We start from the raw sequence: 72,089 nt of genomic DNA, 5'->3' as shown, positions 1-72,089 counted from the left end.
TCAAGTACCGTGACAGAAATCTGTCATTCTTTTAGGAAACCTTGTAGGTTTCTTGGATCAAAAGCTCATTGTGGGTGATAGCCCTATGCTGGTACTGGGAGTTACAGGTCAGTGCCCCCTAAGAAAATGAGGGAAAAATGTAACTAATATATAGGAGTTAGAGAGGCGAGAGAGAGAGAGAAGGAGAGGGAGTGGGAGAGGGATAGGGAGGGAGGGAAGATGTACAGGATTTAGGTTAGACTTGATCCTACCCTCTCCAGTGTCTGGCACAGACCTTTAACCCCAGAACTCGGGAGGCAGAAATAGGAGGAGAGATGTGCATTCAAGGTTAATGTGAGACTGCACGGTGAGTTCCACATCAGTCTGGGCTGGAGTGAGCCCCTACCTTGGAACAACAAACAGAGAAACAAAATATAGAAATAGGAAACAATCATAAATCATCCTGAAGTCTGTCTTAGCAGTGACTTTTTATGTCTTTTATTAGAGTATTTTCAATGATTTTAATCTAAGAAACCTAGCTTTATATCAAGTGTGAACTTTGATTTGAATTTTTTGCAAAGGTATTGTAATTTATATATATGAGGCCTACATGAGAGTTAGGTAGCATAAGAAATAAGCTTCTATCCTTCTACATTATTATTTGCTCCAATGGGAGAAGGTAAATTAAATGAAGGTCATTGGAAACTTACCATGAGACACAGAGAATTAGATGAAAACAAATAGGAAACTCATGGAAATATACAGTGGCATGCAAGTCAGATGTACTCCCGGGATGTGTCACTAATATTCAAGCACCCAGTTTATGAAACAAACTTGGAAATGTGGCAGTGGCCAAATGGCAGCAATGAGCAGCTCTGGAGTGTGACGCTGATGGGACACCATTCAGCAGGGCTGTGGCATCCAAGACTTCCTTTGGCAGGGCCAAGGATTCTTCAGAGACCTCCTGAAGTGCCTGTTGTCTGACAGTTTGTGCTATTGCTAACTTTTCTTTGAAATTTTTGGAACTATTATAGGTTTATTTCTGCTTTCATTTTTTCCCTTCCCAATAATAATAGGTGAATCCAAATTCAGATGTGTTTATACAGTCACCAATGATTAAACTATGACTAGTTTGAATTACAAAGTTTCTCAACACCACAAATGTATTTTTCACCTAATGAGACATGCTCCTCACAAAGCTATGCTACATGCCTTACCAATTGTTCCCAAGACACATTACTAACAAGAAAATTCTTGTTGTCAAGATGGTTATAGGGATTAATGGGTATATTTCCTGAACCAACAGATGACTTATTAGAAAAGGAGCCTGAAATGCCAGGGAGCAAAAGTAACCATCTTTCAAACAATCGGGTTGGGCCCACACAAGGAAGTAACACAGAATATAACACTATATAACAGAATTAACAATAGAGTTTGGTGGGCTCCTAAAGGAAAGACATCAATACAAAACACTGGTTGGATAGATCAACCTTTGCCATATACAGGGGCATACATTAATGGAGTAAGGATGGTCTGGGAAGATGGAAAAGAGTTAAATATCAAAATCTTTCTTTTATGTAGGGACTTGCAAAATCAGGACCAAACTGTAAAATGGAGCAACAAAGAAAGGTCATAGAGAGACAAGTTAATCAGTACTGGATTAGAAATAGAGAAACATACTGTTCTTCAGGCTACAAGGTAATATTATATAGAGAGTGGCTAACACAGCCCTTTCTGAGGTTAAAAATAAAAATGTCTATCACCTTGTAGCTGCAACAGCTACCTGCCAGGGCCCTTGGCTAGTTTCCATGAGCCTGAGTAAGATATTAACCAGCTTGAAATCCTTGACTTTCTTGTTTAAGATGTTACCAGAATGTCTATGGGGAAAGAGTTTCATGAGTTAAGTAGAAGCAGGGGAAACCAAGGGAAAAGAAGAATATTATGTAATATTTATTAAAGAATAGAAGTTACATGAATACGTTGCTATGTCTTGCTTGCAAAAAAAAATGTATTATAAAAGTATAAATAAAGAAGCAGAGTTTTCTCTGCATCCATCCAGTATGCTTCACCTGAACCACTGGTCCACATCATTTCCTCACAACACCGACTCCACACATTGCCTTCGAGTTCTACAACCCTGCTGAGGCTGGACCTCGGTAGAAATGCAGAATCTGCTTTCAGGATTTCCAGAACTGGGCTTGAGATCTTGCATCTGTACAGGGTATCTCATTTATTCTTATGGTTCTCATCTGGGATCCCACTTTGAGGAAGAGGAGGTGTTTGCCCAAACAAAAGGCAGCCTTATGAGTAATTAGCATTGAGGGAGGGAACAGCATCATTTGGAGCCCAAGATGCCTCATGCATAGGTTAGAGTGTAATAAACACTGAGTTGTAGCAGCCAGTCTGTGCTTCACAACCCCCCACCAGAAGCTCTACTCTCTTCCCTGTCTCTCACACACAGGGGCCCATGCTTACACATATACTAAGACCCGTGGTCACACCTGCTTACCTGAACTGGGAGCTGTGTTCACACCTGTGCCAGGAGCTATACACACACTCACATCAGGATCTGTGCTCACACATACACCAGGACCTGTGCTTACACTCATACTAGAACCTGTAATCACACCACACCAGGAACTGTGGTCTCAGGCTTACACGTGGACTTGCGCTCATACCTGTACCAGAACTGGTGCTCACATATGCAGTGGGACTTGTACTCAGACTACGACTGATGCTCACACCTACACCAGGGCCTGCGCTTATACACCAAAACCCAAGTGGTACTTCTTTCAAAGGCATGCCTATTTTGTTACTATTTTAGTGATATAAATTATGTAATCATAGCAATTTACCTGTTTCATCTATATTGAAGTTATTTTAATTTTACTGGGAAAAAAATTATTTGCTGTGAAGCAGGTGATTGAAGGAAGTTTTTTCTATGTTGGCTTACATTCTGAAGGAGGATCCTCATGAAGGCAGGGAAAAGATGTGGAGCAGAGGCTGGGCATGACCTTGACCCCAGCAGGTAGAAAAAAAGCAGCAGGAGAGTGAGCCAAGCTCTGGCAAGAGGGAGCTGGCTATAACATCCCTGAACCCGCTCCTCAACAACACACCTCCTCCAGCAAACCTTCTTCTCCCAGATTGCCACTAGCTAGGGATTAACCATTCAGAACACATGAGTTCATGGGGGACATCAAACTACCACAATCCATAAAACTTAAATGACAATTTCAGTCATGTAGAGTCCTTCATAATTCCTTTGCTTCACCTAATATCTGCTGACACTGCCCTAAGATCAAGTGACAAGTTGCTTACAGGCCTAAGGGTGTCCACAACCTGCTGCTAGGGAATCAGTGCCTCATCTCATCTCATCTCATCTCATCTCATCTCATCTCATCTCATCACAATGAGGATTGTGGCCTGATGGCCTAGCATTAAAATAGTCTGGATAGAAGATTTTAAGTGTCTCATCTTCTTCACTTTCAACATTCTTTTGTAGCCCACTTGGTTCTGCCAGACTTTTACTGAAGTGCTGCTTCCAGTGGAGCTGAAACTCTGCCTGGAATTTGAGGAGCCAGGCGTTTTCTATTTAACTGTTCTTGTGTGATGGTTTCTTTGCCACCAGTACTTGCAAATCAAGAAAAGTGCTAATGCTAACTTCCAAACCTAAAAGCCCAAGCTGGAATGATCATTTTTAATGTCTCTGATCTAACACATTGTATGATTGAGAGAATGGGGGGGAGAAAAATGATGACGTGCTCTTTACAAAAATGGAAATAAAGAGCAGTCAACAGGCCTGTCATCCAAACAAAAAAATCTTATCACAATCAACATCCAAACAATAACTGAGGGGTTTCGAACCTTAGTGAAAGCTAGTCCTTTTTATCAAAACATAAGAAAACAAAAACAAACAAAAAAGACCTAACAGATCACTCTGAGGAACTTTGTCACGTAGGTGAAACTGTTATGTGTACTTAGTGTGTCTATACTGAAGGAAGGCAACCATTTCCATTTGAGAGTGGATAAATGGTGTGGTTTTCCAATGCAGGGATTCAAATTAAGGACACATACATAAAGCTTCTAATATGCTTGCATTCACTTGAATTAAAAAGAAAATCAATTTTCGTTATTTAAGGATCATTAACATATGGTGATGTGGTAGTTTGAATGGCTCTCCCCTAATAGGTTCAGGAGTTTAGTGAAGCTTGGAACTTAGATCTCCAGCCCTGGCTGGAGAAGGTGTCACTGTGGGCAGATCCTGAGGTCTAGCCCAAAGGTGTTACTGGGACGTTTCTGAATTCTGAAGAGCCCTTGAGTTCTGCCTGGGGTTCCCAAGCTTATGGTGTTGTTGGTAATTCCCTGTGGAGACCTGTGAAGAGGGAGTCAGCTTTTCCCACCATTAAGGAACTTCTGAATCTGTAAGTTTCAATAAATCCCTTCCTCCCATCAACTGTGCCTAGTTTGGAAGTTCATCCCAGCAATGTGAAGCTGACTTTGACAGGTGACCAGCACTTGGTTATGCTTGGTCTGCACTTTCACCTGCACTAACAGAGACAAAATGATGAGACCATAATGGAGGTATGTTTTGTTTTTTTTTTTTTTTTACTTTTACAAGAAATTAGGGGATTTGAATAATATGTTTGTAACCACAGAAATACTGCCATTTATTTATTTATTATTTTATTCAGGGCATTCTTTGTATGGATGCATCTCTGTTGGTATCATCTTTTCCCTTGCCCTTGCACCCATTCTGCTGGGGGCCCTCCTCAGTGAAATTACTGGTATTCTCCATGAGGTTGTGGGTTACACATTGTGAGATCAGCAGTTAGTTATTGGGGGGAGGCAGTGCCTCTGGGTATGAGGTCTCAATGTATGGCTATTACAATCTTTCTGACCCTTCTTCCACAAAATTCCTTGAGCCATGGTGGGTGAGTTTTCTTAGGATCTCTGGGTTTCTTCTTTGGTAGGTGTTGAGTAGCCTTATCTTCTGGTACTGATTTTCGGACTCACCATGGAAGTAGCACTCTTGTTCATCTCCCCAATTCCCAAGTAGTTTCATCTGAGCCTTGGATAAAGTGCAAAGGGTGGTTTTTCTCCTTGGGTCTCACGCCTTCTAAAAAAAAAACCATCAGATTCTCCAGTGGAGAGTGAAGTCAGTCTAGGTTAAATTGGATAGGTGTTATTAATTCAGGGAAATTTGATGGATGTAGCACTTTTCTTTCTTTCTTTCTTCCTTCCTTTCTTTCTTTCTTTCTTTCTTTCTTTCTTTCTTTCTTTCTTTCTTTCTTTCTTTCTTCCTTCCTTCCTTCCTTCCTTCCTTTCTTTCTTTCTTTCTTTCTTTCTTTCTTTCTTTCTTTCTTTCTTTCTTTCTTTCTTTCTTTCTTTCTTTCTTTTTTTAGCCAAAGCCTAGTGGGAGCTTGTCATTGGAGAGCATAATCTTTGTTGCCATAGGATTTGGACCTATTACCCAGTTTCAGATATAGGTTCCTTTACACTGAGTAGATCTCTTAGCCAATCAGGAAGCTATTGTTTACCGATTGTATTAGTCAGGGCTCTCTGGAGGAGCAAAAATGCTAGAATGAATTATATTTAACAAAGAATTTATTGGATTAGCTTAAAGAAGTCCAAATAGTAGTTGCAGGACCAAGAATCAAGGCCCCCGGTAGCCGCTCAGTCCATGTGGCTAGATGCTTCAGCAGTCCTGATCCAACACTGAAGGCCTGGGGGCTTCCTGAGGAGCCACTGGGTTTCAGTCCACCCAGGACTTCAGTTCATACTGGTCTTCAGTCTGTGCTGGCCTTAAATACATGCTGGAAGGCAGCAAGCAGCTCTGGAAGCCAGGTGGAAGGAAGGAGCTCATTTCATCCAGAGCTTCCTTACATAAAGTCCCTCTCTGAGAGGGGCCACCTGCTCTGGGAGAAGGGCTCACTAAGGGGAAGGACTTGCTCCTTCAGTTAAATGGAAGCATTAACAAGCTCATAATTCTGCCTAACATGGTATAAGTATCCCACATACAACTGGAAATACAAATCTTCCCCCAACACAAAGCAAGGTTCCTTGAGGAATGTTTAGTCTTTAATGTAATAGCTCTAATATAAATTCAACAAGAGTTAGCTACTGATATAATCTTAATATTGGTGTAGATATGTACAAATATTCCATATCAAAGCAGGACAGAAACATTGCACTTGTAGTAATTGCAGTCCTATTTTTTGTAACTTGTCATATGGCCTTATCTGGTATTTTTTTATTAGTTACATATCTAGTGTGTATACAGCCATGATGGTACTATTGCTAGCCTTCTCCCTGACATTCCCCCATGAAGATTGAGGGTCTTGCATTGTGGGGGTATCCATCAGCTATGGGGGACAGGCAATGTCTCTGTGCACAATGACCCAACTTATGGTTCTAACAGTCTTTCTGCCCCCTCTTTCACGAATTTCCCTGAGCCACGTTGGGTTCATTTTAGGTTTATTTCAGTGATGAGGTCTTGAGAGTCTCTGTGTCTCTGGATATCTAGTTTGGTAGGACCTGAGTGTACTCTGTGTCTATATCCTTCACCCTTGTGCTGGTACCCTTTCTCCAAGAAAGCAGATCTTGCTCATTTCACCCACTAAGTCTATGGCCTCAGCTGGTGCCCTGGTGAGGTGCGACAGGCTGATTCTCTCTTCAGGTTCTGCATCCATCTAAAAAAAACAAAACAAAACAAAAAAACAAATTCTCCAGCGGAGAGTGAGGTCAATACAAGATACACATATATCCATTATTATTTTAGAGAGAATTTAATAGGAGTAGGCCCTCTTGTAATCCACTATTGGTGGGTACTTGATATTGGAAAATGGGCTCATTTTTGGATATGGTTCTGACTTGTTTCCCATTCCACGTATGGGTTCTGTTCCACTGAGTTGATTTGTTAGCCAAATCAAGAGCAGTTGATTACACACTATGGCTGTGTGCCACTATTGTACTTGTGTGAGCATTGCATAAGGTTGATTGCTGCTAAGTAGCTTAGACCACAAATTGTTTAGACAGATATCGGTCATTTTCCCCCAGTTGCTCATATAACATCTTTTGGTACTAGACAAGCTAACTTTCTGGGGATTTACTCTCTCCAGCCTGGCTGCTCCATGTTTCATCCCAACAGCATATGGTGTCTTTGGCAGTAGGGTCTTACCATTAACCTTTTGTGGGTCATCAAGTACTGTGACAGAATTCTATCTTCTTTTGGGAAATCTTGTAGGTCTCTCTGATAAACAGCTCCTTGTGAATGTTATCCACATGCTGATACTCAGAGTTATAGGTCAGTGCCAAGGGAAAAGAAGGAAGAAAAATATTGGTAATATAAAAGAGAAAGTGAGAGAGAAACCGAAGATTGAAGATAGTCTTTATCATACCTTCTGCCCCTATGATTCATGTATTCTTTCTAAGCACCTGATGAAGGTTCAACTTTTTAGTATGTCTTTCAGAATGTAGGATTTTATGGTACTATTTCCATTTGGGTCCAGTTTTTTGTCCCCCTCCACCCTTCCCCTCCACTTCTGCCCCACCATCCCTATTGTCTAGTCCTTTTGTAGGTATTAGCTGGTATCTATAACTACCTTCTTCTCCTACCCATTCTATATTTCCTCCACCTTCAGCAAGAACCTTAGCAGGTCTTTGTTCTTCTCCTTTTTGGTGGGAATGTAGGATGGTACAACAACTTTGGAAAGCAATATGGAGACTCCTTTTTTTTTTTTTTTTTTTAAATCTTATAACAGTCTGTTAGAAAGAATGCAGACATTTGAAAAAAAATCCCCATTGTCATGAACATAAATTTAGGGTTTTTTTTTTTTTTTTTCAGCCAGGGAATGAGCTGAAATCCAAACCAGAAATTTAAAAAAAATCCAATAGTATATTAACATCTCTTCACTCATTTGCTATACTGACAATGCAAATACAAATTTAGTCTAAAATGTACATACTCTCAAGCAACAATGTACTGCTTTCTTCATCCTTCATGCTAAGAGATGTAAGTTTAAGGGCCAAATAATGCCAAATCTTTAGGCTTCAAAAACCATGTAAAGTTAAGGCATTCACTAGTTTTAGTTTTAGCTAAGATACATCTGGAACAGTGACAAGTTACATGTAATAATGTGAAATACATTTTTTTTTTTGAAAAATAATCTTTAGTGAAACAATCCTGAAAGATACAGATACAGGTAGGGTTGTCAGTTTAAGATGTCAGTCAATTTGTTTCAGCCACTTTAAGTCCATGTACTAGTATCTAAAACTAGTTATCTTTCCATAAGCTGAGAGCTTCCTATCATGTCAGTAACTATGTTATTAAGTAAAGGAGACCTAGGTGAAAACTTTTTATTTATCACAACTGCTGACTCAATTGTCTCGGTTCTCAACAGCTTCATGGGAAGTCTGGGAGATGTTCATGCATAAGGTTCCTTGAGGAATGTTTAGTCTTTAATATAGTAGCTCTAATATAAATGCAACAACAGTTAGCTACTGATATAACCTTAATATTGGTGTAGATATGTACAAATACTACATATCAAGGCAGGACTCTTACACTATTCTTTCTGTCTTGTCTTCGAGCTCTGAGGTTCTGTCCTCCACTTGATTAACTCTGTTCATGAAGGTTGCTAGACAGGTTTTCACCAGTTCAATTTGGTTAGTATCTTCTGTTGCCCTTTTTCTGTATAGTATCATATTTTGGTTTTCTTATTGTTTCTCTGAGTGCATTCTTGCATTTACTTATATCTTGATTAAACTTAACCAGCTGGTTAATGACATCCTCTACTTTTTACCTCACATTCAATTCTTTTATCTTTTGTCTGAGGTCTTTGTTATTTTCATCTATTAACTTAAGCCTAGTGAAGAAGCTGTGTGAATTTCATTTATGCAGTTATTGGGTTTATGTTGATTTGTAATTTTCTTGGCCAGCGTTACATACTTTGTGCGTTTATTTTAGGTTTCAATTCCAGATGCGTCCTCTATGTTTTCATCAGAAACATCCATTGAGGGACTAGACAACCTTGTTGGAGATCTCTCTGTTGTTTCTAGTTTTTTTTTTTCTTTTTGTATTGAGGGGAGTCTAATTTATTTAAGGGGGAAATAGGAGGCTTTCCCTGTAGTGTTTTAGTGAGTATTCTATTTTGTGTTTGAATAGAACAGGTTTGTGATGGCTTTGTATTTTGGGATGTGCAGGTTGTGGAGAGTGAGAAGCGTGGTTAAGAGGTTACCATCTTGTCTTGTGTTATAATGTATATATTTTTGCATCTTGGATTAAGTTAATGCTTGGATTTTCTAGCTGTGTATTCTTAGCTGTATCAATTGATTTGATGTAATATATTTTCAGGGTAGGACCTTAAGGTGTTAAGTGTGGCTCTTAAGACTCTCAGAGTATCTACAAAGATGTTCTTAGGGGTTGAGTTTCCCTGCTATAGGAGTATTCAAGCAGGCTGAGTGGAATAAAATACAGGTAGATTCTAAAATTTAACTAAACACTGTACACATTCAATCAAAAACAGCCCCGAGTATGTATGCAAGAGTAGTTATTATAATGACCAGATCCTCTATCAACAAAGAGGTTAAGATTTCTGGTCTGTTGAGGGATCCAAGTCAGCTTGTGACCAAGTGAGACCCTTCCCTGGTGCAATCCCAGTTACCTTGGATGATTTTGGTCTCAGTCAAGTTGCTGCCTGGGTTGTCGGGCTGCTGTTCTGATTTCTGGAGCTGGGCACTTGCTTTTCCTGCGGGGCAAAACGAGCCTGGCTAGTGTGGCCCTGCAGATCAGCACCCCTGCTGCTGGAACTGCTGCTGCTCAAGCTGCCCCTGCTGGGACTGTAGCCACTGCTGCTGAAGGTGTTGCTGCTGGACCCACCACTGCTGCTGCCTCTGCTGCTGCTGTAGCTGCCACTGCTGGAGCCACCACTGCTGCTGAAGCTGCTGCTGTGTCCACTGCCGCTGCTCCCCCTGTAGCTGCTGCTGCTGAGTCTGCCACTGCTGCCACTCCTGGGTCTGCTGCTGCTGGGGCCGCTGTTACCGGTGCTGGAGCCGCTGATGTTGCTGCCAAACTCTGCTCCTGCTTGGGTCCCGTTGTCAGCCCAAGTTGGCGTGGCCGGGTCCCGGGCCGCTGCTCTGTTCGCCGGAGCTGGGCTCAGGCAGTGGGGGAGGGGAGGGAGCCACAGCTGCTCCGGTTCTCTCGCTGCTCCACGTGTTCTTCTACCTCGTGGTCTTCTCCTCCGCTGCTCACTGCCGCTCTCCCCTCACGTTTCCCGAGTTGCGGAGAGCACCAGTGTGAGGGGAAGCGCCCGCACCTGGCTTTTCCTGTGGCTGGAGCCAAGACTGGCGGCTTTCTGGTGCACCGTGGCCGCGGCGGTTGGCCGAGCTGCCGGAGCCGCTTTTCCCGCCTGTGCAGGCTCTGGATGCTCTGGAACTCTTCTACTTCTCCGCTGCCGCTTCAATTTCCTATACATCTCACTTTTTAGTAAAAGTGTGTATTTTGCTGAGTTTTTTTGGTCTTTTTCCCCCCTAGGCTGCTTTGGCGTGGTACCTACGCCGCCATATTAACTGGAAGTCCCATCTTGTCTATAAGTCTGAAGATTCTTCAGAAAATCTGTCTTGCTTAAGTGATGCATAAAAGAAAAGAAATAGTCTTTTAGGAATTGCATTTGCCCATATTTGTACACAAAGAAAACCATAAGTCTACAGCTTTGTATCACTGACTAACTAAAATAAACATTGTAACTCATGGCAAGAACCTGGGTCTACCAATGCATAATGAATAAGGGAATCATGATACATCTATAGTAACATATACATATGCAAATATACACACATTCGATGAAATATTCAATCTTTTATATATGTGAAAATACAGAAAAGAACTGTGGTGGTTAAGCCAGGAGGAGAGAAACAGAAAATATAAGTTGGAGAGTATAAAGTTTAAGATATGTGGGTGAATATGCCTAAAGGTTCAATGTAGGACATGAGGATTGCAGTTAATTATATTATGTTGTATAGTGGCAAGAATATGTTTAGATAATTTTTCCAGAAGAAATAAAAAATAAAAAGAAAGAAAAGAGGGTATGCCTTTAATAACTTGATTAAATATTAGCAACTAAGTTCACTATGATATAGATACCAAGATAAGTATATTAAAATTGATTTTTATATTTAATATATACTCTTTAGAAAGAAGTGAATTAAAATATCAACAAGCTCTCTAGTAATTTCTTTTTCCTTTTTATTCTTTTTGCCTACTCCCAGTTTTTTGTTTCACTTCTCCCATCAAGGGCTTCTCTTTTTCCAAATAGAACCGCTTTAAATTTCCTGTTTTAAAAAATTTCTAGATTTCACATCTGACAAAAAATATGTGGCATTTATCTTTTTAAGTCTGGCATGTTTATTTCAACCTGATGATCAAGCTGTAGTTACATCAGTTCCCTATATGGCATGATGTGTTTAAAAAATCTCTGCTATAATCCAAATGTGTCCCCAGTGTTCAGATGTAGGATTTTAATGACTAGTGTAATCATATTAAAAGAAGATCCCTTAGGAAATTGAGTGACAAGTATAGAGCTTCCTACATGGGATGAAGTCCATTGAGGAGTTTGGAGTAAATCTTCTCTCCTTACACCATGTGAAGACATAACATGTTCTTCTTTTCACCATGTGAACTTATAGCAACAAGATGGCATTTTTGAAGCCTAAAGAACAGCCTTCAGTATTTCAAAAAAAAAAAAAAAAAAGGTAAATTTCTCTTCATTTTGCAACAACAATTCTATGATGTGTTGTTAAAGCATCACAAAAAAAGAGTCAGTTTTCATCCATGGGAGGTCAGTCTCTAGAGTAATAGCATGTTCTAGGGAGTGTCTAAGAGAAAAGAGGATCTCACCCAAAACTCTGTGGGATCAAGAGGCCTGAGATAGGGTCAGGAAACAAGTATTAGTAATTAAAATGATCAATCCAACATCACATGAGAAAACCCCACAGCAGGGGATAAATGAAAAAAGGACACTGATAGAGGACGTAATACTTCCATCCTTTCACCACTGACTTAAGCACAACACAAAGGAAAGACAAGAAAACTACAAGAGAATATTCTGAATGCTCTAATGTTAACAAAATAGCTAAACTTAAGTTTTGCCTGAATGTACAATGAGGTTCAGTGTGGAAAGCAAGCCAAATGTAGGACTACTGACAAAAATTGCTTTGTTATCATTGTTACTCTCCCCTGAACTATAACCTAAATATCAGAGTACTAAATTTACATAATTGTATATCAATGTCCTACTAAAAATGCATAGGTTGTTCTTATATTTCCTCTCCTGGAATCCATGAATTAAACAAATAAGTAAGATGCTAGTGAATAGAAATTGAGAGGAGAACCTGTTGACAAGGTAGATGAAACATGTTTCTATACATATCTTTTGTGTCATGATATTCTACATATCTTACATTTGTTTTGTCTTCACATTTCTCAAAATAGGTAGTGTTAACTTGACCCTCTGTCTTGTAACTTTTACTTAAAATTTTTATGATAGAAGTGCCACAAGTTGCTCGTGGAGTAAAACAGGATTTTCTTCAGGGAATGTTCTGGCTTATTTTGTTCAGTGCCCTTTTGAACTGTGGTGAAAAACGTGACAAAAACTCCAAAAGAGTGTTCTCTATAATATGTCCTTACTTAATGTTTTAAATAAAAATGTTTATTTCTGCAAGAATGTGTCAGTTCTGTTACCTGGCACAGGATTAGACTTCTATCATACCTCTGTGGAGAGGAGCACTGACTCTCTCAACAGCTTGCATGGTCATTAAACATGAGGATGTGTCACGAGTGTGTACAAGAGTGAGAAGCAAGCAAGAGCGTAATGCCAAGACACAAAGTTCACGATGATACAGTCCCTTGAAAACTCTGATAAGAAGGAATGACTGGAATAGTAAGGCATTCTACAAACACAGTATCAGTTTCCACATACTGCATAGTAGAAGTAACTATATTGAATGCACTACTTCCCAACTTCCCGTAATTCTTCATCAACAGAAATTTTAATTATAACAGAATGACAGCGGGGAAGTAGACTCATGAATTCAAATGGGGACAAAGACTCTTTTGCTATTAAGAATAAAAATTAGCTATTTCTGACTTATTACAGCTAATAAAAGAGAGTGTGAATATCAATTGATTGGAAATCAGTGAGGCAAATATGGATTATTGAAGTCAGTAATACTGAATCAATCAAAGTTAATCACAGCTGAACAACAACAACAACAAAAAAAATCCCACATCTGAAGGAGGGAGAACTCAGAATCTTCTTAACACTTTGAGGATAAAATCATGAAGAATTTATCTCTTATAATGGGATTGTAGGATCTGATTAATGAGTAAGCATGACAGTGCTGGTGAGGCAGGAATGACGACTATTATAGAGGAGAACTTCTGTATCATCTGGGCCACAAGGGCTTCAACTTGGAGTGTGACAGAGCTTGAAATTCCCATTAAAACATATATAGCAGAGGATTCCATGATGGGCCTAGTTGTTTGTCATGAGTGAAGAAAAAAGGAATACATATTATAGAAAAAAAGACTTTTTTTTTTTTTTAAACGAGCACTGTTGTTACTTTCTGTTGTTGGGACACAACACCCTTCTGTTTAAAAGCAGCTGGTGGAAGGAAAGGGTTCGTTTCAGGGTATAGTTTCTACCAAAAGCTTCATTGTGGTGGGGAAAGCATGGCAGATCAGAAAGCAGGCAGACATTTTCATCCATCAGCAGCTGGGAGGAAGTACAGTGGGCTGGACTTGAACCCCCAGTGGGCTGGACTAATCAACCTAAAGGCTTACCTCCAGTGACACCTCCCCCAGCCAGATTCCACCTCTCTAAGGCTCCATCACTCCCCCAAATTGCCAACAGCCAGAGACCAAGTGTTCAAAGCATATGAAGCTATAGGAGACATTCATAATAGAATAATGCGTAATTAATTAGACTATGTAAGAAAATATAGCTTTACATGTGAGGAACAACTGCCTTCCAAAAAATATAATACCTGAATAATCTCATAATATTTCTCCCAAAACTCATTTTAGTTGATGAATTCAATTTTAGCACTTTAAAGACAGTTGTCCTTGTCAAGCCCTTAACACGATCAGATGTAACACCTGTTCCAGGACGATGCACGTAAACACAGGTGATGTTGACAGAAAAGACTAGGTTTGGTCTGCTGCAAAAGCAGCCATGCCCACCTATAGTGAGTTTCTCTTTGAAAATCCTTTACACCTATAACTGCTGTGAGCATGATGATGAATCCAGTCACCTACACACATACACACACACATACACACACGGAGCGGAAGGGTAAGCCGCAAAGGAAAACCAGCCTTCTTCTTGCCTCCAAAGTCACTTAAGTTATAGCCTTGGGTCTCATCTAGGGCCTTCCTGACTCCCCATGCCACTGTACCTCCTCACACCTACTCTGGGTCATGTGACATGAAACTTTTCCCATCTCCTGAAAACTCCACAAAAGCATGAGCTCCCATTGCTCTCCAGAAAACCAAAGGCCACACCTTTTTCTTCAGTGGCCCATAGTGCTCTTGAATGACTGCCAGCCCCTACATTTTGGAAGTGAAGGTTTGGCTTTGCTACCCCATCACTCTGCCACATAGACATCTACACACAGTGGGCTGACTTGTTTAAAAGAAAGATATACTCTGTGCTTCCTTACTTTCCTTCACAATGTACAGCAGAGAGCATATATAATTTAGTAGTCAAGGTGCATTGTTGTGATAAATTGGTTAGTCAGTATCACCGAAAAAAACTCAATTTAAAATTCCTGAACAGATCTCCTTAAATGTAAGTGAAGACAAAATCCAATGAGAAAATGAATTCTGTAGAACAGTCTGAAATTCCTTTAGAAGATGTCTTTATCTACTCCTGTTGCTATAACTAAATATCAGACTGAGTAATATATACATACCAAAAATTCATTTTTCATAGTTCTGGGGCTTATATGTTATGATTAAGATACCAGCAGATTTCAGTGATGGTATGTGACAGAGTAGACAGCCATCACATTCTCAGATGACAGGTGAGATAGAAGAGTAAAAATGTGAATGTACCTTGTAGCTATGTATAAAATCACTAATTTCATTCAGAGGGGCTTTGTTCTCTTGAGGTACTTAAAGAAATAAGGCACTATCCCTGTACTAACAAAGCTTAAAGTGAATCATGTATATAATTAAATATATGAGCTCTTTAAGGATTGTATAGAGAAGCATGTCAGAGAAAGCATTATGATGATATAAACTGAATTATTCCCTCATCCACAAAATAGTGCCAAACCTGCATTAAAGAATCTAGAAGGCCAAATAACTGATTACAACTTTGTGAAGAGTTGAAATGTTGCAAGTCAGAGCCAAATTTCTTCAGGCTGTCTTTAGTTCCTTTGCTAACCATTCATTACTCATCTTTGTGTCTGACCGATTATTAATTTTTTTGGAATGCATTAAGTTAACAGACTAGTGGCTTCCACCAATCCACAAGGTAAGATAGTGTCTAAAACCCACAGTGGAGTTCCCTACTTGCCTACAACCCATCTACCCGATATTTCCATCAAAGTATTTGAAATAAAAATGTATTGGTTTATTACTTTCTTTTGTCTAAAACCATTAATTTTCCATGAAAACATTTCTACATTGAAATATGTTACCCACAGGAATCTGTATCCATTTTTTCCCAGTCATGGATATCTATTAAGTGGCTTAATAGTAAACTCTGTCTTATGCCGTTGAGGAGAGCTTCATTTAGTCAGTGACAGCAGCCTCTGTACATCTGAAGGTGCATGTGTAAGCCCACAGGCAGGAAACCAGACAGGCCAGCTGGGGGCTGTGTGGCTTCCAACACTTGCTGATCTTGGTTTTGGACATTTCCACATGCCATTAAGTTATTGTGTTGCTAAGGATGGCTTTGGCTGGGTAATGTGTTCCCTCACTCGCACAGCAGCTGCTGGAATGTGGTTCACGATGAGATGAGCTGGTGGCTCTGCCGAGTCTAACGTCCCAGCCAGTGTCAGTGTGCTCACGGGAGAACTCCAGGCCTCATGACACTCTCATCCAGAAGGTAACTGGCTTCTCCTTTGAAGAGTCCAGACTAGTCACAGGGTTCTGTGACATTCATAGTCTTGGCCTGCAGATCTAATACAATCCTTTGGGCACTCAGTCTCTGCTTGTTATTATTTGAGGGGTGGGGTTCAACATCAAATTCTCTGTGTGTGTCAGAACTTTGACATATCTATATCCATTTGAATACTTATACACATTTGAATGCTCACATATTTGAATAGTAGGAAGTTTTCAGCACATTTGAAGGGATAAAACTTGACTGAGTCATTTTTGCATCATCATTATTTAGCTATAGTAACATCTTTCTGGGATTATCTAGGCATCCATAGACAACTGCATCTGAATTTTGTCTCAGTAATCTCTGTCAGAGGGATCTTTGTCAAGGTCCGTGGCTTTCTGAACTTTTTGTGTCTTTGTTTCCAATGTGGATTAGAGAACCTATCGCACACAAAGCATTTTGCACAATGTTCAGAACTCACTGCTTTTTCAATAAAACTAGACGATTTATTGCATTTTATAATAATGGCATCATTGCTATTTTCATGAGATATTAAGTTACATGATACTTCTTTGTGAATATAATGGCTTCCTGTCTATATTTTTTCCTCTTGAATATTCATGACAAAAGTGTTTTATGAACTTTTTGAGCACACCATCTTAATTCTTGCTTATGTGAAGCCTTGCATGATGCTATGTGGATTACACAGCCACTCTTCCATTTGGTGCCATTCCAAATGCACGTATGCTTAGCTTGATGATAAAGGCCTTTTACAGTTTTGTCATAGTTGGAAGGCAAACCATCAAAGTTTCAAACACTGCCACACACAGATACTACCTAGGCTATGCTACAAAACCACTGAACAGGGCTGTAGAGATGGCTCAGCACTTAAGGCATTTGATTGCAAAGCCTAATGAGCTGGGTTCAATTTCCCAGTACCCATATAAAGCCAGATGCATAAAGTGGCACATGCATCTGGAGGTCACTTGTAGTGGCTGGAAGCCCTTGCATGCCTCATCTCTCTGTCTATCTTCTGTCTGTTTGTCCTCTTTCTCTCTACTTGCAAACAAATTACTAAAAATATTAAAAAAAAAAACCACTGAATAAAAAGCAGTAACCAGCATTCTCAACAAACTTCTGGACTAAGAGGTTATTAGAATTTTCCCCTCGATTTTCTGGGTCAAATAGAGTGGTTATAAAGGTACTTGAAAGCTTTAAGTGGCTGTTGAAACCAGTGAGAGAATAAGAAAAGTAAAAAAAAAAAAAAAAAAAAAAAAAAAAAAAAAAATTAAAAGATTAGTATGTTATGTGTGGGGGCATTTTTAAAGAATATACATTTATTAATGTACATGAGTATACTCAGATATTTTTTTGAGACAATGCCTTGCTATGTAACCCTGCTGACCTGCAACTTTTTTCAATCTCCCTGCTTCAGCCTCCGGAGCTGAGGTTATGGACCAGTGTGCATCATTGCTCACAGTGCTACCACCTACCTCTTATTCGGGTTTATACAGGTCGTAAGTAGATTCAAGAGAAAGACTGGAGAGTGGAGGAGTAACTTTCATAGAAAGTATGACAAAATGTTGTTTTAAAAATATTTTATTTATTTTCTTATTTGAGAGAGAGGGAGAGAGAGAGAGAGAGAGAGAGTATGGACATTCCTGGGTATCATGACACTGCAAACTCCCTCCAGACACATGTGTGACTCTGTGCATCTAGCTTTACAGGGGTCCTGGGGAATTGAACCCAGACTGTTAGGCCATTAAAGAAAGTGCCTTTAACTGCTGAACTATCTTTTCAGCCCAAAATGGGTGTTTTAATTCATCCCAACAAAATAGAGTCTATGTAAATATATTGATCATAAACTGGACAAACCATAAATAAACTTCTGACTTTATGTGCAATCATACTTTGGGAGCCAAGCTCTACAGACATTTAACATATTAAGGTCGCTCTGTAAGTTTCCACAGAATGAATGAGTGGAACTATGACTAACTCTACTGCATTTTTCTTTTTATTTGGATATTTTAGTTGAGGAGCTAGATAAAAAAAAAGACCTTGGCAGAAAAACAGACAAGATTAATAAAATTCTCCTAACAAGCTAAGACTAAAAAAGGAGAAATAAAGGCCCCATTTCATGTCTACCTGCATTCACTTTTGAGTTTTAGAATGCTGCCATGGTTTTGGAAATGTGAGTTCAGGAGCTGAACCAGCTTCAGTATGGTTTTCAATAATGTACAAATTCGGTATTTGGGGAAGGATTTCTGCTTATTCACTTATCACATTGTAGTAATTAAAAATATATTTTTATTTATGAGAGAGAGGAAGAATAAAGAGAGAGAAAAAAAGGAGAGAGAGAAAGAGAGAGAGAATGAATGAGGGCAGGCATGGCAGAACCTCTTGACACTGCAAATGAACTTCAGATGCATGCACCACTTTGTGCATCTGACTTTATGTGGGCACTGGAGAATCAAACCAGAACAGACAGTCTTTTGTAAGCAAGTGCCTTCAACCTCTGAGCCATCTCTTCATCCCAAATTGTAGTAAATTTTGATATCTCTTCCAGGAGTAAAACAATTTTAGCCTGAACTTGTAAATACACATGACTAATAAATGGTAGGAACTTGAACTTTATTCTCATTAGTCCATATCAAATGTCACTCTTCAGTCCCTTGTAAGGTCAGATATATTTTAGGCTAGATATCAATAATCAGGAGGTAGTCATGATTTTTAACAATCTATCAAATATTGTGATAGTGCAATTGTTTTTATTTCCCCCAAATTTATATGAAGAATCCTAAGCTCCAGGGTGATAGCAGCAGAAAATGGAAACTTTAGGTCATGCTAAAGGCCATTGAAAAGGGTCCTTATAGATGGGGTAAATGTCCTTAAAAGGTGCAAGACAGCTAGTTTACTTCTACTGATGCAGAAGGTTGTAGTAAAAACATAAGTTTGTGGAAGATCTTTATCATAATAGGAGAAAAAGAAGATGACATAAAATTGAAAGAGAGACTAATGGAGAGTGGGATGGGATATGATGGAGAGCAGAGTTATGAAGGGGTAAGTGGGGGAGGGCAAGGGAGGGAAATACTATGGTAACCTTATAAAAGAAATTGGTACAACAAACTGAACTAGTGTATCATCCAAAAAATATTAAAGTAAAATAATAGCTATGATCACAATCCATGAAATTATGTTCAATAATTCTTTCATTTTCTGTTTTTATCAGGTATATGTTTTCTTCCTTTTAAAAATATATTTTATATTATATATTATATATATTATATTTTATATTTATATATTTTAAATATATACATATATTTTAAAAAGGAAAAAAATATATTTATTTATTTATTGACAACTTCTATACTTACAGACAACAAACCATGGTATTTCCCTCCCTTGCCCTCCCCCACTTACCCCTTCATAACTCTGCTCTCCATCATATCCCATCCCTCTCTCCATTAGTCTCTCTTTTAATTTTATGTCATCTTCTTTTTCTTCTATTATGAGGGTCTTGTGTGGGTATTACTAGGCACTGTGAGGTCTTGGATATCGAGGCCAAATTATGTGCAGACAATTGTATGTAAGGAGTGGTATCCTTCCTTTGACTCTTAATGTTTTCTTCCTTTTTATAAAAATGCAAATTAATTTAATTTTATTTTCCACTACCATATATGATGTTTTGTTTGATTTTTCCCATCAAACCTCATCGATAACCCATAAACTTTTAAATAGATGTATTCTTGGATATGCACAGCATTTTGGATTTATCCCTTCTGAGGTCTGCCTGCTTTTCAGCACATGATCACTTTCAAAGTGTAGCAAATATGTCCAGAGACATCATTCTTACAAAACCGAGCAGAAATCATTCTTACAACATTGAGCAGAAATCATTCTTACAAAACCGAGCAGAAATCATTCTTACAACATTGAGCAGAAATCATTCTTACAACATTGAGCAGAGTTCCCAAATAAGCTCTACCCCACACATGCATAACCTCCCGCATTATCACATCCTTCATCAAAGCAGTTAACTTGCTGCGTTTGATGAATCTGCATTGAAACATCATTCCTCCTCAGTAAAGTTCACAGCCTCCGTTAGTGTTCATTCTTGGGGTCATATAAACTGTGGGCTGTGACAGACAAGCACTCACTTAACAGCACCGCACACCCTCACTTCACTCTTCTAGAATCCTCTGTGCTTGCCTTTTCATCCCTCTTTCTTTCCTTGCCCTGGCACCCATCACCAAGCTTTCTCTTCTCTTCTTAGTTAAACATTTTCTAGAGTTTCAAGTATTTAGAATTATAAAATATGAAACACCTTCAAATTAGCTACGCCATCCAGTGATTCAAGTTTCTTCTCTGTCTTTTCTTTGCTGAAATGATAAAGATCCCACTGTTCACATGTAACCAAGAGTTAGTTATCTGCTTCTCACTGAAGGGCATCTTGGTTTCTCCCAAGTATTGGCAGTTATGAAAAAATCAGCTATCAACCTCTATGTGCAAGTATTCATGTGGACATAAAATTTCATTTTCTTTGGGTTAACACCAAAGATCAGGATTGCTGAATCTCTGGTAAGAACATGTTCAGTTTTGTAAGAAACACACAAACTGTCTTTCACCATGATCATACCTTTGGTTCTGCCAGCAATAAGCAGCACTGTCATTACGTCATGCTCTCGCCAGCACTTGGCGCCAGGGTTTTGGATTTGGGGTGCTGCGTGTTCTAACACATGGCTAGTGATGGCGTTTTTGTTTGAGATTTCCTAATGACATATATTATTGACTATGTATTTCTACCTGCTGTTCTGTTATCTCCATTTCTTCTTTTATCAGGCTACTATTTGGCTCATTCTCTCACTTTATAATTTATGTTTATTTTCTGATTGTTGAGTTTAAATTTTTTTGCATTTGTAAAATAATAATCCTTTATCCAATGAATGTTCTGCAAACAAATTCTTAGATCTGGTGGCTTGCCTTTAGAGTCTTTTGACTGCTGGTTATAGTTTCATCGAGCTCGTGGTTTGGGCAGAGGTAAAACAAAGATTCTCAGTACTGAGACATTCAAGCAGAATGAACAACAATTTGGAGATATTTTATTTTTAGGTTTGGTGAGTATATGTGAGATGTTTGCAGATGTATGGGTGTGTACTTGTGTGTGTATGAGGGTATTCACATGCTGCCTACTACATCCTTGTGGAGGTCAGAGAACACCCTTGGGGTGTCAGCACTCACCTTCCACCATGTTTGAAGAAGGTTCTCCAGTTCTCATTCTCATTGTGGTACCTTGTTGCCTTTACCAGGCTAGCTTTATCCATTGAGCCGTCTCCCCAGCCCCTGGTTATGTCTGTTTTATGAATTTATTCAAAACTCAAATTTTCAATCAGGACTTCCTATCTCTATTTCCCCAAAACTGCTAAATGTTTTGATTAAATGGATAGTCTGAACGATTACATTAAATCCATCCCTTTTCATAGAATTCTGACATTGTGGAGGAATTTCATTTAGAAATATGAGATTGAAGTCATAAATATTGCTTGACTGGCTCTGAAACTTTAGATTACAAATCTTTCCTGCCATTACTCTTTGGGCTCTCATATGTTTCCTCCCTACATTTGCCACTATTGAAAAACACCTACTTAACCAAACCATTTTTACCTGCCAGAGTATAGGATATTCTTTTAATATATCAAAATAATAGTACAGGACAAGAAAGCATAACAGGTATTGTGGTGGTTTGAGTCACATGAATGTGTTTTAAATGCTTGGTCCCTAGCTGATGGCAGTTTGGGAGGTGGAGCCTCTCTGGACGAGTTGTGTTTTCTGGGGGGTAAGCTTTGGGGTATTATAACCAGCTTTCTCTTGTAAGAGTTCTCCTCACTCTCTTACTGCTTTCCATCTACTGTGGCAGAGGTGATGTCCAGCTTCTGCTTGTGCCATGATTTCTTCTTCCATCATGAAGTTTTCTCTCAGGACTTTAAGCCAGAATAAACAATGTTCCTTCTATCCACTGCTTTTGATTGGGTGTTTGTCCCAGCAACTTGAAGGAAACTCCAAGAGCTCTAGATATTCAGTCTTTTGCTGAGTTTGTATGTGCGTGGTGAGGAATTGTGATGTGAGAATGAGGGTTCTTTGACTATTGCCTTTGTGACTCTGGTTAATTTTCTTTGGGGCATATCCATCATCCATGTTCTTCATCTGTATTCCAGAGCACTAGTAAATTCTGTAGCCTTCACTTTTATTTTACTAATGTGATGTTTATCACTGGCTGGGATCTGCACTATTCCATCTTGTTCTTTATTACCATCCCTGGAGATTCTACTCCCTAATATGGCACTTTTTCCCTTTCTGTGTTTGCCTTTCATCTCTGTGTTTTCATTTATTTGTTCTTATCTTGCATCTTTGATTTTGAGTCCATGTTTGCTTCAATGTATTAAATAATGCAACTATTATATTAATTTCACATGTTTTAAGCCATACCTCTCCTTGGGATCTTGCCAGTCTATTTTTTGCTGTTGTTTTTATCATTTAAAAATTTTATCATTTAAAAATTCTTAAACAGGCAGGAAGAATTCTTATTTGTATTTGGAAATAGGGTGCATAGAATGTTTCAAACTTCTCTACTATCCATTTAAGTTCAAGTGGAATTTATCCCTCCATTTTATTATTTGAAATTTGTATCTGCAGAAATGCATATTTCTGAGCCAAACAACAAATATATTCATTAGTTGCCTCTGGTTAGGCTCCATACCTTTCTGGAGAGTTAGGAAAAAAGTGCTTTTTTCATATCCAATGCAAGGAAAGTAACATAAACCATTTTAAAGTTAGTGATGAGTTATATAAGGAAATATGTTACTTGATATTGGATCAATTATTTAACCCATAAAAATGTTCTTTTCTGTAAAATAAGAAAAGTTGTTCCTATTCTAGATGCTAACTGAATGAGTTGAGCTCATGTTTGTAAAAGCTTTTATCTCAGAGCATGATAGAGAATATGCATTTAAATTTGGCTTAATCTTTGTTCATCATATTATCGTTTAAACTTTAGTTCTACAAGTTACAGAGAAGTGTTTGATCTCAATGCAACCTTTTTTTTAATAAACAAATTACTACAACATTGAGCTTGGATATCTGGTTGGATAAGAATGTTCTTGCTGAATCTATTTCATATGACAAGCTACTGAGGTTGTTCAAAATGGACAATGAAAGTTATATTGTTACTATAAACCTAATTATTCCAAAAGCTAGTTAAGATTCACACTTTAATAACATATTGTCATATAACTATTTCTAAGTCATGATACTCCTCACAAACTAGGAACTGAAGAATGTACACCTGTTCCCTGTTTGGGGAAAAATTCCACGGGATGGGAGAACAGGTCTAAGGCAGTGTATTTCACATAGAGGGTGACATCTAATGCTATTTTAAAGTTCCATTACTTGTTAGGTTATAAGTCATATCTGCATTTACTCTGCAGTGAAAGAAATGAGGTTTTAATGGTATGTTGAATTATGTAGTAAATCTTCCAATGGGATCACGATTAATTCATAATCTGGGTTCAGTTAGCAGTATGACTGAATGTGTTTGTGTATCTCCCAATTTTATGGGATAAGTCTGCACATAAATTTAAAATTCAGTGACTTTCCTGGAGAGTTAATGGCTACAATAGATTCTTATAGAATACACAATGAGAGAGAATGCCCTAGCTCCTCATAACTGTAGGAAGAGCACCTTGGTTGAGCACTTTTCTTCTATTTCCTAACTAAGTCATCAGGAAGTAAGGCTTGCAATTCATTTGAACTTCAGTTTCACTCGTGATTCCAGTCTCTCTCCTCTATATTAACAAAACTACAATATCTGTATTCTCTTTCAAGAAAAATCATGCTGAAACTCACATATGTATAATAAATAAAAGGAGGACACTAGTGATACACTTTGAATGGGTAATTTTGCAGCTACTTCCTGTTAGCCTGAAACAGAGAGAATCAAGAATGAGTCAGAACATGGAATGCAAACTTTTGAGCTCCCTAATTAAAACTTGACCAGAGAAAGTCATGTACTTACACTTACCAACAATAATTGTCTCTTGAATTGCTCTTTGGAATTTGATGAATATTTTTTCAATATCTATTAAAGATAATGAAGATTTCTTGCTTTCTAACAGTATATATATTCACATATCTTTTGAGTATAGTGTGCATTTGGTATATGTATGCATGTTTATATGTGTATATTTGCACTTGTATGTGTAGGTTAATATGCCTGTTTGGGGGAGATGGGTGTGCATGTGGAAATCAGAGTTAGATGTTGGTTGTCTTCCTCAATTGCTCTCCATTTTTCTTCTTCAAGATAGAGTCTATTATTCAATCTAAAATTCTCTGATAAATTTAGAATGGCTAGCCATTGAGTGCCAGGCATTCCACATCTCCTCCTCTCCAGCATGGGATTACAGGTGCTCTCTAAAATGTCCAGCATTATACATGGGTTACAGGCATCCAAACTCAGGTCATCACACTTGTATGCATGGCAAGAACTTTTCCCATTGAGCTATTTCCCCAGGCCCTGATGTGTTATCTTTATTCTATATAACAACTTTATAAAAGATCTGCAAGACATGGAGATATATTAATCTTGTTTATTTCTTCAGGAAGTTTCTGACATTTTCAATTCAAGTGGATGGCCATTTACCATTCATTAATGTAGTTTCCATATTTTTTCTTAAAAAGCATTTTATTAATTCAATTCCAAAGCAAGGAGATAGAGAATCGGCATGCCAGGGCCTCCTGCCACTGCAGAAAAACTCCAGATGCATGTGCCACATTGTGCACCTGGCTTTACATGGGTACTAGAGAATCAAAACTAGGCTGTTGGTCTTTGCAAGCATGCAACTTCAGCTTCTGAGCCATCTTTCCAGCCATTCCTTATTATTGTTAGCATACAAAAACTTTAAGATACATTGCAATTTAGGCTAATTGTGATCCAGGACTAAAGTCATGATACAACTTCAAAACTCACCAATCATGTTATGCCCAATGCTCAAAATTGAATGGCAATCTGATGCTGTTTCTTTCTTTCTTTGTTTTTCACCTCAATTCTGCTTCTCTGGAAGGTAAGGAACTCTTAACACCTGATTTGAAAGGGCTTGGAGACCATGTAGTCTGTTTATCTAAGGAGCTACTTTTTTTGACAGAAAGAGAGTCTCTGAATGAGATAACTTATTTCTGGAATCTTCTCACTTTGTTTCTTGATTCTTTAAAAATAGTGGATAAATTTCAGATCCAATGTGACTGGAATCTTATTATTAGATTTCTTTTTACCCTGATTGAATGAATGCCAATTCTCAGTTGGAACACATAATATCCCTTAATATGCATGGCCACTATCAAAGAGGGATAGAAGAGGACTTCAGAAAGAAATGAAGCAGATAACAATAAATGGGAAGAAACTGGTAATGAGCACAGCTCCAGTAACAGCAGAATGGCAACAACCTTAAGTGTTCAGAGGTGCATCAAAGCTTACGGGGAAGGAAGAAAAAGAATGAACATGGATCCGAACTCCAAGTAACAATGCCAAGTGGGATGTAAAAGTCGACAGCTGAGATTGCCACCCTTATCTTTACCATTAAATTAGGAATTCTTGGAAGAAGTGGAACTAGTCCACGCAAAGATATATTTAAAATTCAGTTGAAATTATGTGCATACAAATATCTTTCTTAGAATTTTGTTTTTACTGTTTAAACACTATTTAACAGTTCTCAAAATAACTTCTGCTCCTTGGAAGATATGATAGATAAACTTTTTCCTGCTTTTCTTTCCAATCAAAAGTCTTGCAACTTATGCATGAACTAAGCATAGGCAGATTGTACAAGTTACAGAGGAGAGAAAACACTGATCAGGGATCATGGATACCACCTCTTAGTGAGTTCCTTGAGGGGATTTTGCTCACATTTCCAAGCCTTTGAGTCAGCTTAACTCACAACTCGGAAACTTTAATAGTTTCAGAAAGAAAATAACTTCCAAGAAATGTTCATTTGTTATTGCAAATTCAAGGCCAGCCTGAGACTAAATAGTGAATTCCAGGTCACTTTAGGCTAGAGCGAGAGTCTACCTTGAAAAACTAATAAACAAACAAATAAAAGAAACAAACATCAAATCAATATAAACTTTCATTTCAAGAAATAAAATAAACATAAAACAAGCAGAGAAATAAAATGAGATGAAATTTAGTACAGAAAAGGAATAATAAAAAGTAGTGAAACACACAAGCAGTTTTTGTGACAGTGCCAATAAAATTGACAAACCTCTAAGAAGACAAGAGAAGAAAACTGAAGAAATAGGTAACAAGTATTAAGAGTGAGGAAGGGATCAGAACTGTAGCCCCATGCAAGTATAGTAAGGGTATATGAATTGAATAATCTGTACATAAATATATTCCTTGGCATAAATGAACATGCACCAATTGCTTGAAAAACAATATTACCATAAACTATCCAATGTGAAATAAATAATTTGAATAGCCTTTTACATATCAGGGAAACTGCTTTTTTGTTCAAAACACCCACCCTCTGTTTCCCTCTGTATCTGTCTCTTTCTCTCTCTCCAATAAATAAAAATAAATAATAAAATAAAAGTGACAACATATAAAAATAGACATTAGTCAAATACTGTTTGTACCAGTGATGCAAGGCAGGCGTATTAGAACTTCTCAGGGGTTATAGACAGAGTAGATGCAAGGTAGAACTGTGAGCGTGACTACAGAAAACAGAAAGGACCCTGTGATAAAGAGACAATTCCATATCGTGACTGTATTTATGTCAGTGTTAGTATCATGGCTGTGCCATTGTACTGTAGTTTTGATCATCTGAAGAAACTAGGTTTGTGGAGCACAGTATTTCTCCATAATATGTCTTGCTACAACATGGAAATCTCCAATCATTTTCAAACGAAACATTTGATTAAAATAGGTTACCAGTCTCTAGCTGCATGCCACAAATACATCTCATGCATAAGTTGTTATTTATTTTTTAAATGAGTTTGACATTTAAAAATTATAATATATTTGAGAATATTCAAAACTGCTTCATAAATTAGAAGCTTTTAAAGTCTGCCTGTGAAAATGTTCCTCCTCTTTCCTCCCACCCACAAAAATGTGATGATAGATTGATAATGGTCTACCAGCCCTAAGCCAATTTTTAAATTTTTTTTTATATATTAACTAAAAAAGTAAGGTGTTACACACCAACGTAAGCCAATTTGGTCTTCACAACTCATGTTATTTATAGAAGTCTTATCTTATTTTTGCTAAATAATGACAAAACTCAAAGATGATTGAAGAAAGGATAAATCCATTTCTCAAAACACTTGGTAGATATAATAAAGGCAAGTGACATACCAAAGACATACAACACAAAGTTATTTGTTAAACATTTATTGATAAGCCAGAAATTAACTTGGTCATTCACATGTTATGTAAGTTCAGTGATGTCAACCCTTTTCTACTATAGCTAAGGAACAACAATGAGAAAGTACCTAAAATCGTTAGATTATGACAAATTCACTAAAATTCTAGAGACAGGATTCTGAATTCCTTAACTGATAATCCTGATATTTGAAAGGTTCCTCAAACACAATTGGTCATTGACCCTCTTAAGAGTGAAACCACTCTAAAAGTATGCATTCCTTGCCTTTTAAAAAGAATATATTAGGGGTTGGAGAGATGGCATAGCAGTTAAAGCACTTGCCTGCAAAGCCTAATGACTGAGGTTTTATTCCATAGTACCTACACCAAGCTGGATACATAAAGTGGCACATACCTCTGGAGTTTGTTTGAAGTGGCTAGAGGTCCTGGTGCACCTGGTCCTGGTGTCTCTCTGTTTCTCTTTGCTTTCAAATAAATAATACAAATTAAAAATATTTTTTGAAAAAGAATATATTGGCCAGGTTTCATGACACACATTTGTAACCTCAGCACTTGTGAGGGTGAGACAGGTAGACCACAACTTCAAGGCTAGCCTGTGTTACATAGTGAGTTCTGGATTAACCTGGGCAATGTACTGAGATCCTGTCTCCATAACCCCTCCTCCCAAAGTAATATATGTTATCAGTTGTCATTTATTTAATATACTCTAGCCAATCCCCCAAGTAGAATGTTCTAAACTTTAAGCAAATTAATTTTTACATCAGCATGTCAAGCAGTCAAATGTCAGTTGCTTGTCAATGGTCAGATAGAAAAAGGTCTTCTATTATGCAGTCGTAGCTGTGTTCCAGGGTCAGGCTTTACAGATAGTTCTTCACAGGAAATTAATAATATACAATAATCAATAATATACAAAGGATGGTGTAATGACATTCTTAAAGGGCAAAAAACACATTTCATACTATTTTGTAAAGGGGGAAGCATCTAGATGGAGCCTCTAAAAATATTTATGTTGAAGGTATCTAAGAGAAATTTTCCCTTAGACCAAAAAACAAAATGGCAAAAAAAGGTTAGAATGCATGTCGTCAATACTCATTTATTGGATTCATGCCTGGAAGAAGATCAAGGGGAGTTCTACAAAGATTGATAAAGAAAAGGAACCCAGATAATCAGGTCTGGATTAAAATAAACAATAAAGGTGAAAACAGTGACATCAAGGTCCACACAGTATAAATACAGAATTTCAAGAACAACATTACAAAAAGGGAGCAGTGTGTGTGAAGGTGACAGTAATGACAATGGTAGTCTTTAATTACAGATACAGAAAGAAGGTGGTTCTAGGGAAAAATAATCTGTAATGAACACAGGCATAAAATAATGATGAAATAATAATGCTGACTATATATTATACATTGGAAGCAATATAGAAAATATAGAAAATGCTGAAATTCTCAGAGTCATGAGCTAGAGAGAGAGAATTGATAAACAATGAAAAGAAAATTCTGGAATATTTTATTTAATTAGTAATCGCTGTATATAATTCCTTTTATTAAAGATGTATATAGATTTTTTTTTTTTTTTTTTTGGTTTTCTGAAGTAGGATCTCACTCTAGTCTAGGCTAACCTGGAATTCACTATGTAGTCTCACGGCGATCCTCCTACCTCTGCCTTTCGAGTGCTGGTATTAAAGGTGTGTGCCATCATGCCCAGCTGAGAATTTTCCTTTTTTTAAAATATATTTTATTTATTTATTTGAGAGAGAGAAAGAGGGAAAGAGAGAGAATGGGCATACCAGGGTCCAGCCACTGCAAAAGAACTCCAGATACATGTGCCCCCTTGTGTATCTGTCTTACATGGGTCCTGGAGAATTGAACCAAGGTCCTTTGGCTTTGCAAGTAAACGCCTTAACCACTAAGCCATCTTTCCAGCCCATGGCTGAGATTTTTTTAATTTGGTTCATTACCTACTAAAATTTCTAAGGTATTAATTACCTAAGTAGAAAATTTAGAAAACCGATTAACAGATGTGTTACTGAGAGTAAACTCAAGACTACTTTCATAATGAAGTAGTTATTGTCAGTTAACCTTAGAGCCCCAAGAATGAAATTAGTTGCCAATGTTTAGTCTTATAATGTGAATTTCTAAATGTTGCTTATGTGATGTACAGTTGGTCTGCCTTATCTTCAGGTTCTGTCTCCACCAATTCCTTATCACAAGCCAACTAATGTGTGGACCCAATTTTTCCCCCCAAACCTTTGTTTATTAGAGTTTTTTTTTCATTACTTAGAACAACATAGGAAACCACTATTTACATAGGACTGATATTGTCTTAGGCATTATTTGCAGTGTAGAGTTGATTTAAAATACAGTAAACCATTGCAAAACTTATATGCAATTACTACCCCACTTTCCAAGAGGCCCTTGCTCATGTATGGGTTTTAGTGTATACAAAGGATATCTTTCACTAATTCCAATGTATGACTATACTGTGAAACTAAATCTTTGACCTATACTTTTTCTTGTAATGACCATAAGAAGACAAAGAAGATATGTTTTATTGTCTAGGTCCATTTGTGCTACTATACCTAAATATCACAGAGTAGGTAATTCATAAAAGACAGAAATTTGTTTACAATAGTTCTGGAGGCTGGCAGTATAAGATCAAGGAGCCAAATGGTTTGTGCCTGGTAATAATCTAGTCTCACCTTCTATTGATGGTCCTTCATGTTCCTTGTAACTGTGTTCTGTGGATAGAGGAATGCTTTGTCCTTACTTAATGAGAAGGATGGAAGAACTGAGAAGAGGTGAACTTCCTCCATCAAGCCTTTTTGTAAGTACTTCATTCCATTCAGGGTGTGAGAGACCTCATGCCTCAGTTGCCTCCTAATGCTCATAGCTCCTAATACTGATACATTGTAGGTTAACTTTCAATACCAATTTTCTGGAGGCCCAAAAAATTAAATACCATAAAACCCATTAATATTAGCATATTCCAGGATTTCCTGGCGGTTTCAGTTAACCAATACTAAAACAATCCAGTGAATTTTTCAGTCCCATAGACCTGAGCAGGAAACTATTTAATATCCTAAAAGTATGCTCTGGCCCACAGTGATGTTCATTGGCTACCCTAGCATTTAGTTGTAGTGCTATACATCAGAAAGTCTGGGAAACTTGTTTAGCTAGAGTCCTCTAATCAGTCAGAACCTAGCATGTTCATAGATAGCAGCTGAGGTAGTTTGAATGTGGAATGTCCCCCATAGTCTCAAATGTTCCTAATCATGATAACTTGGGAGGTTGTGCATTGCTGGGATCAGGCTTTGTGGTATTATACTCCAGCTTCCCCTTTGTCCAGCAACACAAAGATAACTATAAGACAAAAGAGTTACAAGAGGTATGGGGTCATTGCTGCTAGAAATCTGATTGGCTTTTGATCTTTTTGAAGGGATTTATAGGAAGACTATGGAAGGATTTGAATTTTCAGTTTATTTATTTATTTGTATGTGCATCAGAGCCTCTTGTCACTGCAGGACAATATTCATCCCACTTTATGTGGGTAGCAGGGGAATTAAACCTGGCCCCATGGGCTTTGCAAGCTAACCACTGAGTCATCTCCTCACTTGTAGAAGGATTAAAACACTGGATTAAGAGATATCTTGTACTGTATGCAGAGGTGAGAGACAATTGTGATAAGAATTGAAACAGTTAAATGCATGAAGAAATTGTTGATTGTGGCGGCTTGGTTTATGCGAGGAAGAAGTGTTTGGTCTGGATGAGGTGACAAACAGTGTGAGAGCCTGTCTGTGCTCCTCCTGGGTCCTGAGATGTTAAGAAAAGCTAAATTTAAAGGTAATGTGTTGGTGTGTTTGGTAGAATACAGAGCAGAAGAATATGAAAAATATAAAAAAGATATAAATTAACACAGAAAGAAATGAGTTTCTGACTGGAGCCTGCAGCCCAGTTTAGTCATAGCTGTTTGAGAAATTGACAACACTGAGCTTCCAATGGCTGTTTTGAACTGGAACAGAAGAAGTGGTGACTCTTCCAAGAAGAGAGCTTGAAGCTTGAGTGTCTTGCTCCTCAAAATCTGCTTTGTTCGCTCTGGACTAACCCATCCATTATCCCACCTGCTACGGGGTTATGGAAGTATAAGTGGTGGAGAGAGGAGGTCGTTGGATTTGCAACATGATTATTGAGAGATGACCCCTAGGGGATGTGAAACAATGTTATAGTCTGTGTACAAAGTGGGTTCATGTGGGTTCCATTGCACGGAACTGTGAAGACAATCCATGGGTTGTAGTGGAGACCCTTGGATTTTGGAGATGCCAGCACTATAGTAAGGCTTGGGATGATTTTTTCCCCCCATCTAAGCAGTTTGAGGGGAAGAATTGTATTCCAGTGATATTGTTGAAGGTCCCAGATGCTGGAAATAAAGCTACAGAATTTTGTTTGTCCTGCTTCTTTTCCACCTTGCATTGATCTAATCTTTCCTTGTTCCCTTTGCAGTGGGCATGCTTAATTATGTGCTAAATGTATTTAATTTGTATTTTGATTTTATAGGCTCACAGTTAAAAGACTTTGGACTTTTAAATGGTGTTGATTGATAAAAAGAATTGTGACTTTTAAAGTGGGTCCAGATACATCTTACACAATGAGATGGTTGTGTGTCTGTGAAGACCATGAGTGGAACAGAGTAATTTTAATATTAAATGTTCCCCATGACCTCACGTGTTTTCAATGCGTGGTTATCAGCTGGTGGCAGTTTGGGAAGTGGAGTCTTGTTGGAGCAGATCTGTAGTGAGAGGTAAACATAATGGTGTTATAGCCCGTTCCTCAACCCTTTAGCAGAGCTCAGCTACTCTTCTCACTCTCTTCTACTTTCTATGACATGATGTGCTATCTCACTTCTGCTCTACCATGCTTTCCTACCTCGATGAACTTTCCCTTTGAGACTATAAACTGAAACAAACTCATCAGCTGCTTATGGTCAGGCATTGTGTCCCACATGAAGGTTAGTACCATAGCAGCTACGTTCTGTCTAGTCCTACTGAGTAGACATTCACATTTTACTTTACAGAATCTTCCAGACAGCTCCACTTAGGCCTGTTTTATCTCATGCCTGTGGCAGGCATAGACAGCTCTCTAAAGAAAAGCATGAAGAGGAATACCCAGGGGACACTTACCCAGGCCTTAATCCAGAAAAAGAAGAATCACGTTTTCTGTATTATCTCATGCAGATTCCAGAAGGTCAAAAACCTTCTTCAACATCGATCAAGAAAAATAGTAGCTTTAATAATGTCTTAACAGATACTATTCTAAAATGACTTCAGTGTCTAGCAACTGTTTCTACATAACACAACTAATTTATCAAATGATCATCAAAGCCTGTGTTGTGCTCCACAAAATCAGAGTGTCAAAGAGAAAGAAATTTTATATACAAGCCACTCTATAATAAATTATTATAAATTTAATACCTTTTAAGAAAGATTTCTCAGGAATATATAGTTAGAGAACCCTTATGGTGCTTGATCAATGCCATGGTATGCAGTAGACATTCCTTTCCTGTGGCCACAAGTCTTCTAATGTTGGCAAGCAAGCACATTAGAGCATGGCATGCCTATAAATAAATAATGAAAGGCTTTATCTCAAAAATGTCAAATCAAATTATTTCCCAGAAATACACGACATGCTTTATACCTTTCAGAAGTACAAGTCCTAATTGGAAATTGTAAAAAAATTATGTCAAGGTAAAAAATGGTGGTCAAAGTAAAAGGATAGTTTGGTGGTAAAGAGAATTGAGAAACTATGTCTGGAACAACTACAAAGACATTAGGGAAGACTGCAAGAGGAATGGAGAGTGCAGGGTAATGAATAGTCATCCAGAACATGCTATGCTGGAAGATGTTCATCAGTGATTCAAGTAAAGATGTGAGGAGACAGCAGGGTGAATGAGGCTGATGTTCAGAGAAGGTGTCTTAGCTGCAAAATAAATTAGAAAGCATTTAGATGGCTTTTTATAAAGCCTTCAGACTAGATAAGATCACCAACAGAGAAGACACATTTCAAGAAGGCAAATGTGGGCTGGAGAGATGGCTTAGCGGTTAAGCGCTTGCCTGTGAAGCCTAAGGACCCCGGTTCGAGGCTCGGTTCCCCAGGTCCCACATTAGCCAGATACACAAGGGGGCTCACGCGTCTGGAGTTTGTTTGCAGAGGCTGGAAACCCTGGCGCGCCCATTCTCTCTCTCTCCCTCTATCTGTCTTTCTCTCTGTGTCTGTCGCTCTCAAATAAATAAATAAAAAATATTAAAAAAAAAAAAAAAAAGAAGAAGAAGAAGGCAAATGTCCAAGCACTGCAGCTCTTCAGCTCTGACAAATGAAGCAACTGTCGGGGACAACCAGCAGGAGGAGCTGTGGAGGAGGGAATGAAGGGTGGGGCGCAGTGCTGACGGTTAGGAGGCCAACAGAAAACTTATGTTAGTAGTGATAACCTACCCAGCCCTGTCTTCCAGTCTAACCTTATTTAGTGGCCTCTGGAAATGCTATCCATGGAGGTGAAATGAATTTCTTTTCCTAGCCTAAGGAGTAGTTCACAGAGCCAGCAGATAGAACAGGTCACAATCCCATAGCTATATTTCTATAAAACCAAACTTCTGAAAACCTGAAAGTGATTTGTCATTCACTAGGTAACAACCTCATCTGGACTTTACTCTTTAGGCAAAAATGCCTGATTGGAACTGATGAGACAAGTTACAATTTTCATTTCCCCCTTAGTGAGAAGAATCATTTTCTGCCGCCCCCCCACAAATATATATTCCTGGGGTTGACATGGGCACTGTGGCATTAGAGCTTTAATGAGGTTCAGGGTAAAAACCTTATTATCTTTTACAAACCTGAAAATTTTAAATCTGAACCACATTTTATTTCAGAGACATTTGAGAAGCAATTTCTATCTTCCATAAAGTTATTCTAGATGACTATAGATTCCATATAAAACAATCTATTTTACTAGGAAAGCAGTATGACTGAAATGCCCTGGTAAGTCATAAAGTAATTACATTTCCCACCCCCTCACCTAGATTTAAGAAGAGCCATCTTTTTCCTTGCAAACTCATATATAGAGAACTTTTAAAATTTACAAGGATAGTTCTTAAATTTGCTGGCTTGTGATTCACTTGGAAGGAATTTGAACCTTATTCTTAATCTGTATAAAGTAATGTTTAATCAACTTTCTGTTTCACTTTCCAAATAGATAATTTGAACATACTATCTGCATAGTGCTATATTAAGCCTGGAGAGAAAACATTTTTTCTGGTACCAATTTGGATGCCTTGATTTATACTTCCTATGCTATGGCTATGGGGATGAATCTGGGACTCTTAGGAAAATCCAGACAGAAGGAAGTCATCTGCATTGGTACCTCCATGCACTAGCCTGAGGGGTGCTGAGGGAGGTGGTTTTTGGCAACTCAAATCACCTTAACCTGTTAAGACAGAGGTCATGCAGCTTAAAACAGGTGCTGGAGATTTATTAATTGGAAGAATGAAATATATTTCTTGCAGAAGATTGCTAACTTATTTAGGGGAGAAATTGCATTTAAATAATTCAGCATTTTATGCATGTCAAGATATTCATCATGAGTCTTTGCCCATTATTCTAAACCTAATTATTAACTGGCATATGGATGTAGAAATTGGTGTAAAATTAAAGCCAGGAGACAGCTGTATCACTAGCAGGATGAAGGACAATACCTACCCTCTAAATTGTACCCTCTGCAAGGCAAGATGCAAACTTCAGCTTTACTACTGTGCTGCATAACTGGGAAACAGCTGAGGAGATCCAGACAGAGTTAGTTAGCAAATATAAGACAGTGCAAGACCAAAATCATCAATAATCATCAATCTGTCTTGGTTGCAAAGGAACAACCCATTGGGGATAGGTTGCAGCACCCCAATTCTCTTTCGGTGAATAAATGGTCATAGATGTGAAAGGCTTTGCTTACAGAAAGCTAGCTACTTTCCCAGGGTGCAGAAGAGGTTGCAGCTAATAGAGGCAAAGGCTGGAGGTCAGTCCTCAAAGGAATACTGCAGCAGCTGGGCAATGCAGTGACAACGCAGAGCAAAGCAGACACTATGACAGGGAGCTGACAGGAGCAGCTGTTGTACCGAATATGGTTGTGATGCAGCCAGAGGCAGCTGTGCGAAGACATGTCATTCTCAGTGCTCTGAGTCCAGGGAGGAAAACAGTTTTTCCTGTGGTGCACCCAGTGGCAGCATCCAGAGGATCTTATCTCCATTTAAGTGTCAATAAAGATTCTCAGGAATGTTTGGGACGAAGAATACATTGAGGTAGTAGGATCCTCCTCTATTCAAATTGGGATTTAGGTTGTAAATCTGTACAATTGCACCCAAGAATTTTTGGAGTTTGTGACATCCCAACTAGTCACAAACCTAATGAAGAAATTTAGGTTTTAGTCAGATATGCATGTGTGTTTGTGTATGCATAATATTCTAATTCTTCTTACATTCATCATCAACTCTCACTGCCAGAGAGCATGATGCCATTTTCTTCCATCTACATTTCTCATAACGGTACACAATCATACCATACAGGTATCAGTAAGCCAATAAATTCTGCTTGCGTTAGAGAGATGACTCAGTGGTTGAATGCACTTCCTGTGCAAACATGAGGCCCTGAGGAGGCCTGACACTGCCAGAGTTTGCATCTCCAGAACCCACATAAACATCCTGGGGGTGGCCACATGTGTCTGTAACTTCAGATACCCAAGGTAAGAATGTCAAGCTCCACAACTGTAAGAGATGGCTGCCGAAGCAAGAATGGGTGGAAGAAAGATGGAGTGAGGCATGGACGTTTAGCTCCAACTGCCAGAGTGCATGGGATGCCAAAGGCATACATATGCATACACCACACACACACAAATAGCAGTAAGTTCTACTATATGAGTGCTGATAAAACAAAGGATTTAATTTGGCTTTAGTGGGTAGGTAAAGCTAACATAGTCACTACATGTTTAGTTTTTGAACTGTTGATCTGTTTAACTTCTAGATCATCTTTAATTTCCCATTTATATTAAAAACACAAACTCAACTATATAGATAGATATATCATGAATTTTTCCATATCATCCACATTTCAAATCAAACGTGTTAAGAAGGATGCATATATGTTCATATATAAGTGTATTATAAAGATCTTAGAGTATAGACAAAAACCCAAGCCCAAGCATCAGAGTCAGGTCTAAGGAAAGAGCAAACTCCACTGCAGTCTTGTGCTTCCTTTGTAAAGAAATCTCCCTTTTTGGTCTTCTGAAGATAATTATGAGACGCTAGGGGAAAAAAGTGTTTGTGGGCTATAGAGATTGCTTAGTGGTTAAGGTGCTTGCCTGCAAAGCCAAAGGATCCAGATTCGGCTCCCCAGGACCCATTTAAGCCAGATGCACAAGGTGGCACATGCGTCTGGAGTTCCGTTTGCAGTGGCTGAATGCCCTGGTGTGCCCATTCTATCTGTCTCTCTCCCTCTCTGTGCCTCTTTCTCTCTCTCAAATAAATAAATAAATAAATAAAAATAAGAACATTTTTTAAAAAGTTTGCATTTGCATGGTGGCATGAAGAAGAATCTTAAGTCTATGGCAAGGCACTTGCTTCTAGTACGTGGCCCTGGGTACCAGACAGAATCACCGCAATTGAAGAACACCTTGTTCTCTGTGGCGAGTGCCAGATCAATCCTGCTTCAAAGCAAAACAACAAAAAACAAAACAATGATCTTGAGTTCATATTTAAGTCTCAGGTATTGTCCTCAACACATCTGGAATAAAAATCATAATACAACAAACAAAAAGTATTTATCTGAGGCTACTTGAGGAACTTCAATATGAGGAGAGACCGTGCACAATGGTAACTGGACTACATATTAAGGGATGGAGAGGAAGGGCGGACTTTTATAAGTCAGAATCCACAACTGTGCAAGTTATTCTGCAGAAATTATGACTGGGGACTCCAAATGGTCAGTGGTGTGTTGGTTGTTGCTGGTCTGTATTTGTGACTGTGGCAAGGACTAGCAAAATTGTAGATGCTGTAATTCTTGTGGTTTGATCCCATTTAAAAGAAATGAGTGAAGATGTGCATGAGTCCTGCTTTCCCAAGTGGTCCCCTGCTCTCGTCATGGTTCTGAACCAACGAGAAAGCACTTTTCCATCTTAGATCACATGCTACAGTGACACTGGTCTCTACTTGCCAAAATCAGTCCTCTCACATCTGCTCCCTGAGACTATTCTGCTCTTACATTCCAGGGGTTCAACTTTCTTTCACCACTTTTAATTGTCTACTTAAATAGACGGCAATCTCACTGCACCGTGTGTAGGTTTTAGGGCCTTGAGAAATAGCTCAGTGACTTTCGTTGCACAGTGAGGCAGGACCCTGCTGGGATGAGGCATCATGGTGCTGATAATGGCCTTCAAAGGCTTAGCAACTTTCTCTGAATAAAGTAAGGCAAGACCAAGCTAGCACTTGCCTCTTACCTGAACACCTCAATTTCCTCAAGGAACTATGTCTGTCTGTCTTAGTCTCCCATACTGTCTCATCAGGATGGCCAGGGCCAGTCATGCCATCTATCCTTCCACTCTCTTTCTTCTTCTTTTCAACAGATGAGATTTTAATTGTCCTTTCATAAGAAGTTTTGTAGGAACTTGTTTTGTTAAGGTGAAAGTTCTAAAAAATGGACACATTGAGAACAAAAAGGAGAAAGATTAATGCTAGGAAAGATGAGAAACTGAAAAAAAAAAAAAAAAAAAGACCCAAGTTAAGATGCCCTTGTTCTCTTGTTCTCACTCTCAACTTGTAGTATGATTTGAGGAGTCAGCCAAGCTAGGTTGTCAACCAGGCTTGAGTCGTGACACTTTTCAAGGATAAAAAAAATAATAATGAAATTTAATAGATGACTTTCTTAATAGGATCTGTCTTCCAAAAGAAGTGCTTTCCTAGAGCCTCTTAAAGTAAAGTTTTATGGCAGTAATCAGTATGTTCTGGGTAGGAGCAAGAGTTTTCTGAAGCAGTATTTCTCTTGGGAGAGCCAGAAGTGGGTGTGGGAGGATATTATTGGCACTATTTGTCTTATCAGAACAGCTGACAATTGTGCCACACTTGTGAGTCTGGCGCTGTAGAAATATTGATGTGTTGCAGATCTTTCTTTACATGCATTATTTTTATTATGTATACCCCATTGTTGTTTGGAATTATAAAGTACTAAAGTGATAAGTTTAACTGCACATGCACAATGAGGTATTTTTGCTATAAGTGAAAACGCCACATTGGCATTACAAGAAGTATCCACAATATCTTATCTATATAAAATGAGGGGTTCTGTTGTTTCAATTTTAGAGAAAGTTGGCAGCCAACATTTTAATTGCACACTTGCTATGCTCCAAATTGAATTTTTTGAGAAATGCATGCTAAATGGTTTTATTTTCTTCTACAAGTAATAGCCAGAAGCATCTAAACTGTATGGTCATGAATAACAGAATCCTCATTCTGTTGCAGATGCAGACACAAAGAAGCCCTTTAATTTCCAATAGAGAGAAATGGCAGAGCTAATTTTTAGCTATACTATTTCCAGTGATATAGGTGAGTAATTTAAATCAGGGTAAGGTTGTTTTTTTTTTTTTTTCCATACTTTTCTCACTGTAGAGTTATGTTATCTGTTTATGAACACCTAGGTAGATGAGCAGAAAGAATATAAACTGGTGGAAATGGATGAGCTACAAATTCTGAAGTGTATCAATAGGTTTGCAAGTGGGAGATTGTAAAAGGCAGAGGGAAATATAGGACAAAATAATTACTTAATAGGGCTTTTGTAATTAATAATATCTATTTTACTATTAATCAAAAATAATTTGTGGGGGGGGGTTGGAGAGATAGCTTAGCGGTTAAGGCAGCTGCCTGCAAAGCCAGAGGATCCTGGTTCATCTCCCAGGACCCACGTAAGCCAGATGCACAAGGGGGCACATGAATCTGGAGTTCGTTTACAGTGCCTGGAGGCCCTGGTGTGCCCATTCTCTCTCTCTCTCTCTCTCTCTCTCTCTCTCTCTCTCTCTCTCTCTCTCTCCTTCTCTCTCTCTCCTTCTCTTCTCTCTCTCTCTCTTTCTCCCTCTCCCCCCCTTGCCTTCCTTCTCCCTCTCAAATAAATTAAAAATGTACAACTGCATTTAAAAATAATCTGGAATTGGGAAGAACTGAAACACATTAGTGGAAAGTATGAAAAGGTACAATTAAAATCAGCTGAAGCCTATGCAGAGATATTTATTTGTGTTTTTAGAACAAGAAAACAGACTTTTAAAAGGTCAAAATGCTTGTAAATATGTTTAGAAAAAGGGAAAGAGTCATCTGTCAGCTACTTAATATGACAAATACCATGAGCCATATCCAACTTCCTTCTGGACGCCTGCCAGAGATACATGTTTTATATCATAACTCTTCACTGTTACTCACCAAAACATGGTAAAAAAATTCAGAGGAGAAGACAAAGTGGGGAGGGCAATATTAAACTCCAGAGTTTTAAATGAAAGGAAGCTTTGTCCAAAGAAAACCCAAAATTGTATTTTTATGTGTGTGTATATAGTATGCATGTACATTGTGTTTGTATGTGAGAGGATGTTATGTGCGTATGAATCTATGTGTGCATGTATGCACAGGGCAATCTCAGGTGTTGGTCCTCAGGAATATCATCCACTGGTTTTAAGACAGATCCTTTCACTGGCCAGGAGATTGTCAATTAGAATAGGCTGGCTGACTAGTAAACTCTAGAGATCTCTGCCACCCAAGACTGAGATTAAAAGTGCATGTCCTCCTCAGAAGAGCCCAGGCTGGTGTGTGCTAGTAACAGGGTTACATATATATGTAAATTATTAGAGTTATTAGGAATGTATCATCCTAATATTCTTATATTCATCTCTCTCTATATATGTATATACATATATATACATACATATATATTCATTCATAATAACTCTGCTAATGTCTAATCTGTTTTGCAAAACCTACTGAAACAGATTCAGACTATGTCAGACAGTACTGCACCATTCTGTAAATAGTTCTGGGAGTGGATCTCAGGTCTTTAATGGTGGAAAAGATTATACCTATTATAACCCTTATAGCTGTTCTGTTAGTTTTTGGACCCTGTATACTCAATTGCTGTTTTAACTTTATCTCTGCTCCTTTATACCCAGATCACACCCAGATGGCCCTGAAAGAATCTAACTCCTGGCTTCCCATGACTGCACTCTGAGGCCTGACAGTCTACAAGCATGGCAACTCCAAAGGCCTCCAGTTTGCTGTGTGCCTACTTCCCCTCAAATTCTTGCTTTTATTCTTTCTCTCGAACATTTTCTTCCAGGACTGTCTTCCTTCACTCCACCAATGTACTTTTGGGGTCCTTTAGTCCCATTAGAGAAGTTTCCCAACTACCACACCAAACAACCCCACTCAGCTTGAAAAAGTGTCTACTCTAATTCCCGAAAAGCAGTTAGTGTTACTTCTTTGGGGAGTGGGGAGAATTGAAGCAGTTTAGGGTGAGTGAGCCCCAAAAGTAAAAAGCAGGAATGCCTCTGGGCCTATCCTTGCAGTCTCCACTTTGCTAGAGATCAGAAAATAATCTGGTTTCTCTTTATCTTGCTTAAAGGAGTCCACTAGATCTGTTTTTCCAAAAACAGCCTGAGTTCCTCCCTGGGAAGGAGCATTCCTGGAAGGCTTTCATCTGTCCTAACACTGTAGTTGGTTAAACTCAGTCCCAAACTTTGACTTCTTGGCTGGTTAGCTCAGTCCCCATTAAGAATCTCTAAATGAGGGCTGGAGAGATGGCTTAGCGGTTAAGCGCTCGCCTGTGAAGCCTAAGGACCCCGGTTCGAGGCTCGGTTCCCCAGGTCCCACGTTAGCCAGATGCACAGGGGGCGCACGCGTCTGGAGTTCGTTTGCAGAGGCTGGAAGCCCTGGCGCGCCCATTCTCTCTCTCTCCCTCTATCTGTCTTTCTCTCTATGTCTGTTGCTCTCAAATAAATAAATAAAAAATGAACCAAAAAAAAAATTAAAAAAAAAGAATCTCTAAATGACCCCAATTTGTATCACAGGGTGAGCTTTATTACCCCTTCTCACCTCTCTCAAGGTGGGAGCTCTTTGTACTTCCTCCTCTTTCCTTAAGTTGATAACATCTCTCTAAACTTAAAAAAGAAAGTGCAGGTATCCGGTTCACAGGTAAACATCACCCTTGCTTATTTCGCCAGTTGTCCTTAGTTTCAGTTGGGCCCCTTTTGATGTATGTTGGGGCAGCTCTCTTCTTAGGATCTGCATCTATCTGGAAAAGAGCTGGATACCAGCACAAAGGGGAAGGAGATCAACGCAGAGAAAAATCAACTCCTACCAAATCAGAGAGCCAGAGCCTCAGAGGTCCCCAACACCTCAGCACTGAAGCAGACCAAAAATGAACCCAACATGGCTCAGGGAAAGTTTGCGGAAGAGGGGGTGGAAAGAATGTCAGAGTCACATGTTGGGTCATGATTTGCAGAGACATTTATCATACCAATAACTGGGGGCTAACTCCACAATGCACGACCCATTTTCATTAACAAGGAGGGTCTAATGGGAGGGGGTAGATCACGGATGAGCCTAAATAATGGTACCAAACTGCCTGTACTTACTGAAAAGAAAACTAATAAATTAAATTTAAAAAAAAAAAAGAAAAAAAGAAAAAAAGAAAGTGCATGCTACCAAGCCGAGTAGTTTTGTATGGGTTCTGGGTATCAAACTCAGGACTTCATGCTGGTGATATAAGCACTTTTATCAACTGAACCATATCTCAAGCCCCATCACCAGCTACTTCTATCATGTTCTGAACAAAGATGGACAATGTATTGACATAAAAGGATAGCTACAACTGATCTGCTCAGTGAAACAGAACCCATAGCTGGAGCTGGGAAACAAGTCAGAACTATATCCAGAAATGAACCTGCTCTCCACTAAACTCTCTCTAAAGAACAATGGTTAACACATCTACTTGGTGCTAACATTACTCTCCATTGGAGAATCTGCTTCTCTTTTTCAGATAGATGCAGATTCTAAGGAGAGAACCACCCAATCATATCACAAAAGGGCCCCAGCTGAAATGAAGAATAGTAGGGGAAACATGCAAGAGTGCTATTTTCTTGGCTAACGAGGAACCAGCACAAGGCTGAAGAGATAGACACAGAGAACAATCAACTCCTACCAAACCAGATATCCAGAGACAAAGAGGCTCTCAAGATCTCAACATGGAAGAAGACCTAATATGAACCCAACTTGGCTCAGGGAAATTTGCGCAAGAGTGGGCAGAAAGAATGTCAGAGCCACATGTTAGGTCATAACACAGAGACATTTCCTCCTACCCGAAACTAAAGGCTAACCCCACTATGCACGACTCATATACTCCAACAAGAAGGGTCCTGGTGGAGGGGAGGACAGGGAGAAGGCTAACAATGGTACCAACTTAAATTTATTCATGGACTACAAAAAATAAAATTAAAAACGAGAAAAGAGAACACAAAGACAATAAATAAATAAATAAAAGGATAGCTATGCGACCCACCATGTCACCACTTATACCCCCTTGTACTAAGGCACAAGCCATGCTGCTTTGGAGTCTGGCAGTGCCTACACTATTATGAAATCACATTTCCAAAGAAACCTTGAATCAGGGAAGAAATTCAATCCACTATTAATAAATAAGAAAAAGAAGCAATGTTTATTTTGAAGTATAACAACACATTTCAAATTTAGACAAAGGCAAATTCCACAAGACAGTTCCTGAACATCTGGTGACAATTGTTTAGACCTGATAAAATGTTTATGAGCCCTTCTGTTTAACTTGTGAAATGCACAAGGCTTAAGTACTTTATTTTCTTGATCAACAAATTTAGAACAAGATATTTATCTATATCTTTAGGCACTTCATAACCATTGGAAGGTAATGAAGGATAGGAAATGGAAAACAAAATTTCCCATGAAATAAGAACATGGGAAAAATGGATACTTAATTTGGGCTGTGTGAGCCCAGGGTGATTTTTTCTTTTCCCTTTGGTGATTTGTGTTCTTGACAACCCTATATGCCTCTGAAGACAGATTGTAAACAGCAGAATGGGAAATCAATGCAACCAAATTCAGTGTTTTTCCATGAAGATACAAATAAGCTACCCAGTGCATTAAATTAACTACTGAATACAAAGAAGAATTGATGTGCACAAAACTGAGACCCAAATGCTGCTACTTGGCAAGGTTACAGAGCGAATCAATGCAGACAGTCCTCTGAGTAATTCCAAAAGACAGCATTCGAGTGACCTCTTATGTAAGTGACACCTACAGCTGTATTGCATAAAAATTTAACCATTCCTAAACAATAATAGAAATTGTTTGAAGGAATCATGTATACCAGGTCTCTTTAATAAGGGAGTGCAAAATCTCAATGTTTAATTTTTATTTCAGAATGATGTATGTTGAGCTTAATAGACTGGATTCAAGTTAAATCAACCCATGGTGTGCCCTGACCATGTCAACACAGTGCACAGCCATCACTGAACTCAAGAAGAAGCTCACTGCTTCATTACCCTCATCCTCATTTAGCTTCCTTGTATATAAAATGCCAATAAAAATGTGAAAAAAGAATGGTGGAAAAATTAAGGCAACAAGTTATCTAAAACTGACTACCATAGCCAGCCCAGTCCTGACTTTTTTTTTTTAAGAATTTTTGTTTATTTTTATTTATTTATTTGAGAACGATAGACAGAGAAAGAGGCAGACACACACACACACACACAGAGATAGAGAGAGAGAGAGACAGAGAGAGACAGAGACAGAGAGACAGAGATAGAATGGGCGCACCAGGACCTCCAGCCACTGCAAATGAACTCCAACACATTCGCTCCCTTGTGCATCTGGCTAACGTGGGTCCTGGGGAATAGAGCCTTGAACCAGGGTCCTTAGGCTTCACAGGCAAGCACTTAACTGCTAAGCCATCTCTCCAGCCCTCCTGACTTGTTTTGCTGGAGCTGTCTTTTGTATATTTGTAGCTATTCTGTACAATTCAGGGAAGATCAAACTATTATCTCCCCCTTGTAATTACTTGGAATGTGGAAGGCATCCTCTCTCTCCTCCATGCACTGCTTTCATCCGCAATCCAAAAGCAAGTCTTCCTCAATTCCCACCTTTGAAATGAAAACTTCTGCAAACTTTGATATTTATTAGTAAGAGAGGAATGGCAATGGGAACATTAATTCCCTTGGTGGGGGAGGAACCAAATAGCAACCTAACTTAAAGGGATGTACCCTTGGTGCCCTGAGTTCTAAAGGCAGTTTAAAAAGTGGTACAACACAGGTGCATTCAAATATACTACCCTCATTCATTGTTTCTTGATTTGGGGCTATATGGTTATGATCACACTTATTTTGCATTATACAAAAATATATGAACTGTGACAGTTTCTTTTGATTATCATCAAGTAGATTTGTATCTTTGCACTACTTGGAATATAATGTGAATATTAACTTGAAAAAAATGCTTGGAAAATTGGTTAAATTACAGCCTCATAGTGCAAGAATCTATGAACATTTAAAGGCTAATATATCCCATTTCTATATTATGAAGTTTAGGGAAACACTATGTCAGCACAGTGATTAATCAATCGAAGAAACTTCATTGTTAAAACCAGACACTGTCATGTCCATGATAAAAATGATAACAATTACATGTTTAAAACTAAGAAGAATTCCCTTAGTCTCTAAATGACAACTCAGGAAACTTCTATTTAACTGAAAATGTACATTTCTACTATCTTCTAAATTTAGAATGATTCTTGGCACTCATGGAATATGTATAAACTGCATATAAAGTACTTTAGAAAATGTGACCATGAATGTATAGTTATTTAACCAGAGGAACATAATGTGAGATCTAAGGAAGTATTTTATAAACCTGATCTTCATGAGTGAATTTAAAAAAAGCTCTTTTAAAAATATTTTATTCGGGCTAGAGAGATGGCTTAGCAGTTAAGCGCTTGCCTGTGAAGCCTAAGGATCCCGGTTTGAGGCTCGATTCCCCAGGTCCCACGTTAGCCAGATGCACATGAGGGCGCAAGTGTCTGGAGCTCGTTTGCAGTGGCTGGAGGCCCTGGCATGCCCATTCTCTCTCTCTTCTTTCCCTATCTGCCTCTTTCTCTGTCTGTCACTATCAAATAAATAAAAATAAAACAAAAAAATTTTAAAAAATATTTTATTTATTTATTTTGAGAGAGATAGACATCATATATATGTGTGTGTGTGTGTGTGTGTGTGTGTAGAGAGAGAGAGAGAATGGGCATGCCAGGGCCTCTAGCCACTGCAAACCACCTTGTACCACCTTGTGCATCTCACTTACATGGGTATTGAGGAATTGAACCTGGGTCCTTAGGCTTTACAGGCAAGTGCCTTAACCACTAAGCAATCTCTCCAGCCCTTCAAAATATCTCTTAGCTTAATATTTATGTTTATAGTTGGTCTTAAGCTCTGTTTGTAACAACTCCCTAATGTCACCTAGATTGCCTATCCTCTTCGATGCTTGAACACAATTGGATGTAGAGGAGAGTTTGACATAGACAAAGAGAAACTTTTGTGGATCCTGTATTAAAATTTATCTCTATTTTCCAGAGTGTATTTTGTGGCTCATCTGAGTTGCAAAATAATTTGTTTTATAGTTTTTATGCTACAAATAATCACATTTTACTGCATGGAATTAAGTGCCTAGCTTTGTGTTTGCAATATGCAAGGTGAAGTTAGTATGTAAAAAAAAACTGCTTAATTAATGCATGTAGAAAATATGAGTAAATAAATTCCTGGAGAAATAAATGAACTCTTAATGAAATAAAATAAACAACAAAAAGGTAAGACACAGTTTTCAAGAAGCAGGATAATAGGAAATAAAATTCTTGAGCCTGCAACATTTCACTCTTCCATTCTGCAAACCAACTAACCTGTTTTCGATGATTTAAAATACAATCTTACATTATGATGAAATATTAGTTTCATCTCTCATCCTATGAAGAATCTTGTCCATAGAGTAATAAAAGCTTCAGAGGAGAGATTGAACTAACAGCTTTACAACAAAAACACATAGATTTTTTTTTTTTTTTTTTTTTTTTTTAATATAGCAGGATTCAAGTATTTGGCAGAAGTAATAACAAAAAAAAAAAAAAAAAAAAAAAACAGAAAGAAAGAAAATGAGCCCAAGTTTCTGCTTTTGTTTGTAAAATCCATATTTCATATCAAAATATGAAAGACTGAGGAGCATTAAAAATAGTACATGTAAGCTTCAGTACAGTCCTTCTCCAAGGATCCCTTCCTCCATACAGCAGTGTTATTAACTGCAGAGCCAATGCAACAAAAATGTTATCTTCAACACTTCTATCTCAGAAGCAATATTTCATTTTCCTAGATTTAGTCCGATCACTTAGAACAATATGTGGCCTACAAAAATATAAGGTGGGTAATTAGACCATAACATCAACATCATTTTAGGACAATAGGGTCAATGAATGAGATGTATTAGCTAATAGTGTGTGTGAAGTTAAAGTTTGTGGATGGGTTTACAAAAATCTGAAAAGTGAAAATAACCATGTACAAAATTGATGTTTAAGGGGATTTTAATATTACCTGCCCAATCTAATATTACAGGCTTGCAATGATGTTGGGAAAGCCCATATACTGGTTTTGTTTCATGTCAGCCTTTCTACTTTTATTTTTTCTATGGTCTTAGGTATCTCAGTGATGGTTCCAGATAGGTGACTTCTTTATTCAATCAGGTATGTGTTTCATTATCACTTAAGTTTCTGCAAAGATAACTTGTGTCCACTGTAATGGGGATAATACCCTTGGCTCCATTAAATGTATCGTGAGGAACCATAATAGGACTGCTATTCAGTGAAAGGAATTTCTGTATACTCTGCTTATGAAACTTTCTTCTCAAGGGCTCAAAGACCTTGGTAGTTTACAAGGGTTCTAATATGCATGACAAGCACTCTAGAATGCTACTGTTTTCTTTCTTAGTTCATCTACAATTTTCCTTCACCTTACAGTCATTCATTGGGAACTAGACTTTTGTAATCTTTCCCAGTGCCCATAATAAGGTTTGAATTTTACTGTGTTAACAGTTAGCATGGTCTAGTCTATTTGACAAGAAAATAACATTCAGCTACAAGGAATGAGTACAGTCAACATAAAATATTTTATGAAATATTTATTTCTTTATACCTTTGGCCAAAACTATTTTTTTTTGCTCTCTTATTTTTTTTAATTTTTAATTTTTTTAAAAATTTTATTAGCATTTTCAATGATTATTAAAAAAATCCCATGGTAATTCCCTACCTCCCCCCCCCCTCAACACTTTCCCCTTTGAAATTCCATTCTCCATCATATTACCTCCCCATCACAATCATTGTTCTTACATATATACAATATCAACCTATTAAGTACCCTCCTCCCTTCCTTTCTCTTTCCTTTATGTCTCCTTTTTAACTTACTAGCCTCTGCTACTAAGTATTTTCATTCTCACACAGAAGCCCAATCATATGTAGCTAGTATCCACATATGAGGGAGAACATGTGGCGCTTGGCTTTCTGGGCCTGGGTTACCTCACTTAGTATAATCCTTTCCAGGTCCATCCATTTTTCTGCAAATTTCATAACTTCATTTTTCTTTACTGCTGAGTAGAACTCCAATGTATAAATGTGCCACATCTTCATTATCCACTCATCACTTGAAGGATATTTAGGCTGGTTCCATTTCCCAGCTATTATAAATTGAGCAGCAATAAACATGGTTGAGCACGTACTTCTAAGGAAATGAGATGAGTCCTTTGGATATATGCCTAGGAGCGCTATAACTGGGTCATATGGTAGATCAATCTTTAGCTGTTTTAGGAACCTCCACACTGATTTCCACAATGGCTGGACCAGATTGCATTCCCACCAGCAGTGCAGAAGGGTTCCTTTTTTTCCACATCCCTGCCAACATTTATGATCATTTGTTTTCATGATGGTGGCCAATCTGTCAGGAGTGAGATGGAATCTCAATGTAGTTTTAATCTGCATTTCCCTGATGACTAGTGACATAGAACATTTTTTAGATGCGTATATGCCATTCGTATTTCTTCCTTTGAGAACTCTCTATTTAGCTCCATAGCCCATTTTTTGATTGGCTTGTTTGATTCCTTATTATTTAACTTTTTGAGTTCTTTGTATATCCTAGATATTAATCCTCTATCAGATATATAGCTGGCGAAGATTTTTTCCCATTCTGTAGGTTGCCTCTTTGCTTTTTTCACTGTGTCCTATGCAGAGCAAAATCTTTGTAATTTCATTAGGTCCCAGTGGTTAATCTGTGGTTTTATTGCCTGAGCAATTGGGGTTGTATTCAGAAAGTCTTTGCCAAGACCGACATGTTGAAGGGTTTCCCCCACTTTTTCCTCTAGCAGTTTCAGAGTTTCAGGTCTGATGTTAAGGTCTTTAATCCATTTGGACTTAATTCTTGTGAATGGAGAGAGAGAAGAATCTATTTTCATCCTTCTACAGATATATATCCAGTTTTCCCAACACCATTAGCTGAAGAGGCTGTCTTTTCTCCAATGAGTATTTTTGGCATTTTTATCGAATATCAGGTGGCTATAGCTACTTGGGCTTACATCTGGGTCCTCTATTCTGTTCCACTGATCTACATGTCTGTTTTTGTGCCAGTACCACACTGTTTTTGTTACTATAACTCTGTAGTATAGGTTAAAATCAGGTATGGTGATACCAACAGCCTTATTTTTGTTGCTCGGTATTATTTTAGATATTCTAGGGTTTTTTGTGATTCCAAATGAATTTTTGGATTGTTTTTTCTATTTCCATGAAGAATGCTTTTGGAATTTTGATAAGGATTGCATTAAATGTGTAGATTGCTTTTGGTAAGATTGCCATTTTCACAATATTGATTCTTCCAATCCAGGAACAGGGGATGTTTTTCCACTTTCTAGTGTCTTCTGCAATTTCTCACTTGAGTGTTTTAAAGTTCTCATTGTAGAGATTCTTTACTTCCTTGGTTAGTTTTATTCCAAGGTACTTTATTTATTTATTTATTTTTTTGATGCAATTGTGAATGGGAGTGATTCTCTGACTTCATCCTCTGTGTGTTTGTTCTTAGCATATATGAAGGCTACTGATTTCTGTGTATTTATTTTGTATCCTTCTACATGGCTGTTGTTTTGATCAGCTCTCTCTCTCTCTCTCTCTCTCTCTCTCTCTCTCTCTCTCTCTATATATATATATATATATATATATATATATGTTAGTAGAGTTTTCAAGGTCCTTTATGTATAGAATCATGTGATCTGAAAATAATGATAACTTGATCCCTTCCTTTCCAATTTGTATCCCTTTTATGTGTGTCTCTTGCCTTATTGCTATGGCTAAGATTTCCAAAACTATTTTAAATAAAAGTGGGGAGACTGGACACCCTTGTCTTGTTCCTGATTTTAGTGGAAAAGATTCCAGTTTTTCCCCATTTAGTAATATGTTGGCTATAGGCTTGTCATAAATAACTTTTATTATATTGAGATATGTTCCTTCTATTCCCAGTCTCTGTAGGACTTTTATCATGAAGGGATGTTGGATCTTGTCAAATGCTTTCCCTGCATCCAATGAGATGATCGTGTGATTTTTGTCCTTCAACCCATTTATATAATGTATTACATTTATAAATTTGTGTATATTGAACCATCCCTGCATCTCTGGGATAAAGCCTACTTGGTTAGGGTGAATGATCTTTTTGATATACTCTTGTATTTTGTTTGCCAATATCTTGTTGAGAATTTTTGCATCTATGTTCATGAGGGAGATTGGTCTGTAATTTTCTTTTTTTTGTTCTATCTTTGCCTGGTTTTGGTATCAGGGTGATGTTGGCCTCATAGAAGGAGTTTGGTAGAATTCCTTCTTTTTCTATTTCCTGGAAAAGCTTAAGAAGCAATGGTGTTAGCTCTTCCTTAAAGGTCTGGTAAAATTCAGCAGTGAATCCATCTGGGCCTGGGCTTTTTTTAGTTGGGTGATTATTGATAACTGTTCGGATCTCCATGTTTGTTATAGGTCTATTTAAGTGATTAATCTCATTTTCATTTAATTTAGGTAGGTCATATAAATCAAGGAAATAATCCATTTCTTTCAGATTTTCATACTTTGTGGAGTATATGCTTTTATAGTATGTCCCTATGATTTTTTGAATTTCTCTGGAATCTGTTGTGATGTTACCTTGTTCATCTCTATTTTATTACTTTGTGTCTCTTCTCTCTTTCTTTTGGTCAGATTTGCTAAGGGTTTATCAATCTTGTTTATCCTTTCAAAGAACCAACTCTTTGTTTCACTAATTCTTTGGATCGTTTTTTTTTTTGTTTCTATTTCATTAATTTCTGCCCTAATCTTTATTATTTCTTCCCGCCTACTGATTTTTGGTTTGCCTTGTACTTCTTTTTCCAAGGCTTTAAGGTGAAGCATTAGGTCGTTTACTTATGACCTTTCTAATTTTTTAATATAAGCACTTAAAGCTATAAATTTACCTCTTAGAACTGCCTTCATTGTGTCCCAGAGATTTTGATATGTTGTGTTCGCATTATCATTTGACTCTATAATTTTTTTTGACTTCCTTCTTGATTTCTTCATTGACTCATGCATCATTTAGTAGTGTATTGTTTAGTTTCCATGATTTTGTGTATGCTCTATGGCCTTTCTTGCTACTGATTTGTAGTTTAATTCCATTGTGGTCAGATAGAATGCAAAGAATTATTTCTATTTTCCTGAATTTGTTAAGATTTGCTTTGTGTCCTAATATATGGTCTATTTTAGAGAATGTTCCATGTGCTGCTGAAAAGAATGTATATTCTGCAGCCTTTGGATGAAATGTCCTGTATATATCTGTTAGGTCCATTCCTTCTATCACCTCATTTAGTCCAAGTGCCTCTCTGTTTATTTTTTCCCGGGATGACCTGTCAATTGATGAGAGTGGGGTGTTAAAGTCACCCACCACCACTGTGTTTGGTGTTATCTGTGACCTTAGTTCTAATACTGTTTGTTTGATGAATTTGGGAGCCCCCATGTTAGGTGCATATATGTTTAGGATTGTAATGTCCTCCTGTTGGAGTGTGCCCTTAATCAACATAAAGTCACCTTTCTTATCTTTCTTGACTAATGTTGGACTAAATTCTACCTTGTCTGATATTAGGATAGCAACCCCTGCTTGTTTTCTAGGCCCATTTTCTTGAAACACCGTCTTCCAACCTTTCACCCTAAGATAATGTCTATCCTTTGTAGAAAGGTGAGTTTCTTGGAGACAACGAATTGTAGGATCCTGCTTTTTAACCCAGTCTGCAAACCTATGTCTTTTCATTGGGGCATTGAGGCCGTTGATATTAAGAGATATTATTGAAAGGAGTGTATTTATGTTTGCCTTTTTTTTTTTTTTTTTTTTTGTGGTTCTGGGTCTACCTGTGCTCTCTTCTGTTAACTAGTATTTGAGTATAGCTTGTTTTTTCTAGGTTCCTTATATGTGTGCTTTTCCTTTTGTTCAGCATGGAGGATTCTATCAAGTATTTTCTGTAGTGCTGGTTTTGTCTTCAAATACTCCTTTAACCTGCTTTTGTCATAGAATGTCCTTATTTCTCTGTCTATTTGAATGAATAACTTTGCAGGATAAAACAACCTTGGTTGACAGTTGTTATCTTTCAGAACTTGGAATATATCACTCCAAGCCCTTCTGGCTTTAAAAGTTTGTGTTGAATAATCTGCTGTAATCCTGATGGGCTTACTTTTGTAGGTAACTTGATTTTTCTCTGTAACTGCATTCAATATTTTTTCTTTGGTGTGTGTGTTTGGAAGTTTGATTATAATATGGTGAGGAAGTTCCTCTCCAGGTTTTTTCTGGCTGGGGTTCTAAAGGCTTCTTGTATCTGTATTGGCACCTCTTTCCCAATTTGGGGGAAATATTCTTCTATGATTTTGTTGAAGATGCCTACTATGCCTTTGGAGTGGAATTATTCTTCTTCTAATATGCCATGAATTCTTATATTTGATCTTTTCATAGTGTCCCAAATGTCTTGAAATTCCCACTCATACTTTTCTATAAGTTTGTCTTTCTCTTTGTTGGCCTGTATTAGATCTGCCACCTGGTCTTCTAGCTTAGATAGTCTGTCCTCTCCTTCATCCATTCTACTGGTGAGATTTTCTACAGAGTTCTTTATTTCATTAACTGTGTTCTTCATTGCTAGTAATCCTGACTGGTTTTTCTTTATTATTTCTATTTCCTTATTTATGTTTTGTATTGCCTTCTTTATTTCATGAAATTGGTGTCCTGCATCTTCTTTGATTCCTTTGATTGCCTCTTTAAGTTCCTCTTTTCTCCTTTGATTTGTTCTCTGACTTCTTTGAACATACTTACAATCATTCTTTTGAAATCTTTCCCAGGCATTTCATTTAACTCGTTCTCACTGGAGGTCATTTCTGAACGCATCAATACTTTTAAGTGGATTTATATCATCTTGATTTTTAGTGTTTCTGGTGTTATAATGTATATATTTTTGCATCTTGGATTAAGTTAATGCTTGGATTTTCTAGCTAGCTGGGTATTCTTAGCTGCATCAATTGATTTGATGTTATTTATTTTCAGGGTAGGAGCTTAAGGTGTTAGATGTGGCTCTTAAGACTCTCAGAGTATCTACAAAAGTGCTCCTAGGGGTTGACTTTCCCTGCTATGGGAGTATTCAAGAAGGCTGAGTGGAATAAAATACAGGTAGATTCTAAAAGTTAACTAAACACTGTACCCATTCAGTCAAAAACAGCCCCAAGTATGTATGCCAGAGTAGTTATTATAACAACCAGATCCTCTATCAACATAGAGGTTAAGATTTCTGGTCTGTTGAGGGATCCAAGTCAGTTTGTGACCAAGTGAGACCCTTCCCTGGTGCAATTCCAGTTACCTTGGATGATTTTGGTCTCAGTCAAGTTGCTGCCTGGGTCGTCGGGCTGCTGTTCTGATTTCTGGAGCTGGGCAGTGGCTTTTCCTGTGGGGCAAACCGAGCCTGGCAACTGTGGCCCTGCAGATCAGCACCCCTGCTACTGGAACTGCTGCTGTGAAAGCTGCCTCTGCTGTGTCTGTCAGCAGCTGAAGCTGCTGCTGCTTGGCCCACCGCTGCTGCTGCCTCTGCTGCTGCTGTAGCTGCCACTTCTGGAGACACTGCTGCTGCTGAAGCTGCTGCTGCTGGGTCTGCCGCTGCTGCTGCTCCTGGGTCTGCTGCTGCTGGGGCCTCTGTTACCAGTGCCGGAGCAGCTGATGTTGCTCACAGACTCTGTTCCTGCTTGGGTCCCGCTGTCAACTCAAGTTGGCATGGCCGGTTCTGGGACCACTGCTCTGCTTGCTGGAGCTGGGTTCAGGCGGTGGGGGAGGGGAGGGAACCGCAGCTGCTCTGGATCTCTCGCTGTTCCACGTGTTCTTCTACCTCGTGGTCTGCTCCTCCGTTGCTCACTGCTGCTCTCCCTTCACGTTTCCTGAGTTGCGGAGAGTGCCGGTGTGAGGGGAAGCTCCTGCACCTGGCTTTTCCTGCAGCTGGAGCCGAGCCTGGCGGCTTTCTGGTGTGCCCCGCTGCAGCCATGGTTGGCAGAGCTGCTGGAGCCACTTTTGATGGCCTGTGTGGGCTCTGGATGCTCTGGATCTCTCCTATTTCTCCGCTGTTGCTTCAATTTCCTATACACCTCACTTTTTCGTAAAAGTGTGTATTTTGCTGAGTTTTTTTTGTCTTTTTTCACCCCAGGCTGCTTTGGCATGATACCTACGCCGCCATCTTAACCGGAACCTCCCTTTGGCCAAAACTATTGTTTGTGTTGTCTAGACAGAGTTTTTCTGACTCTCCTCGGTAGTAGGCAATATCAGCACTAAATTGTTTAATTTTTATTTCGATTGACTATTTTCATATATTTAGGGTATTTTGAACTTGTGAATGAAGCCAGGCATGGTGTCTCATGCTTTTAATTCTCGCATTTGGGAGGCTGAGTTAGGAGGATTGTTGTAAGCTTGATATCACCCTGGGCTATATTCTGAGTTCCAGTTCAGCCTAGGGTAGAGTGATCCCCTAGATCAAAATAACTATTTAGTACAGAAACACATAGTAAAAGACTAAAGTTACAATTGTTTATGAAGAAAAGCCCAAATCAATTGTTCTTCACATTGCCCAGTACAGGGATACATCATGTTGACCTATTCATGGAAAGAAGTTGAAAGAGACCTGTCCAAGAAATTTCTGAGCCTTCTACCCTAAGTTGTTTCATGTATCAATCTTGTGGCCATTTTTTTTAAATAAAACAATTATTTTGAGTCACTTGCCTTATTGATGAAGACATCAGGGAATTTTATCCAACATGCACAATCACTGGAAACCTTGACAGTAATTGTAGGTTGTCATGAAATACTGCAGACATCTGAGGATTTGATTCCTTCTTAAAGTCTTTTGAGGAACAAAGGACCATTTAAGAGGCACTGACTGTGGCATGTGCTTGATCTGCCTCCAGTGTCAAGTGTGGCCCTGATTATGCTCAGTGTAGTGTCCTGTGGTATACAGAACTTGATTTTCTGTCAAAACAATTGTTTTATCACTTAAAACTATATAACTTTGCGGCATCTCATTTTTATAGTTCCATTTGTTTACATATAAAATGGAATAATGATAAAGATTCTAGGTTCAAGAGAGGAACTATGTGTGGCACACGGTAAATGGTCAAAATATGTTAGTTGTGGGTTAGAGAGATGGCAAAGAGGTTACGGCACTTGCCTGCAAAGGGTCAGGGCTCAGATTTGATTCCCCAGGACACATGTAAGCCAGAGACACAAGGTGGCACATATATCTGGAATTCATTTAGAGTGGCTACAGGCCCCAGCATGCCCATTCTCTCTCTCTCTAATAATAATAAATAAAAATTATAATTAATAATAAAAATTAAAATATATAAATAATAATTAAAATAATAATAAATTAAAATTTAAACAATGTTAGTTGTGATTACTAGGTCACTATATTGTTGCTCTGTGGTTCTGCCTACTTGAGTATTCCAAATCATTCAGAAGATATTCAAGTTAGTACCCTTATTTCTTTCTTCCCTCCTCCCTCTTAGCTTTGTTTTCTTCCTTCCTTCCTCTCTCACTCCTTTCCTCCCTGTCTTTTTCCCTCTTTTCCTTCTTTCCTTACTTCCATTTAACTTACTTTCTCTCTGCACTATACAAACTTAAGCATTTCATCTGAAATATCATCTGACAGCATGCACAGAAGGAAGACTAAGGGTTGGGAGCTGACATCATGGGAGGCATCACTGGAAGGTCAAACTCCTGCTGTTGAGGCCTTGGCAGCTTCTGCCACATAAATATGATGCTTGAATGATCTGTTTTTGCCTTAATGGTGTTACTCTTCCCCGTATAATTGAAACAAATTTTCAGTGTTGAGATTATGTCTGTGAGCTCAGTGACAACATTGTTCCTATGTGGAACTAGAGAAGTAATAATACAAACTATTTACTTATTTGAGAGAGAGAGAAGCAAATACAAAGTGGGCACACCAGGGTCTTCAGCCACTGCATATGCACCACTTTGTGCATCTGGCTTATGTGGCTCCTGGGGAATCTAACCTAGGTCCTTTGGCTTTGCAGGCAAGCACCTTATTTGCTAATCCATCTCTCTAGCCCAACAGTACAAATTTTATGTATTACTGAACTAAATGAATAATATCATGTATAGTTAAGGATATATATTATATGTCTAATACATTTTCTTCATGAAGTATTAGTTCAAATTTGAGGAAATATTTATGAAATTGTGCAGATTAAGATTTTATTCTATTAAGCAAATTGATTAATATAAGAAACCAATTTTTCACATTATTGTTAAAAATGTCAGTGAAGGGTCAGAGGATCACTGTGAGTTTGAGGATAGCCTGGGACTACAGAGTGACTTCTAGGTTAGCCTGGGCTAGAGTGTGACCATACCTTGAAAAAAAAAAAAAAAGGTTTGATGCCTAACAGACTAGAAAGGAGTTAAACATAACAAGCAAGCCTAATGATTAAAATCACAATTAATTATAAATAAAAAATATAATATAAGACAATGAAATATACAAAGAAAATGTCCTACAACCTTGTTACCTTAGGCAAAGCCGTTTTGTCACTAAGTCCCATGATTACAATTCCAAGTCACCACTGAAAAAATCACTCAAAGGGCTGGAGAGATATATTACCAGTTCAAAGCATTTCCTGTGCAAGCATTAGGTTCTGGGAGACCACTCAAATTTGATCCTCAGGACTCACATAACCAGCGAAGTATGGCCATGCAAGCATAGTTCCACAGGGAAGCAGAGACACAGGAGTCACCAAAACTCATGAAAAATGGTAAGACTTTGGCTCAAATAAGAACGGGTGGATGAGTGATGGAGCGGGTTGCTGGATGTTCTACTCTGGCCACTGATGGCAAATGCACCCCACCACAGGTGAGCTTACCCTCCACAGGTGACACACGGTTGTATACATGTATAGATAACACACACACATGCAACCCTATAACTCTTAAAATCTTTGTGAACATGTATTTGACTCATATTTATGTAGTCAGTATTAGATACCAGGAACTGTTCTTGCAATGAGAATTAGAAGCAGATCAGCCAAATACAAACACTGTTATCATAGAGTACATATTTAAAAATTATTTAATTGACAAAATAGAGGTTGGTATGTTTTAATGAGATCACAAATCCCTTCAATTTCATGTCAATTGTTAAAAAAAATTGAGTTGTTTACTTACCCAAGATATTGAATATATATGTAATTTCTTCAAGAAGTATCTTGGTACATATGGCTAATGGTGGTAATGATTTAAAATGGATTTTAAAAACAAATGTACACAATATTTTAGGAGAAATGAGACATGTAAACAAAGGAAGTTTTTATTTGAAATAGGATAAAATAAACATGTTGAATACTTACTTTTATGATCAATCTAATTTTGTTCCTAATGACTGCATAGATTTATTCCTTGACAGAAATATATGTTGATTAACTTTTTAAAATCTTTTGTTATAGTTAGTCTTGGTTTTACGATTTGCTACTTTGACACATGCTGAAAAACTCAGTAGAGTACAATTCTGAGTGTGTTGTTAAGGTTGTTTTTAGCCATGATTTACTTGTGGGTCAGCAAATTGAAGTGTGAAGATCCATCTTGAGTATGGGTGGCTAAGAGGGACAAAAAAGAGAAAAGATCCAGGCGGTCCAGGCATAGACTTGACTCTTCTTGAATGGTGCCTTTCTTCTTCTCCTTCTCCTCCTCCTCCTCCTCCTCCTTCTTCTTCTCTTCTCTTCTCTTTACCCTTCTTTTTCTTCCTCTTCCTCCTCCTCTTCTTCTCCCCCCTCCCCCTCCCCCTCCCCCTCCAGATTCCAGTTTCCTGACACTACCTAGAAAGATGTCAGAAGTCTCAAAGATTTATAGCTTTCAACCTAATTATGTTGAGATGAAGATTATTGGAACAATAGGCTTTTAGCTTTTTCAGAGTGCTCAAAAATTTCTGGTCATGTCTACAATTATGAAATATTGAAAACTTTCCCTTAGTTGATAGAATGCACTGGACATATAAAACACATGATTATATTGATGAAAGTTATTCTCATTTTTCCTGAAAATTGCTATGTTGTTCAAAATGTAAGCATTCTATTTAGTTGTGGTCTATATTCTTGTCTCATAGTCAGGTCATCTTTATAGGAAATTGTAAAAGGTAACTGAAGTACAACCATGTAAATACTTTTCTTTGCACAAGCTTAAAACCTTTCATTATGAGAAATTGGGCAAGACCTACACATTTCTTTAAATGTACTATGTGTCTCTATAATTGACATAGATTCTGCTCAAAACATGGAACACAGAAAGTTTTCAAGTTCCTTTTCTTGAATATCTCATCTAGCATGTTTTTGAAAACAGATGGAGATTAAATGGTTCTAGAAACTCACACATTATTTTTTTAGGAGCTTGTAAAAATGCTCTTGAAGTAATTCCTGTTTATCTCATGATCACTGCTTCCTGTAGTCACAGTACAAGAGGAGCAGATTCAACCTTTCCTATGATGGTCTCTTTCCTGTACCAAATGTAGAAATACTGGTGTTTCCCCACAGTGGAACACTCCACTATGGGATAGAGAGATGAGTTTCTGAAACATGCAGGAGTGATTACTGCAGATGTAAGTTATAGTTTGAGAGAGTAAAATATTCTGGAATCATGATCAATACAGTAGTGAAGGCAAGGCCAGTGTATTAGATGAGGAGTGGGTATCAACATGCAGACACATTTTTTACTACTGTTGTGATATCAATGGAGACCAAGTTTAAAATGACATGTGATGGGTTCCTATTATTTTGTAGATACTTTGGTAAAAACAACAACAGTATTCCTTAGGGACTCTAGGAATGTTTGGAAGTGCTGGTTCAGTCTGTGATATTGCAAATATGTGAAGACTATTGAAATTTGGTTCAGTCTGTGATACAGGAGATAGATAAAGGCCACTGAAATTGTATACCAAGATTTTTACATAGATGAAATAAAAGGATACTTTCTAAAAAGCTACATTTATATTAAATAACTTAAAATTTCATTTTAACAGAAGGTATATGATACAAAACTATACATTTTGTTCATTTTCCTCAGTGCATAAGTGTCACTTTTTAACAATTTTTTTTTGAAGTAGGGTCTCTCTGTAGCCCAGGCTAACCTGGAATTCACTATGTAGTCTCAGGGTGGCCTCAAATTCAATGCAATTTTCCTACCCTGTCCTCCTGAGTATTGGAATTAAAGGCATGCACCACCATGCCTGGCCAAGTCCTCATTTACACACACACACACACACACACACACACACACACACACACACAATTTTACAATATTATTCATTTATTTATTTATAAATATTTTATTTATTTATTTATTTACTGGAGAGAGAAAGAGGGTGAAAGAGGCAGATAGAATGGGTGTACCAGGGCCTCTAGCCACTGCACAGGAACTCCCGACACATGCATCACCTTATGCATCTGGCTTACATGGGTCCTGGGGAATCAAACCTGGGTCCTTAGGCTACACAGGCAAGTGCCTTACCCACTAAGTCATCTCCCAGCCTTTATTTATTTGCAAGCAAACAGAGATAAAGAGAACAGGGACAGACTGGGAAAATGGGTGGAATGTGCCAGGGCCTGCAGCCACTACAAATGAACTCCAGGTACATGCATGCACCACTTTCTGCATCTGGTTTTATGTGGGTACTGGGGAATCAAACTTAGGTTGTTAGGATTTGCGGGCATGCATCTTAACCCCTGAGCCATTTCTTCGGCCCATTTACCATATATATATATATATTTTTTTTAAATAATTACTGCTGACTGTGTTCTTTCCATCTACATCAAAGCAGTTTGTATAAATTTATTGACAAGTGAAAAACAGATAAGTTTTCAAATTCAAGTAGGCATAATTAGGGTTGGGTACATTCTTCTTAACAACTTTTCAGACTATTTGATGTTTTAAAATATGGTATAAGTAATAGTGATAAAACTCTAGAGGAAGCAAATGTTTCATCCTTGTCATCCTACAGCATTGAAGCAATTTGTCAGTGACTCAACACCATGTTCCCTGAAGCAAGTCATCCAGTGACAATTACTGCTTCTTGCTTTGAAGTGTATTTGAAAGTATGATAGGAAACAAAGCAATGGAGATTTCAGCAGTCTTATCTCTCTTGGGCACACTAAACGTAGATACTTCATTTTGAGTGTATCTTAGCTAGAGAACCCATTTTCTATGGTCCTTCTCTTCACTTGGTTCTTTTTATAAAACCTACATTTTAGAAACAAGCTTAAAATATGTGCTTAAAACTTGGATAGTCAATTTGGCTCTTTTCTTCACCTGTGTGTGTTTGTGTGTGTGTGTGTGTGTGTGTTCATATATTGTAGGCTGAACAATCTTATAACCCAAATATATACCGTAAAGTCTTAACTCTTAGTACTTCTTGTGAGTGTATGTGGAACAAGGATATTTAAGGAAGTAGAAAAGTTAAAATAAAGTGGGTCCTATTCAACTCTAAGCAGCCATTATAGGAAAAGGAAATTGGAACACAGCCTATGTAGATGTGCAGAACCAGGGGAAAGATGCCTACGTACAAAGCAAGATGAGCAGCCTCAGAGAAAGCAGCACTGTTTATAGGGTGATCTCTGAAATCTAGCATCCTTCATTGTGCAAACTATGTTGTTCAAAGTTAAGCCACCTGTTTGTTCTGGAAAACCTAGTGGACACGTACTAGCATCTTTACATGGTTTTCTCCATTTTACATACGCCTTAGTGCTTCCTATAGCAATTGTGGCATCATTCCCTCTTTCCCTGCTTCATTTTTCTCTCGATTTTCCATTTTTTCTCCATTTGCTTAGATCTTCTCATGCCATCTTTTGACACTATCTTTATTATCCTTGCTTTTCAAAGTAATAATTTATACTTAACATCTTTCTCCTTTTCAATTCACCTGTCGTTTTATAAAATCAGAATTATGCAATGAAATTCTGTAATTACATAAATCCTATTCATTTTCTGGCGATGAAGTGGCCAAATCTAATGACAATATAATATTATTGAACTTTCCTATTGTTTCCTTATCACTTCACTGTATTTTTCTCTTTCTTTCTTTTCACTCTCGATTAAGTAGCCAACTCTTTCAACAGCTTCACTCAGACTTGTTTCTTTGCCCACCTTCCCTTTTTTCTTGACTTTGTGTTCTTAGGTCCTCACAGTCATTCTGAGGAGACTTTCATCATTGCCAATATTAAACGTAATCTCAGTTGTGAGCCAGGGCGGATTGAGAGGTGCCTGAGGATCAGTGAAGCATATCTCTGGCTGTGTCTGTGAAGGTGCTTCTAGGTAATTATATCACGCTGCTCTGACCTAATCAATTTGTTAATCAGTTGATGGATTTAAAATCTGAATGGATTATTGAGAAGTCATAGAACTATGCAAGGTAGTGTGATTTTTTTTTCAAATTTTATTTTGGGGCTTCAAACACAAACTGCAAACTTGAGCTTGTGTCTGTTTTTAGCCAAAAAATTGGGCTGGTAATTATATATTTTTTCCCTATATTGTAAACTGAATTATGCTTATATCTCAAATATATACATTAAAGTCTTAACTCTCAGTTCTTCTTAATGTGAATGTACTTGGAATGAGGGTACTGTTCTTTGGGAAGGATAATTATTAACTTATTATATTTATATTATACATTATTTATTCATTTATGTTATTTTATTATATATTATTTACCAATAATATAATTTTATATATTATTATATATTCTATAGAATATATATAACATAGTATATATTATATATATTTATATTATAATAACTTATTTATATGCATTTATATATTATATTATTTATGTTATGTTATGTTATGTTATGTTATGTTATGTTATGTTATGTTATGTTATGTTATGTTATGTTATATTAATTCAGAAGGAGAGGTAAAGGAAAGTACATGGACCAAGGAAAGGGGAATAGATGAACCCATGTGGTCTGAGGGCCCATGTAAAAGTCCATGGGCCTAGGGGAAAACAAAAATATCCTTCAAACCCTGGAAGCCTAGTTTACCTGCTGCCAGGGTGAGAAGGACAAAACCTTACCGGTGGTGAGAACCTCAGGTGCTGGCACATGAAGAGACCGGGAGCTGGAAAGGAGACAGAAGTCCCTTGTTGGCTCCAGTGGGGCTTTAAAAAAATATATTTTTTAATTTTTATTTATTTATTTGTTTTTTAGAGAGAGTGAGAGAGAGAGACTGAGAGAGTTGGTACACCAGGGCTTCAGCCGCTGCAATGGAACTCCAGACACTTGCGCCACCTAATGGGCATGTGTGGCCTTGCACTGTCCTCATCCTTGTGCCTCTGGCTTATGTGGGATCTGGAAAGGTGAACATGGGTCCTTAGGCTTTGCAGGCAAGTTCCTTAACCACTAAGCCATCTCTCCACCTAAAACTTTTGTTGACTCACTAACACCCTGTAGAAATAATTAAGTTTGGACATTTCTCTTAGACTGTTCATTAGTCTTTGGGAATATACTACTAAATGCTGTGAACAGATTAAAAAGTTAATTGAAGATTTCATCTATTTTGATAAGTTAATTTTAAGGATTTCAATAGTTGAGTTACATAAATTAGGACTTGCTTCTACATTTAAAACTTTAAAATGTTTTAATACCTTTTATGTTAGTTTATAAATTAGATACCCAGGATAATGTGGGTAATATATGTTTATTCTCTTTATTTCAGAATGTGTTAGAAGTAGACCTAGTATATTATAATTATTCCAAACACCCATTTGTTGAGATTTTAAATTCCATTTTATTGTTTTTGTGATCACAATGACAAAGGGTGAATTAGCTACCCAAAGCAGTTATTATAAAGATACTTTCAAAGTTCATGATACATTGTGACATTTAATATTTGAGACCAAGAAACATAATAAATGCTCTTTCTAAATTGATTCTCTCACATATCTGTCACATTGTTGGAAAAGTCACATATAGCCAAGATCACTAATGATGCCCCAAATTACTAATACAATAAATATTTTAAGTGTGCATTTATTCAAAATAAAAAAATGTTCAGTATCAACTAAAATATTTTAATTCAATCTTTTTTATTTCATATGTCTATAGAAATTATAGAATGAGTCTTTGTATTGTTTAGGAAATTCTCCAATTAATAAGCCATGAATCTCTTTTAGTTGATTAAGCATTAATAAAGCTACTAAACTCAGCATATGGAGTTCTAATCTAGAATATGTCAGATGATGTTGAGTAATTTTCTGAAGAATATATTTTTATGTAATGGGGCTTAATACATTAAATTATTGTTCAGAATGTATGACATGTTAATTGTTTTCTTCACCTGTAGTGTGTATCATATCTCTATCTCCACCCTCCTCCTACAATGGTGTTCTCAAGGCTCATCAAGAAGCACGCAGGTTACACAAAGGAGAATATTTGCATAGGAGAAAATGCTAGTAGGAAACTTTTCCTAAGTCAACTAATTTAGTGCTTGAAGTACAGGCATAGGAATTAATTGTTATGAGTTTAAAGAACCAGTTAGGATGCATCCCCTGGGATGATTCATACAGACTATACAGATCATTTAAACTCAAGCTGATTTCATTACCAACACATTAAGAGTGTTTATTTCAAAGGTATGTAGAAAAATTGAATTGGATGGGTATAGAATATGTGTGGTTTGGTGCGATGGTTAAGTTTGGTGTGATAGTTAAGTTCTGTGGTCAACTTGATCTGATTAGGAATGAAGGCATTCCTATAGGTTGGGTCTTTGAGGTTGCTCCTGAAGGACTGACTGAAGGAGGAAGTCCTTCCAGAGTGAGCCCTTTCCCCAGAATGGTTAACCCTCCCGGGCGGTGGGGGGGGGGGGGAGGGGGCTTTATGTGAGGAAGCTCTGGGGGAAGAGAGCTCCTTCTTCCCACCTGGATGCAGTGCTGCTGATGCTCCTGGTGGTGAGTGCTGTTCTGCTATCCTTCCTAGAACCAAGGAACCAAGTTTCCTCAGCCTTCCAGTGTGGACTGAAGACCAGCATGGAGCGAAGACCAAAGGTTCTTTAGGAAGCCTTCAGGCCTTCACTGCTGGATTGGGACTGCTAGGCATCCAGCCACGTGGACTGAGCAGCTACCGGGTTCCTTGATTTTCACACCTTCAGACTGCTATTGTTGGACTTCCCACAATCTAATGCAATAAATCCCCCTTTTAATACTATTCATTCTATTGGTTCTGTTCCTTTAGAAAATCCTGACTGATACATTTGGTATGTGCCATGTGATGTATGTGGTGTGTGCTGCCCATATTGCAATAAATGAGAAAGGGAGATCATTGAGACATGGTCAACAACGTCTGAGAAGGATTACCGATTGGCTATATGTGACAATGAAATGCAAAAAGAAGCCCTGTACTAGCTCTTTTTCTCGTCGCTGTGACAATCGATTGGCAGGAAGATTCATTTTAGCTTAGAATCAGGAGCGATTCAGTCCGTTGTGGCATAGAAGGCATGAACCGATGTCTATTGTGCAGCTCCCCATATTGTGGACAGTCAGGAAGCCAAGGCTAGACCAGAACAAGAAATAGGCTATAATGCCTTACTTCTGTCAGCCACACCTCATGACCTACACGTTCCACAACCCCAAACAGCACCCTCAGCTGGAGACTAAGTGTTCTAACATAGGATCTTGCAAGGTGCATTTTACCTTCAAACCACAACAACCTTGAAAGCAATTCAAGGCCACCAGTGGTGTTATTTCCATTGCAGTCTATGAGTAGAGGGATCATGGGATGTCTGTGGGTTATTGACACTTATGGTCTGGTGGTATCTCTCTTCTTTGCTCTCATTTTTTCACTGTTTCCTTCCTTGGTATCCTCTGGCCAGCTCCAGCTGCACTCACTGTGGTCTGGACTCTAGCAGCTGAAATTCTACAGGGCACAGATGGTTAACTTTGTGACATCTGTGAGATGTTACTTCTACTGGCAAGTAGGGTAGATGTCATTGTGAGCATCTTTATATTGATTGTGAAGAATGGAGCCTCTGGTACAGACACAGACAGAGGGCTGCCTCAGGGGTGAAGTTGCCACAGAGTGCTAAACCAGGCAATATTTAACTAAGTCACAAATTAAAGCCAGATTGGAACGTCACCATGATAGTACCACAGTCATGCAGTGTTAGGCAATGTGAACAGGTAGATGCCTGCTTAGAACCTTGGAGAGTTCTAACATGACCTGCATTCCATTGAACCATGAAGGGAGGGTTGTGTTGAGCCTGGATTCCAATCCCCCAGACAAGTGTTTGGAAGGCAGGATATGGGACAAAGGTGATTGTTTTCAACTTTTGGGACTTACTATGGTCTCTTCTGCTGCATTTCAGATTTGTGAACTATTACTGCTTTCTTATTTTTATTTTTTTTCCTTTTGGCATGCAAATGTCTGTCTCACCATTGTGTTTTGGCAGCAGATAGCTTGTTTAATTTTGCAGGTTCGCAGCAGGAGGTGTATTTGCCTTGGAATGAATCATTACTGGAGTCTGACCCATATCTGCTTTAGATATGTAGATGAGATTTCAGTTGATGCTGGTGTGAATAAAGAGGACAAGGCCTACTGGGATGGCATCAGCTTGTCCACCTGTGCTTCTATAATAAGATACCCAAGAGTGAAAAATTTAAAAAGCAAAAGAATTTCTTTTTTTTTTTCCACTTCTAGAAGCTAGAATGTCCAACATTATATTTCCAGTATGTTCATTCAGTCATCTGGTGAGACCTACTTTCTGCATAGAAGATTCTCCTTGATTTTGAATCTTCCAGAGGAAAAAATGTCATGTCCTCACAAGGCAGAAGGTTGAAGGGAAGAAGGCTAAAGTTCTCTTTCCCTTGAAATCTTTTACATAGGGAGCTTTTATATAAATTCCTTAATCTCATTTACAAGGGATAAGCCCTAATAGATCTTTTTTTTGGATTTTTAATTTTATTTTATGTTTTTATTGACAAGGTCCATAATTATAGCTAAAAACTCATGGTAATTCCCTCCCTCTCCCTAATAGTTTTAACTAATTACTGTGGATCAACTGTGTAGTAATGCCCATGACAGGCAAGTACCTGATCTGTGTCCTCTGCTCAAAACATAACATCTTTTCTTGAAAATAGTCTTATTTAGCCTTTAATCCCAACACTCGGGAGGCAGAGGTAGGAGGATCACCATGAGTTTGAGGCCACCCTGAGACTCCATAGTGAATTCCAGGTCTGCCTGGGCTAGAGTGAGACCCTACCTTGAAGAAACAAAAATAAAAAAAAGTTTTATTTATTTATGATAGAGAATTACTATTTATTTGCAGTGTGTGCATATATGTGTGTGTCTGTGCGTGTTTGTGTGTGAAAGAGAGAGAATGAATATGGCTATGTCAGTGTCTCTTCCTAGTGCAAATAAACTCCAAATTCATATACCACTTTCTGCATCTGGCTTTATGTAGGTACTTGGGAATTGAACACAGGCTGGCAGGCTTTGCAACCAAGCGCCTTTACCTGCTGAACCATGTCCTCATGAGTGTTGCAAGATCCTCCAAGTTGAAATACTCCCTCCTGGAGAGAGACTGAGGCTCATGAGATTCTGAAAGTAAACAACTGCTGGAGAGAGAGAAAACTCTCGTACCAGCCAAGCAGCCTACTTGTCATCCAGTGATGCTAAGGATGCAGCTTGGGTGAGCTGTCACTTATGTGGATTGGACTTTCTGGTGGTGCTTCGGTAAGTAACCTCTCACCCATGCCCTCAAAGTAACTCTAATGAACTCATTTGTTCACAGAGTTGGATTTTGGTATAATTAATGCTTTGGTCTGTCTTCTGGTCCCTCTCTGGGATGAATAGATATCTGTTTGTGTCTCACCATGAAATGTTCACATGACAGTAAGACACATGAAAACTATATATAATGATTTTTTCATATGAGAATGATAAGAAGGTGGGAGGTTGGAATGGAATACTCTGCTCTGACCATTTGGGTCCCCCTAAAATCATATATTGAAACTGTGGTAGTTTGAATGCAAATATATGTACATGATGGACTCAGGTTTTTAAAAATATTTTATTTTTCTTATTTACTTGATAGAGAGAACAAGGCAGAGGGAGAAAGAGAGAGAGAGACAGAGAGAGAAGGAAAGAATGGGCACTCTAGGGCTTCCAGCCACTACAAACAAATGCCAGATGTATGTGCCACCTTGTGTGTCTGGCTTATGTGGATCCTGGGGAACTGAACGGAGGTCCTTTGGCTTTGCAGGTAAGTATCTTAACCACTAAGCCACCTCTCCAGCCTGACTCAAGTACTTTTGATTAGGGTATACACTTAGTCTTCAGCAGGTGGAGCCCTTGCTGGAGGAGGTGTGTCACTGGGGGCGGATCTTGAGTCTAGCCCAACTAGCTGTGTAGAGTTTGAATTCTGGCTGTTCGTGCTTGCTGGCACTCACTTCTCTCTCTGTCCATGTCATGGATGCATACTGAAGTGAGCCAGCTTCTTTTGCCATGATGAAGTTTCCCCCGGATTCTATAAGCCTGAAATAAACCATTTCCTCCCATAAGCTGTTTCTGGTCCTGTGTTTGTCTCCACAACATGAAGGTAAACTATGACAGAAACAAAATTACTAATCAGATAGCATTAACAGGCAAGGCTCTGAGGATGATCACTAGAGCAAAGCCTTTAGGAATGGGAATGGTAACCTTATAAAAGAACCCTATGAGAGAGACCCTGCTCCTTCTACCATGTGAGGACACAGTGAGAAAGTACTATGTATGAAGTGGGTTCTTATCAGGCAATATGACGGCTCCTTGACCTTGCTCTTTGTAGCCTCCAGAACTGAGTGGAATAAATATCTGTCGTTTATAAACTCTCCAGTTTAATGTTTTGTTCTAGAAGCCCAAGTGGAATAAAACAGAGACTAATTAGCATCTTGTTATATAGCTATAGATAATTGAAATACTATGTGGTTAACAGAATATGCAAATTCACCTGACCCAGTATGATTCAAGAGAATTTAGGAATTCCAATTTTGACTTGACTTAAGAGGAATGATAATGGAACTTTATGTATCTCTTAATTTATCAGCAAGAAATAATCACCTTTAGCATCACAGTGTTTTAAGACAGGTGTTGGAATCACAATTAAGAACAAGATGTCTTTGGGGAAATTGTCTAATGCTATTGAGCCATAGTGTCATTATTTGTATTACAGGGAGAGCAGAAGTGCATCTTTAATTCAAGGATGGAAATCATATAGTAAACATAGAGCAATATTTAACTATTCCTCTATGCCCAAACAATATTCTAACTACACCTATTAGAAAAAAATAAAACAAGTAATTTATTATAGCATATTTCAGTGCAAACAAGAAGAAAAATGAAAAAGTACCCAGGAGATCAGATGATCTCCCACCTTAGTAACAGGAACTTTTTGTGCTTAAACAAACATATTCCAGACCATGTCAGTACTTAACAGTTTTTATTTTAAGTACCTTCAACTTGAGAATGGGATTGCGAGTACTTAACTTTGGCTTTCTCAGACATTATGAAGGCTATCTGATATGTGGAAATAACTGCCTAACGCATACACCTTCTTTAGTCATTAGAATTACAGGCATTTTAGTCTTGAGTCTATTCTTCCATCGATCTTTTTCTGAGAACAGGGATTCCATATTTTACTCTTCAATACCTACTTAATTTATTAGAATATGTGAAGAAATTAATGCAGGAAAGTTGAAAACTGATAATGTAACATTGGATTCTCTATTGGCACAAATTGACAAATGTAACCTGGGTTATAACAAAAAATTATTTTAGCCAAAATCAAGATAGTATGAGATAGTGAATGTAAACTTAAGGTAAATCAATGTGAACACAAACTCATCAACCAAAAATTCAAAGTCAAAGGAAACACGATAATCTTTGGTGTTGGGGTATACCTATAGGTTTCAAAGTGGTAAAGTGAAAAGAATCCAGAGGAAAGAAAGATATTAGCATTGGGGTGTGAGTTCTCCTTTCACACTCTGCAGCTTAGGAACATTGTGGAAGAGAAAGAATGTAAGAACCAAAGGATGGGAGGAGTGCCTTGGCTGCTGTCCTCGGGCATGATGTGGCTATTGCAGTCATGCCCTGTGGTGGCTGTCGTTATTTCTGCAAGACCTGCACAATATTGATTCCGTCAACATTTTGTTGTGGACGATGGAGGCGGGCAGAAAAAAATATCAAAACACACCAGGTACTGGATTTAGTGGAAGGGGGTCAAGAGTTCGGGGAGGCAGAAAAGAAGGTAACAGAGTGAATTATGATCAAAAAGTAATATGTACTTATATGAAAATTATAAATAAAAAAAGTTAAAAGCATGTGCAGTGTCTTAAATCAGAGTGTCCTCTCTCTGTGGCAATCAAGCTGTAACTTAGCTGAAGCCACAAGGCATCATTAAGTGATTTGGACAAACTGCTCTGATTGAGTTATTTTGGGAAATAATCAGTTATATTTTTTTTACAAGATGTTACAAGTTGAGAGGTCCAAGTTGTTGATTTGGAGCCATTCACATTGAACAAAATAAAAGGCATTCTTTTTTCTATACTCACGAGAACAATAAAAAATTAAAATGTCATTATAAATAGATTTTCTGCTTCAAACTTGGCCAGGGCTTCTATCGAGAGAAAAATGCAGTGGTTGTATGCAAGAAATAAGTTAACAATCTAATTCTTATTCTTTTTTATTTGAGATAAACATAAAGGACTCTAAAAAATATTTGCCATTGTTTGATTTTTATTTCATTCCTTCCTCTATCTGGTTAATATATGTTGGATATATTTATAATCTTTCCTAATATAATATTAAACATACACATATATAATTTGATGGTATGTTCAGTTAAGCAAACATAGAATATGTTTAAAAAGAATAATGATTAAAATATCAAACATGATTCAATACCAACATTCTATCTGTGGCTGATATTATTTTAATAATTATTTTTCCTTTTAAAATCCTATTGCACTTAACCACAGGTTAAGAACATTTGATCTTTTCTCTCTCACTTTAATTTGGGCTCTGTTTTGTGTGAAATATTTAGGGAGCATTGAAAGACAGGATTTTCATCCTGATGTCTGTGCTTGATCTAATCATGATGCTAGGGAAATGCTGATTTAAGAATTGATGCTCCATGCCAGTGTGCGCTAGGTCAATATTGGATTTCCATGCAAGGATTATATTAAATGAAAGGAGAGGGAGTTGGAAAAGACTGGAGAGCTATGTGACCAAGGTGCAGTTCTAATTTAAAAGAAGTTGAAGGAGGATCCTTCAGTGTTATGGAGGAGAGTGTTGGAGCCATCAGAAGAGGCCTGGTCTGCTTTGGGATTCTTACACACTCCTACATCTGTCCTGCCCATTGGGTGGTAGTGACCTCATCAGTAATATGGCTTCTGTGTACAGCAGAAAATGTCTTTTATTATTTATTACCTTTTAATATGTATGTGATGCTCAGGCATGTGTGTATGCATTTTTAGATATAAGTGCATGTGCACATGTTTGATTGTGGATGTGGAGGCTGCAGGTCAGCATAGATAGAGTATCTTCAGTGATCATTTCTCCACTTTCCTATGTGAGTATGATGTATGTGTGTGTATGTGTTTGTCATGCATGTGAGTGTGAGCATGTGCATGCCATGGCATGTGTGTGGATGTCAGAGGACAACTTAGAGTGTTGGGCTTTACTTTCCTTCCTATTTGAGGTAGGGTATCTGATTTCACTGTTCCACAGTGCACTTACAGGCTAACTGCCCCACGGACTTCAGGCAAGTGTACTGTCTGCACCCTCTCTCCATGCCCCAAGTGCTGGGGGATTACAAATGCAAGAGTTACAGCATCCAGATTATGTGGGTCCTAGCGATCCAAATTTGGGTACACATGCTTGCACAGCAAGCGCTCTATGCACTATAATATCACTCAACCCTCTCTCCACCTTATCTTTAGAAATACAATCACTCACTAAACCTAGAGTCCCCCATTTTCTGAACTAGCTAGCCAGCAAGCTACCTTATTAGCTCTGGGATGATAGGCACACTTGATTTATATGTGAGTACTGGGGTCATGCTTGTGGTGGGGCAAATACTTTACTCTCTGAACCATCTTGTCAGCCCAGACTTTAAAGCTGAGCCATTGGAACTGTTGGCTAGTATGGCCCCTGAAGTCTTCCAAGTCCAACCTTATGGTGACCAGCTGGTCCTTTACAGCTGAAAATGGACATGGAAAAAAATTTCTCGCAGCTTTCTGTTTATGGAAGTGATACCAATTCATCTTTGGACTAAATGATTTTTTTTTGTTTGTTTTGTTTTTTCAAGGTAGGGTCTCTAGGGTCTCACTCTAGTCCAGGCAGACCTGGAATTAACTATGTAGTCTCAGGGTAGCTTTGAACTCTCGGTGATCCTCCTACCTCTGCCTCCCAAATTCTGGGATTAAAGGTGTGTGCCATCATGCCCAGCTAGACTAAATGTTTTTCACATCAGTAAAATTCTCATCTTAGTTGAAGTCACTATTTAAAAATATAATATTTGTGTCTTCACATGATTGGTCATGATTAGGTAAGAACTTGTTTTAGATTTAAGAGCAGAAGCATGGCTGTGAAGCCCCATTAAGCCCCATTAGAACTTTCTCTATGTCCACCATGTACATTTTAAAACCTGGTATGCATTTTAGTTGCCTTTGTTTCTCCTCCACAGCCATGTCTCAGAGGTGATTGTGCTTGCCCACCTACATCCTGTCCTTGTCCACGGCTCTTCTCCTGCCAGCTGGTGCTTCCCTGTAATCGTAGCTCCCACCTGGCAGCGCTTCTGGGTCTGTGAAACCTGCTCGGTGTTTCTGC

This window comes from Jaculus jaculus, chromosome 11 (genome assembly GCF_020740685.1).
Source record: "Jaculus jaculus isolate mJacJac1 chromosome 11, mJacJac1.mat.Y.cur, whole genome shotgun sequence".
Taxonomy (NCBI): domain Eukaryota; kingdom Metazoa; phylum Chordata; class Mammalia; order Rodentia; family Dipodidae; genus Jaculus; species Jaculus jaculus.
This window is presented reverse-complemented; position numbering follows the sequence as displayed.